General features: G+C 39.7%; 1 protein-coding gene and 1 pseudogene across 1 annotated transcript; one reads left to right on the top strand and one right to left on the bottom strand.

Moving 5' to 3' along the window:
* Positions 1-10,237: 10,237 nt before the first annotated feature.
* MEP1B (meprin A subunit beta) lies at positions 10,238-42,823 on the bottom strand. Its single transcript, XM_019014063.4, has 15 exons — positions 42,761-42,823; positions 41,052-41,070; positions 40,190-40,234; positions 40,063-40,106; positions 37,385-37,463; positions 29,845-29,962; positions 28,494-28,672; positions 25,377-25,595; positions 24,575-24,727; positions 22,121-22,336; positions 19,273-19,716; positions 17,572-17,751; positions 15,755-15,881; positions 14,905-15,109; positions 10,238-12,610 (listed from the first exon to the last, which is right to left on the bottom strand). Exons 1-15 carry the CDS (start codon positions 42,821-42,823, stop codon positions 12,596-12,598), a joined length of 2,106 nt encoding a protein of 701 aa, XP_018869608.1. The 3' UTR covers positions 10,238-12,595.
* Positions 30,574-36,996, top strand: LOC129528316 (clustered mitochondria protein homolog; annotated as a pseudogene).
* Positions 42,824-69,535: the final 26,712 nt, after the last annotated feature.

Here is a 69,535-nt window from a genome sequence, read left to right as displayed (position 1 = left end):
TTCAAACCAAAGGCAAAGAAGTTGAAAACTTTGAAAAAAAATTTAGAAGAATGTATAACTAGAGTAACCAATACAGAGAAGTGCTTAAAGGAGCTGATGGAGCTGAAAAGCAAGGCTCAAGAACTACGTGAAGAATGCAGAAGCCTCAGGAGCCGATGAGATCAACTGGAAGAAAGGGTATCAGCGATGGAAGATGAAATGAATGAAATGAAGCAAGAAGGGAAGTTTAGAGAAAAAAGAATAAAAATAAATGAGCAAATCCTCCAAGAAATATGGGACTATGTGAAAAGACCAAATCTACGTCTGATTGGTGTACCTGAAAGTGACGGGGAGAATGGAACCAAGTTGGAAAACACTCTGCAGGATATTATCCAGGAGAACTTCCCCAATCTAGCAAGACAGGCCAACATTCAGATTCAGGAAATACAGAGAACGCCACAAAGATACTCCTCGAGAAGAGCAACTCCAAGACACATAATTGTCAGATTCACCAAAGTTGAAATGAAGGAAAAAATGTTAAGGGCAGCCAGAGAGAAAGGTTGGGTTACCCTCAAAGGGAAGCCCATCAGACTAACAGCGGATCTCTCAGCAGAAACTCTACAAGCCAGAAGAGAGTGGGGGCCAATGTTCAACATTCTTAAAGAAAAGAATTTTCAACCCAGAATTTCATATCCAGCCAAACTAAGCTTCATAAGTGAAGGAGAAATAAAATACTTTACAGACAAGCAAATGCTGAGAGATTTTGTCACCACCAGGCCTGCCCTAAAAGAGCTCCTGAAGGAAGAGCTAAACATGGAAAGGAACAACCGGTACCAGCTGCTGCAAAATCATGCCAAAATGTAAAGACCATCGAGACTAGGAAGAAACTGCATCAACTAACGAGCAAAATAACCAGCTAACATCATAATGACAGGATCAAATTCACACATAACAATATTAACTTTAAATGTAAATAGACTAAATGCTCCAATTAAAAGACACAGACTGGCAAATTGGATAAAGAGTCAAGACCCATCAGTGTGCTGTATTCAGGAAACCCATCTCACGTGCAGAGACACACATAGGCTCAAAATAAAAGGATGGAGGAAGATCTACCAAGCAAATGGAAAACAAAAAAAGGCAGGGGTTGCAATCCTAGTCTCTGACAAAACAGACTTTAAACCAACAAAGATCAAAAGAGACAAAGAAGGCCATTACATAATGGTAAAGGGATCAATTCAACAAGAAGAGCTAACTACCCTAAATTTATATGCACCCAATACAGGAGAACCCAGATTCATAAAGCAAGTCCTGAGTGACCTACAAAGAGACTTAGACTCCCACAGAATAATAATGGGAGACTTTAACACCCCACTGTCAACATTAGACAGATCAACGAGACAGAAAGTCAACAAGGATACCTAGGAATTGAACTCAGCTCTGCACCAAGCGGACCTAATAGACATCTACCAAACTCTCCACCCCAAATCAACAGAATATACATTTTTTTCAGCACCACACCACACCTATTCCAAAATTGACCACATACTTGGAAGTAAAACTCTCCTCAGCAAATGTAAAAGAACACAAATTATAACAAACTATCTCTCAGACCACAGTGCAATCAAACTAGAACTCAGGATTAAGAATCTCACTCAAAACCACTCAACTACATGGAAACTGAACAACCTGCTCCTGAATGACTACTGGGTACATAACGAAATGAAGGCAGAAATAAAGATGTTCTTTGAAACCAACGAGAACAAAGACACAACATACCAGAATCTCTGGGATGCATTCAAAGCAGTGTGTGATGGAAATTTATAGCACTAAATGCCCACAAGAGAAAGCAGGAAAGATCCAGAATTGACACCCTAACATCACAATTAAAAGAACTAGAAAAGCAAGAGCAAACACATTCAAAAGCTAGCAGAACGCAAGAAGTAACTAAAATCAGAGCAGAACTGAAGGAAATAGAGACACAAAAAACCCTTCAAAAATTTAATGAATCCAGGAGCTTGTTTTTTGAAAGGATCAACAAAATTGATAAACCGCTAGCAAGATTAATAAAGAAAGAAAGAGAGAAGAATCAAATAGATGCAATAAAAAATGATAAAGGGGATATCACCACCGATCCCACAGAAATACAAACTACCATCAGAGAATACTACAAACACCTCTACGCAAATAAACTAGAAAATCTAGAAGAAATGGATAAATTCCTCGACACATACACTCTCCCAAGACTAAACCAGGGAGAAGTTGAATCTCTGAATAGACCAATAACAGGATCTGAAATTGTGGCAATAATCAATAGCTTACCAACCAAAAAGAGTCCAGGACCAGATGGATTCACAGCCGAATTCTACCAGAGGTACAAGGAGGAACTGGTACCATTCCTTCTGAAACTATTCCAATCAATAGAAAAAGAGGGAATCCTCCCTAACTCATTTTATGAGGCCAGCATCATCCTGATACCAAAGCCAGGCAGAGACACAACCAAAATATCCTTGATGAACTTGATGCAAAAATCCTCAATAAAATACTGGCAAACCGAATCCAGCAGCACATCAAAAAGCTTATCCACCATGATCAAGTGGGCTTCATCCCTGGGATGCAAGGCTGGTTCAATATACACAAATCAATAAATGTAATCCAGCATATAAACAGAACCAAAGGCAAAAACCACATGATTATCTCAGTAGATAAAACTGGCACAAGACAGGGATGCCCTCTCTCACCACTCCTATTCAACATAGTGTTGGAAGTTCTGGCCAGGGCAGTTAGGCAGGAGAAGGAAATAAAGGGTATTCAATTAGGAAAAGAGGAAGTCAAATTGTCCCTGTTTGCAGACGACATGATTGTATATCTAGAAAACCCCATTGTCTCAGCCCAAAATCTCCTTAAGCTGATAAGCAACTTCAGCAAAGTCTCAGGATACAAAATCAATGTACAAAAATCACAAGCATACTTATACACCAACAACAGACAAACAGAGAGCCAAATCATGAGTGAATTCCCATTCACAATTGCTTCAAAGAGAATAAAATACCTAGGAATCCAACTTACAAGGAATGTGAAGGACCTCTTCAAGGAGAACTACAAACCACTGCTCAAGGAAATAAAAGAGGATACAAACAAACGGAAGAACATTCCATGCTCATGGGTAGGAAGAATCAATATCGTGAAAATGGCCATACTGCCCAAGGTAATTTACAGATTCAATGCCATCCCCATCGAGCTACCAATGACTTTCTTCACAGAATTGGAAAAAGACTACTTTAAAGTTCATATGGAACCAAAAAAGAGCCCGCATCGCCAAGTCAATCCTAAGCCAAAAGAACAAAGCTGGAGGCATCACACTACCTGACTTCAAACTATACTACAAGGCTACAGTAACCAAAACAGCATGGTACTGGTACCAAAACAGAGATATAGATCAATGGAACAGAACAGAGCCCTCAGAAATAACACTGCATATCTACAACTATCTGATCTTTGACAAACCTGAGAAAAACAAGCAATGGGGATAGGATTCCCTATTTAATAAATGGTGCTGGGAAAACTGTCTAGCCATATGTAGAAAGCTGAAACTGGATCCCTTCCTTACACCTTATACAAAAATCAATTCAAGATGGATTAAAGACTTAAACGTTAGACCTAAAACCATAAAAACCCTAGAAGAAAACCTAGGCATTACCATTCAGGACATAGGCATGGGCAAGGACTTCATGTCTAAAACACCAAAAGCAATGGCAACCAAAGCCAAAATTGACAAATGGGATCTAATTAAACTAAAGAGCTTCTGCACAGCAAAAGAAACTGCCATCAAAGTGAACAGGCAACCTACAAAATGGGAGAAAATTTTTGCAACCTACTCATCTGACAAAGGGCTAATATCCAGAATCTACAATGAACTCAAACAATTTTACAAGAAACAAACAACCCCATCAAAAAGTGGGCAAAGGACATGAACAGACATTTCTCAAAAGAAGACATTTATGCAGCCAAAAAACACATGAAAAAATGCTCACCATCACTGGCCATCAGAGAAATGCAAATCAAAACCACAATGAGATGCCATCTCACACCAGTTAGAATGGCGATCATTAAAAAGTCAGGAAACAACAGGTGCTGGAGAGGATGTGGAGAAATAGGAACACTTTTACACTGTTGGTGGGACTGTAAACTAGTTCAACCATTGTGGAAGTCAGTGTGGCGATTCCTCAGGGATCTAGAACTAGAAATACCATTTGACCCAGCCATCCCATTACTGGATATATACCCAAAGGACTATAAATCATGCTGCTATAAAGACACATGCACACGTATGTTTATTGCGGCATTATTCACAATAGCAAAGACTTGGAACCAACCCAAATGTCCAACAATGATAGACTGGATTAAGAAAATGTGGCACATATACACGATGGAATACTATGCAGCCATAAAAATGATGAGTTCATGTCCTTTGTAGGGACATGAATGAAATTGGAAATCATCATTCTCAGTAAACTATCGCAAGAACAAAAAACCAAACACCGCATATTTTCACTCATAGGTGGGAATTGAACAGTGAGAACACATGGACACAGGAAGGGGAACATCACACTCTGGGGACTGTCGTGGGATGGGAGGAGGGGGGAGGGATAGCATTGGGAGATATACCTAATGCTAGATGACGAGTTAGTGGGTGCAGCGCACCAGCATGGCACATGTATACGTATGTACCTAACCTGCACATTGTGCACATGTACCCTAAAACTTAAAGTATAATAATAATAATAAAAAAAAGGAAACCAAAGCAGGAGAGCCCCTTATAAAGCCATCAGATCTCGTGAGAACTCACTCACTATGAGGAGGACAGCATGGGGAAAACCGCCACTGTAATCCATCACCTCCCACCCTCGACACATGGGGATTACAGGTCCCTTCCTCCACAAGTGAGGATTACAATTCAAGAAGAGATTTGGGTGGGGACCCAGAGCCAAACCATATCATCTATTGAAAAACTACTTTTATTCAGTTCCCCCTCTTCATCCTCCTTCTTCCTTTCCCCAGTTCACTGAGAATAATCTGTTTTTCTCTAATGTTCTTCCTCCTGCTTTTCTACCGCCCCCTGCTTTCTATCATCCCCTCATATTTCCTCTTCTAGCACTAGCCGTTCTTACTTACACAGAGCTTATGGTGTGCCAAACACTGTTCTAAACACTTTACATGTGTTATGTAATTTAATTCTTGCAACAACATTACAAGATGTGTATTTTTATTACTCATTATAGAGATGAGGGAATTAAGGCATAGAGACATTAAGTAACTTGTCTAAATGCACACAACTAGTTAGTGTGTGGCTGGGATTCAAACCCAAGCCATCTGGCTCCAGAGTCTCCACCTTCACCACCAGCATGTGGGCCACAATTATTCTTCTGTCACTAAAGTGACTTGCTACACCTTCCTTTTTTGGGGGTGACCACACTTCCAGGTTTGCCAGGGACAGCCAAAGTCTGCTGTCCACAGTCTTTTTTTTTTTTTTTTTTTTTTTTTTGGTGTGAAGTCTTGCTCTGAAGCCCAGGCTGTAGTGCAGTGGTGTGATCTTGGCTCACTGGAGCCTCCGTTTCCCAGGTTCAAGCAATTCTCCTGCCTCAGCCTCCCGAGTAGCTGGGACTACAGGCATGCACCACCATGCCTGGCTAATTTTTGTATTTTTAGTAGAGACAGGGTTTCGCCATGGTGGCCAGGCTGGTCTGAAACTCCTGACCTCAGGTGATCTGCCTGCTTTGGCCTCCCAAAGTGCTGGGATTACAGGCTTGAGCCACTGCACCCAGCCCACAGTCATTTTTGACATCACCTTTTTCACCCTCAAAATTGTTCCTGTTTAGGTAATAAAGTACATCACACTTTTAAAACTACCTACTTTTTATATCTACCATTTGTTGAATGTCTGCTACATACCAAAAAATCTGTGCTTATTATTTTATTTAACCTCATAGGAATTCCGTGGTGCAGTGATTATTGTTCCCATTTTATAGCTGAGGAAATTGAGGCTCAGAGAATTAGGAAGCCTCCCAAAATTGCATAACAGTAATTACTGGTCCAGGATTGAAATTCAGGTCTATCTGATGCAAAAGCTCATGGTCTTAACCACTACCCCCATATTTACCCTTTATGAAAGGTAAGAAGCCATGAAAAATCATCTGAAATGTCACTAGCCAGGTAAAGAAAGGTCTACTATTACTGCCTGCATAGAGTTCAACTAGGGCAGTTATTCTGAAAGGGTGGTTCACAGACCCTGCAACCTCTGAGATCCTTCCATGGGTCATTGAGATTCAAAATATTTTCCTATTACTACTAAGATGTTATTGGCCTCTTTCACTGTGTTTACATTTGAACTCCTAGTGCAAAAGTAATGGTGAGCCCATGGCAAGATACCACTTCACACCCACTAGGATGGTTACAACTTTTAAAAATAGAAAATAATATTGGAAAGAATATGGTGAATTTGGAACTCTCACACATTGATGGTACGAACGTAAAATGGTTCGGCTGTTATAGAAAATAATTTGATAATTCTTCAAAAAGTTAACACAAAATTACCATGTGGCCCAGCAATTCCATCAAACAACAATACACACATAACTTGGACAGCTTTGAAGAAGTTGATCAAATTTTTTGAAAAACAGCCACTATAACGTTCATGAAATATGAAATAGATAATTTGACTAGCCCTGTAACTATTTTAAAAAGTTGAATTCATAATTTTAAAACTCCCCCAAAAGAAATTCCAGGCCCAAATGGTTTTACTGAAAATTCTACTAAACATTTAAAGAATTAACACCAGTTCTACACAATCCCTTCCCTCTCCCCCAACAAAATAGAAGAGGAGCCAACATTTCCCAGTTCATTTTAAGAAGCTAGTAGTATCCAGATATCAAAACCAGATAAAGACAGTACTGAAAAAGAAAACCTGACCGGGTGCCGTGGCTCACACCTGTAATCCCAGCACTTTGGGTGACAGAGGCAAGTGGATCCCTTGAGGCCAGGAGTGCGAGACCAGGCTGGCCAATATGGTGAAACCCTGTCTCTACTAAAAATACAAAAATTAGCTGGGTGTGGTGGTGGGTGCCTGTTATCCCAGCTACTTGGGAGGCTGAGGCACAAGAATTGCTTGAACCTGGGAGGCAGAGGTTGCAGTAAGCCAAGATAATGCCACTGCACTCCAGCCTGGGTGACAAGAGTGAGACTCGTTCTCAAAAAGAAAAACAAAAAAGAAAACCCAACAGACCAATATCCCTTATGAATTTAGAGGCAAAAATATTTAACAAAATATAAGCAAATACAATTCAGCAATACATAAAAAGAATCATACACCATGACCAAGTGTGGCTTCTTCCAGGAAGTAAGATTGGTTCAATATTCAGAATCAATCAATGTAATCCACAGTATTAACCAGTTAAAGAATAAAAATCTCATGATTACATAGATTGGTACAGAAAAAGCATTGAAAACAATTCTACACTCATTTATGATTAAAAACTTCCAGAAAAATAGAAATAGAGAAAAACTTCCTCAACTTGAAAAAGAGAATCTATACAAATCCTACAGATAACATTATACCTAATAATGAAAGACTGAATGCTTTTCCAAGACTGAAAACTAGGCCAGAACGTCCACTTTCATCACTCTATTCAGTGTAGTTCTGGAAGTTCTAGTCAGTGCAACAGGCAAGAAAGGAAATAAAAGGCATACAGATTAGAAAAAATAAAATAAAACTGTCCCTATTTGTGAATAGCATGATCGTCTAAGTAAAAAAAAATCTCAAAGAATCTACAAAAAAAAAAAAACTCTCCTAGAATTAAGCTAGCTCAGGACACAAGTTCAATATATAAAAATCAATTACATTACTATATACTAGCAATAAACACATGGGCACCAAAATTTAAAATATGATAGCATTTATAATAATAGTTTCACTGCTGGGCGTGGTGGCTTGTACCTGTAATCCCAGCACTTTGGAAGGCAGAAGCGGTGGATCACCTGAGGTCAGAAGTTTGAGACCAGACTGGCCAACATGGTGAAACCCCCGTCTCTACAAAAATACAAAAATATTAGCCAGGTGTGGCGGCAGGCGCCTGTAATCCTAGCTACTCGGAAGGCTGAGGCAGCTACTCGGGAGGCTGAGGCCAATCCTAGCTACCTGGGAGGCAGAGGTTGCAGTGAGGCGAGATCGCACCGCTGCACTCCAGCCTGGGTGACAGAGCGAGACTCTATCTCTAAATAAATTAATTAATTAAAATAGTTTCTCCTAAAATGAGATACACACAGATGTAAATCTAACAGAGCATGCACGGGACTTGTATGCTGAAACCTAGACAATGCTGAAGAAAGAAATCAAAAAGGAACATAAGAAAGGGAGAGAGAAACTATGCTCATGGATTGGAAGACTCAACTTAGTAAAAAGGTGTCACTTCTCCCAAAATTGATATTCAGATTTAATTCAATTCTTGTCAAAATCTCAGCAAGAGCTTTTTTCAGATATAGACAAGATTATTCTAAAATTTATGTAGAAAGAAAAAGAAACTAGTATAACTAAAAGTTTTGAAGAAAAAATAATAAAGTGGGAGGAATCAGTCTACCCAATTTTAAAACTTACAACACAGCTATAGTATATGTGTAGTAATCAAGACTGTATGGCACTGGCAGAGAAAGATTATATAATCAAGACTATATAGTAATCAAAAGTCTATGGTGTTGGTAGAAGAGTAGATGCATAGATTAATGAAATAGAATAGAGAATCTAGAAATAGACCCACACAAATATGTTAAACAAAAATGCAAAAACAACCAATAGAGGAAAGATAGCTTTTCAACAAATAGTCCTGTAGCAATTGGACATCCATAAGCATTCCCCCCGAAAAAAAATGAGTCTTAACCTAAACCTCACACCTTATACAAAAATTAACTCAAACTATAATACTGACTTAAATGTAAAACATAAAATTATAAAACTTTTTTTAAGATATAGGAGAAAATCCTCAGGATGTAGGGCTAGGCAGAGGGTTCTTAGGCTTTACACCAAAAGTTCAATCCATTAAAAGGAAAAATTGATAAATTGGATTTCATCAAAATTTAAAACTTTCGCTCTGCTAAACACCTTGTTAAGAGAATAAAAAGATAAGCTACAGAGTGGGAAAATGTATTTCTAAATGACATATCTGACAAAGGAATAGTATATAGCATATGTAAAGAACTCTCAAAATACAATAATGTAAGAACAAAAAAGCTTGGAGCCAGGAGTGATGGCTCACACCTCTAATTCCAGCTACTCAAGAGGCTGAGGCTGAGAATCACTTGAACCCAGGAGGCGGACGTTGCAGTGAGCCAAGATTGCACCACTGCACTCTAACCTGGGCGACAGAGTGAGACTGCCTAAAAAACAAAACAAAACAAAAAAATCTGATTAGATGATTAGAGCATGAGCAAAAGACATGAAGAGATATTTCACTCAAGAGAATATGCAGATGGGAAATAAACACATGAAAATAGGTTCAATATTATTAGCTATTAGGAACTGCAAATGAAAACCATGATGCAATATCACCACATATTTATCAGAATGGCTAAAATAAAAAAATACTGACGATAAGTGAAAAAGATGCATCTAAAAAGGCTACATACCATATCATCCCAACTCTATGATATTTTAGAAAAGGCCAAACTATGATGACAGTAAGACTCAGTGGTTACCAGTGGTTGGTGGGGAGGAAGGATGAATGGGCAGAGTATAGAGGATTTTTAGGGAAGTGAAACTATTTTGTATGCTACTACCATGGTGGATACACGTTATTATACACTTTATAAATAGAACCTATAGATTTTACAACTCCAAGAATAAGCCTAATGTAAATGGTGGACTTTCAGTGATACTGATGTGTCAATGAAGGTTCATCAATTGTAACAAATGTACCACTCGGGTGCAGGATGTTGATAGCGGGAGAGGCTGTGTATCTGTGGAAACAGAGGTATATGTACTTTTGTTCAGTTTCATTGTGAATCTAAAACTGCTCTAAAAAATAAACTGTATTTTTAAAAAATCATGACAACACAAAGAACTGGAGAAAATGCAGAGAAACTGGATCATGCATCCATTGCTGGTGGGAAGGCAAAATGGTATAGTGCTCTGCAAATCATTTTGGTAGTTTCTTTAAAAACTAAACATGCAATATCCCAGAGAAATGAAGACTCAAAAGCTTGTACACAAACATTTATAACAGCTTTATTTGTAATAGTCAAAAAACTGGTAACAACCCAGATGTCCTTCAACAATGAATTATTCAACAAACTTTAGTCCATCCATATCATGGATAACACCAATAAAAAGCAACAAACTTCTCATGGGCATGATAACCTGGATGAATCTGCAAAGAATTAAGTTGAGAGGGCAGGGGGAAGCAAATTCCAAAATGTGCCACACTGAATTGTTCTATTAATAGAACGTTTTAAAAAAAACAAAATGATATAGAGAACATATTAATGGTTGCCAGAGAATAAACAGGAGGTGGGAGAAAAGGGAAATGGATGTGGCTCTATAAAGGCAACTTTAGGGATTCCTGTGGTGGTGGAAATGTTCTGTGTCTTGACTGTATCAATGTCAATATCCTGATTATGCTATTGTAGTATATATAGTTCTGCAAGATGTTGCCATTAGGGGAAACCGAGTGAAGGGCAGACAGATCTCTCTGAATTATTTCATATTACTGTATGTGACTACAATTATATCAAAATAAAATATGAATTTAAAAAATTGAGTAAAGTGAGCCTGATGCTACAAGAAAGACGGGATTTGTTGCCAACGATAAAATTTAATCTTTCAAACAAAAGTTAAAATTTTGGAAAATTTGTTTCTGCCACCAAGAGCATAACAATTTCCCAAGACTTAAAGACTTTAAAAATATATATATTTTTTTTAATTTGGGGAGTGGTTAGTCATTTATTTACTTATTTATTTCAACACAGAGTCTTGCTCTGTCCCCCGGCTGGAGTGCAGTGGTGCAATCACAGCTCACTGCAGCCTTGACCTCCTGGGCCCAAGCAATCCTCACACCTCAGCCTCCCAAGTAGCTGGGACCACAAGCATGTGCCAACATACCCAGATAATTTTTTTTATATGTAGTGATAGAGTCTCCCTATGTTGTCCAGGCTGGTCTCGAACTCCTGGACCCAAGTGATCCACCTGCCTCGGCCTCCCAAAAATGCTGGGGTTACAGGCATGAAAGACTTTAAAATGAGATCAGTAGTGCAATTAACTAATGTTGTTTTCATACTGCACAATGAAATGTGTCAAATGTTGTAAAAGCTGCAGAACTCAGTGAACCAATATTTTCTAAATGATCAATGCACAGTATTGCAATATGAGACATAGCTGAAAGACTCAAAATACAAGATAGACTAATGGATTTTACAGGACGGAATACAAAAGTTCATTGATATGGTTTCGGATTTTGATTGCAACTAACGTTTAAGAAGTTACCATTGTCAACTTTTAACAAAATTATTTCAAAAGAATATTCATATTTACCTGAGAAAGCTATTCAAATATGCCTCCTTTTTCCAAGTACATATTTGTGTGAGGTTAGATTTTCTTCACATCCTTCAAACAAATTAATATATCACAACAGAATAAATGCAGAAGCATCTGTGAAAACTCAGCTGTCTTCTATTGAGCTAGGCATTAGAGATTTTCCCAAAAAATGTAAACCAATGCCCCTCTCTTTGCTAAATATTCTCCTGTTTTGAAAAATATAGCGACTTTTCATATTTATGTTAGCATATAAGGGGCTTATTTTTTGTGATTAATAAATACATACTTTAAGTTTTTCCTGGTTTGAATTTCTAATAAACACTTATTTAAATCAATGAACTGCTCATAAGCAAAATAGATCCTCCGTAATCTATTTGAGATCCTCAGTAACCTATTTGAGATCCTCAGTAATTTTTAAAGTGTAAAGATTCCTGAGATCCAAAACTTTGAGACTTGCCACTCAAAGAGTGAAAGGTTTTCTTGCTGATTACAGTCGTATGCTCAAACAAATTCTAAACCAAGCTCATGTACCAAAGGGATTATATAAGAAAACAAGAGAGTAGCCAGTTTTGGAGAAGAATGTATATTGACAGAGAGTGGGGAGCTGTCTCATTACCCTTCCCAATGCTGGGAAAGGATGGCACTGAAACTGCTGTGATTCCGCATGGATGATCATTCCCATTGGGTGTTTCTAGCGGGTTTCTAAGGAATCACTTGTGAGGACACCACACTTGGCCCCCATATGGAAGGATCAGTAATTTGAAAAGTTATCTCTAACTGTTGCTCTCCCTTTTTTCTAGACAATATTATACTTCCAGAAGAGCCTGAATTGCTTTTCTCTCATTTAAAAGAAGGAAACACAAACAGCATTTCACCAATTTGACTTTGACCAAAATAGTGATTTATAGTATTTCCAGCTAATTTACAGAAAAATATCCACTTTTAGAAGAATGAGGTGGCTGTAATATCACTTAGGCGAAATCCATGATGAAGAATCCTTTTTAATTTCATTTGCTGGCCATATTGTCGAGTTAATCTTCAAAAAGCATGTTGCTAAAAGGGGAAAGAACAATTGATGATTTAATTTCTAAATTTAAAAACTGCTATTTAAATGAATCATAATAAAACGATCTGGTCTTTAAATGAAGTCCCCATCAGCAGTCTCCTGGCCTCCCTCCTAGCTGGCAATGGCTCCTGCTCCTGGTCTCCATTTAGAGCCCTGGCTTTTCAGGCCCACATTATTCAGATGCTAAAACATTAGGGTGAACACATACATTCGCCTCAGAAAAAAAGGTCATTCTGATTTAAGATCTAAACGACATCTGGGAGATCTGTTACCAGTGAATTAACTGTAGAAATGCCTAGCCTAAGATAATGTAAGTCAACTGCCTTGTCCTTAGGAATGTGTTTAAATGACCCAGAAACAAAACAGCTCTTGTAATATTATGGAGTGTGTGTGTGTGTGTGTGTGTGTGTGTGCATGTGTGTTTCCACTTACTGTCCTTACCATGTCCCTGATACTGTCATGGTTTCCCTGCTTTATTGACTTAGCTTCCTAGCTTCCTTCTTTCTCTTCTCTTTGGTTTTGTCATTTTTCTTTAACTCCTTCCAGTTTTTACTTGCTAAGCAAGTTTATACTTGCTTATAACAGCTGTTACACTACCCATTCATTGTCAGGGAAATATCCTGGCAATCCCATCCACCCAGTTAACTTGTCCCCTCCTGCCCTGCCACTCTTCCACCTTCCATGCACCAACTCCTGGCTCATCCCAATGGCCCAGGAGACCGAACTTGCAGGCACAGCTGCCATCAGGTTGACCTACCAGGCCAAGTATTCACTGATCTTTCCCTTTTATTTTGAGTCATAAAATAAGCTGAAAGTTGTCTTAAAACAAAACAACCTATTTATATTTTAAATACTTTTTCTAATAATTTTGTGAGGTAATTGATCTATTGCCTTATTATTAGCATTAAACATCTTCCTGATGTTGAGGAAATAGGACAACAGCCTACGATAATACAACGATTAGCTTTCAGTTCATTATCATTGTTCATGTTTTGACTGACTTGGCCAAAAAATAATAATATCTTGATACCAGGCTGTCCCCTTTAAAAACTCGTAGCTTTAAATATAGTATGTCTTGAATAATCGTTTTTCTTAAGAAAATGTACTGTTGCTTTAGCCAATTGCAGTATTTTTATTTTTGGAGATATTCTAATTGGGCATTTTTTCTGACTGGCTTCAGTAGCAATTTTCAGAGACTCCAATTGGAATGAAATAGAAATGGAAGAATTTTGGGGCTTCACTTTTAAGTAATGCTCAGATTTTATGCCACTTTCTCTGTGCTTCTTTGCGAGGAATATGAATCTGCATGTAAAACTCTGTACTCTACTGCTGGAGTATGTAGTGGATGCTAGGGAACTGCTGCTTTGTCCTGCCCTTTGAACGAAGGCTGTTATGCAAGAAATGCCCTCCCCCAAAGGCCGTTGCCTTGCCCAATTTTATGCCCCCTTTTTGAGGGCAGCCCCATTCCAGTGATGGGAGTACAAAGGCCTGGCCCCCTCCCTCGATTCAGGACATGCCTAAGAGGGAGTCATCTCCACTCCAGAGCTCCCTGAAGGATGGGCTGAGGCCTCAGCTGCAACCACATCACAGTCCAACCTCACCCTCTGCCCAGGCCAGCTCCCTCAGCCTATTATACGTGTTCCAGGAGCCCTCCCCAATAAACCTCCTGCGCACAAATATCCATCTCAGAGTCAGCTTCCCAAGGGACCCACTGGAAACAGGGTCATTTCAGGAGTCTATTAGCATTCTAGAGATTTTTTGAGGCAAGACTTTAAATCCTTTACTTGAAAACTTGCCTTAGAATTAGTTATTCCACATGAAGCCAGAATGAACTGGAACCTTCTTTAATGAAAAAACTTCCCCAAACATGCCTGCATCCCCTTCCTATGGCCTCAGCTCAGCACCACTACAAGACCTTTAGAACAAAAACACTTGCAGGCCACCTCTCCCCTTTACCAGGAAGGTTTGAACTTTCAGGCAAAATCAGTTGTGGCTTTCAGGTCACAGACCACCCCACACTCCAGGAAAAAAACCCACACACACAACTGTACACAATGTTGGATACAATTCCAGGAGGATAATGAACCTCCATAAATCCCAGTTTAAGAATCGTTGATTTACAGTGAAAGTAATAGGAACTTTTATAATCTGAAATCAGTTGTCCCAGCATAGGAAACAGAGAGAAGAAGGCGAGAACCAAAGTATATAAAAAATGTCCTAGTTCCTCTCCATAAGATTTCACCAATAGGTTGTGAATAATCAAACATCAGCCTCAACTTACATTTTGTGGAGTCAAATTTGGTCGATTTGAGCTCATCCTTTCACGATATTTCTTCCTGGTGCAATAGACACTGACAAGAGTGATGATCAGCATCAAGGCGAACACAGCAACAGTAGATGAAACAGCAATGACTATGGTGTCTCGGGTGGAGCCTCTCTTTTCACACCTTTCTCCCATGTACCACCAGTCTTCCCCTGACTGGCACCTGCACGTTGAGAGCATGACTCAGAGTTATGAGTTGATATCTAACTCCAGAAATCTCCACAGTTAAAGATGTGGATCACCTTTAGTCTATTTGATCACCAATAGGTCATTGCTATGTGAAACTATTTTACCCACTCTGGACTGGAGAGAGATTAGCACCTAGAGCACAGGTATAAGCAATGGAAAGAAAAAATGGAATTCCTCCTGATCTGATACTAAAACAGTATCTCCAAGTTAGGAAAGGCTGATAGCACAGATAGACAGAGAAAGTTTAGTTCTCAGTGTCCCATGCCTGCCACCCTCCAGATTCACATCTTGGCCAAGGGCTCCTCAGAACGTCAGTATCTTCATCGAGAAAATGGAGGCAGCTACACTTAAAATGACTGGACTGTTATGAGGACTTTTCAGACAATTAGAATATAGCGTTCTATTTTTTTCATAAAAAAATTGTGTTGGCTATCACAAAGATAGTTCTTGAGGTTATCCAAAGCCCCAAAAGGAGAATTAAAAAAAAAAATTCTATGAATGGCTGTGAGATGAGAATCAACTGATTTCATTCATAAGAACTATCAAGTAATTAATCCTACATTATGGAAATAAAATTTCTAACCAAAGAATGGAGAGATCTCTTCCAAATCATCCTTACCTGCACTCAGCTTTGCCGTCTCGAACAGTGCAGACACCATCATTTTTACAGGTGGTTTTTGAGCAGAGGTCTTGAACACTAGGGGCTGGTGTTAGCTGGATTTGTGTAGAGTTGAGGTGAGATATGTCTAGGAAGATGGGGAAGAGTGTGGATGGAAATCAGCTTATGTTTAACAATCATTTGATCTTTAATTTTCTTTTTCTTTTAATGTTTCTTTTTCCCTTTTTTCTTTCTTTTTTTTTTTTTTTTTTAGAGGTGAGATCTTGCAATGTTGCCCAGGCTGGTCTTTGCTTCCGGGCTCAGACAGCCTTTCCACTCCGGCCTCAGAGTCCTGGGATTATAGGCGTGAGCCATGATGCCAAGCCCAATCTTAAGTTTCAGAATAAACAATGATCAGATTTTAGGCTTGTGAGAAATTCAGGTATCCTTGAAGCACAGTCTAGCAACATTCATAGGCAGCGAGATAAGAACTAGGCAAAGGGAAACTAGGCCAGCCTACTGGGGCTCCAACTCAACCACATGCTGGCCTGGATTCTGGGAGCCCAGAAGGGTACAAGCCACTGATACCAACTTTCAAGAGACAGATAAGGAAACCAAAACTCAGAAATGTAAAGTGATTGAGGGCATTGCCCAAGGTCACAGGTCTCTGGCTTGGTAGAGCAAATTGGTGGAGATTTGGAGCAAGACACCAAGTGCCCTGACAACCAGTGTTACATTCTTTGCAGTATTTGTTATTGCTTCTGGTTGAAATCGCTATGGTCAAAGAGAACTGATGCATACTGATTTTTTTTCTCTGCTACATAAAATATTTTCTCTCTTAACAGAAGTTATTTCTGAATAATTTCTCCAAGAGGTATCATCTAGATTTACTCTAATGGACACTGGAGTCAAAATTTTGTGGGTTTTAATTGCACCACCTTTCATCACAAACAAGAATCTGATTTACTGAGATCCAAGTGGGTCTTTAATAGAAAATGAGTTAAAATCCTACCACATAAAAAATGGAAACCACCAGAATTGCTGCAAAATGTATTTATTGGCTGCCAGGTGTAAGAAATTTAACATTAATCTAACAAGAGATTAATGTCATTTCTGTCAAGATATATATATGCATATATGTATGCATGTATGTACATTTGAAACAGATAAGACGCAGACGTTTCCAGTCATTTAATTTCATGTGCTTGTGTGATATTTTTATTTCAGGAATCCTAGGGTATAATAGTTCTATTTCAACTTATTTCTTTTCTTTTTTTGAGACAGAGTCTCGCTCTTTGACCCAGGCTGGAGTGCAGTGGCGCGATCTTGGCTCACTGCAAGCTCCGCCTCCCGGGTTCACGCCATTCTCCTGCCTCAGCCTCCCGAGTAGCTGGGACTACAGGCACCCGCCACCACGCCCAGCTAATTTTTTATGTTTTTAGTAGAGATAGGGTTTCACCGTGTTAGCCAGGATGGTCTCTATCTCCTGACCTCGTGATCCACTCGCCTCGGTCTCCCAAAGCGCTGGGATTACAGGCATGAGCCACTGCGCCTGGCCTATTTTAACTTATTTCTAAAGAAATTTCCCAACCTAAAGGTTTCCGCTATAGCTTCATGTGGTGGTCATTAAATTCTTTATTCTGGAATCCTCACTGTTTCAAATTAAATTATTTTCATATTGTTAATAATTCATATTCCTCCCAAACCCCATTCATGCCCATTCCCCCCACATCTCTATATAATACATCTAAAAGTGGAATGCAGAAAAAAAAACAGAAAATAATCAGTGGCCACAACAAAAAAAACTAGTTTATATAAAACTATTTTTATTGACATACCTTCCACTGTCAGTAGGATATAAACATCATCTCCTTTTATAAAATCTCTGCTTTTCAGCCTTTCGTGGGTTATAAAGGCACTGGTTCCATAGCCCCCACCTCTTCTAAACTGAGTTCCATTAGGGAACAAAGCCACTGTTCCCACTTTGGAAGGCCTGTCCCAGAAATAGTTTCCATTATCTGAAAAAGCAATTTATATTAATGGAGTGTGTTTATCATCATCGTAGCTTTTGGTGGTAGGAAAGAACAGGCAATGTGAAACACGATTAGGCTGGAACTCAAAATAATTAAATGATGCTATTGACCTGTGATGTATTCCCTGGCAAATCACTGGGGCTTGTTCATTTATACTGTCCTAGAGGAAATGAAATTGCCTGGCAGGGAGGACCACACTCTAGAATAAGAGTGGAGAGGTACCAGAAGTTTCCTAGGTACCAGATATTCCTGGGAATATCATATCTTTACTTATTGGCCAGTATAGAAACCCTCCTATCTATTAGAATAATTTAGAATAGCCTTCAAGGCTACTAAGAGAGTCCTTTTACAAAGTTACAGATTGTCCAGTTAAAGCAATATGTTGCTGAGAGAGTTTTTAATATCAGCATAGAATGATTTATCTTATTAACTGAATTATTCACCTAACAGAGCAAAGTGCTTCAGAAGTAGGAGACAACAAGAAGCACTGCTTCTGGGAAAAGATAATGACCTACCCAGCCCTGAGCTGTTTTTAATGTCATTTAGGAAGAAACACTTTAGGAAAAAGTGAAGAAATTCTGAATGTCAAGTCCCTACAATTCCATTGGTGAATATTATTGTTTTCCTATGAGATTAAGTTGGATTTTTTTCTGTGTCGATTTGGTCCATGTTTTTCATATATAGAATTCACATTTGGCAAAATGATTCAGCTTGCCATAATTCCATTTTTTCCTTTACTCGGGTCTCAGAAGCAAAGAATTATTAAAATTAGTAGTGTGATCATTGCTTTCAGTGGGTTGCTTCTTTTTGAGATGGGAAAGATGGGGAATGATGTCATGATTAGCAAGTCCTCTGTAACTTTTTACTAAGAAATTATAATGCATTTTCATACCCTTCCCACCAACACTTGAATGCACCTGCTCAATACCTTCCTTCTGGTCAAAAACTACCCCCATTTCAAATGCTGAATTATTTTTGACAATCCCAGTGACGTGAACAAGGTAGCATGAGTTAGAAGAACCCAACATCTGAGGGCCTCTCCACCACAGGCCTTTCCACAGCTTCCACACTTGACCTGTACTAATTCTCATAGCAAATCTGTGGAATGATTACTACAGCCCTGGCTTTACAGCTGAGGACACTGGGGCCCTAAGAGATTATTTGCTCAAGATTACATAACTAATGAGAAGCAAACTTTGGACTTGAACTCAGGCATGTCAGACTCTAAAACCAACACTTCTTGCACAGAAGTGGAAATTTGAGAAGGGCCATCAATTCTTAGGAATACAGTCAGTATTTGTTGGAGTCCTTGCTGACATTTCTGATGAGCTCCTGTCTGACAGACTCAGTCCACAGTTCTTGAAACCTTTCCCCTAAATATCTGTTCTTAAGATTTGGGGCTCAAAATTCCCTAGTAACTAACTGTGCAATCCCTCATTCCCAAAATTATCCGTCCCTGCTAGAGCAATGATTGTTTATTAGCAATAAAGAAAATGAGTTACGAACCGGTGGTCATAAATGGGTCTGTAGTTATACTCCGCTGATTGGACATACGCTGTCGAATGTCAGGATTTTGATCCAAAAGTGTCATTGTGGCTTGTTGCCAAGGACATGGCCACTGTAATTGATCATCATTGGCTCCAGAGATCAAGTGGAAATATATCCCTGCATTAGTCACATGGGCTAGATTTAAGTAAATCTGAAAGGCATAACCTTTAGAAGAGTAAAATGGAGGGCTATACAGAGTTCCATTTGGGCTGCCAATGAACTGTTTGAAATTCCTTATATGCCAGATATGATGAGGGCACCGTGTTTCCGAAAGATTGATGTCATCAATAGACAGACCACCCAGTGATGCACCAGAGCCTTTGCGTCCTTCAAACACCACTCTAAACTTCTTGGTCACTTTCAATGTTACATGATAAAGTTGCCAGCTCCCAGTGGGTATTTCTGCAAAAGAGTCATTATTATTTCAAAGACAAAGAAGTTCAAATCATGTACATGTCAACATTAGATTTCTAGCCTTCTTAGACAAAGGGTCATCCAAAACCGATTTATTTCTACAGGTCAGAAGTATGGTTTTGCCAAAGCTCCAGCCTAGAATTATTTACTTCAAGGTGCCTCTGTGGGGTCACACTGTTCTCTGGAATAGCTGAATGTTTGTCTAGCTGTTTCTCAAATAGATCACCCTTTCCTAGAGATCGGTGAGTAAATAACAACATCTAGCTCATGAGTACTTCATGCCCTACCTATGAGTTACCTGCCATTCTCCATTAAAGGGCCAGCAAACCCAACACTTGTAACACTTCTACCCAAGATTCCTGTGATACTCAGGCAAAGCCTTCTTTAATATATTTATAGTTTGATTGGAATACTTCCCTCACATACAAAGTCTTCAATCAACTTTTTGGTAATATTAAACAAAATCCACCAAACCCTAGAAAGCCCACATCCTGCAATCTACTCTTTAGATCACTTCCCAGTAACTCAGCATTGTAAGTATTTATCTGATATTTGGTACCACCTCCTTTCTTTCCAACCTGCACTTCCTCCCCAACTATTAGCCCATACCCCTCGCTAGCAGCACATGATATGCCATTCTGTCTGATTTTCTTATATCACATACTCAAATAAGAAGCAGTATACTAAATAATCTGCAGAGGCCCCCAGATGAACAACAGCTGAGGAATTCATGTCAAACTAGTGGTTAACACAAAGTCTTAAAACAAAAATATGTTGGCACTTAATGTGAAACACAGCTACTTGAAAATAAGCTAGACATACCCAAATGACAGAAAATAAGCAAGCTTCTTAAGTGCCTTTTTGTGTTATTGTGTATCAATGACGAACCCACAGATTGCTAATAGAAAGGACCCCCCTTCCAATCCTGGACAATTATATATATTACAGATACATTATATCAATATTTGTATTAATTTAGATATTAATACATAAAATATAATATTTATAGTAACATATATGGCTTATATATAAGGCTTTTATATATGTAATATATAATATATTATATATAATTATTCTTTATATATTTTATATTGTTACATAAATAATATATATGTATAATGTGTGTATATGCTTAGTGAGATTAAGAACCTTACTGCTTACAGGTGTTCACAAAGAAAAATATCGCCTGTATTTCAGGTTGTTTCTCATTGTTAAAAACAGGAGGAAAATGGCATACTATATTGCATAATATGGATCCAATTGTGGAACAAATTGAATTACTCAATTCATTCAAGTCATGAGATGATTAGGTGGAATAGACAGTAATATATTTGCCAGCCCACAGCCCCTCCCTTTCTCAGTCACCCCCTTAACCATCTACTTGCATAGGTGGTCAACATGGCTCTCCTCTCTGACACATTATTGGTATGAAGGGTGGGTACCCATTTCCCACTCAGGAATTGCTCCAGAAGCTGTGTTTAACTTAAGACATAAGCATCCCAGTTCTTCACTGGGATTTATTTTTTAAGCTTTATATTAGAGGAAGAGTCCTTTTTCCAGACTGATAGCAAATTTGGTCAAATGTAAGCTGGGAAGTGAAACAACCAAAGTACCAGTCTTATAAAGAAAGCCATTCTGAGATAAAACAAGAGGTCCCCAGCAATGTTCAGAGACAGATCTATTAATAATTCCCCCTCAAGCCAGTGTCTCCCTCATCTGTCCTACAGGCTGTAACTAACCTTTAGCCAGGAGCCCGTCCTATTTTGCCTAAGCTAGTTCACATTGTATTTTTATGTATTTTATTTTTATTTTATTTTATTTTATTTTATTTATTTTTTCAGAGATGGAGTCTTGCTCTGTCGCGCAGGCTGGAGTGCAGTGGCGTGATCTCGGCTCAACTGCCACCCCCGCCTCCCGGGTTCAAGCAATTCTCCTGCCTCAGCTTCCCAAGTAGCTGGGACTATAGGCGTGTGCCACCACTCCCAGCTAATTTATGTATTTTTTCAGTAGAGACAAGGTTTCACTATATGTTGACCAGTCTGGTCTCGAACTCGTGACCTCAGGTGATCCGACCGCCTCGGCCTCCCAAAGTGCTGGGATTACAGGTGTAAGCCACTGCGCCCAGCCTTGTATTTTTATTATTTGCCAAGAACTGACCTCCATAGTGCCAGAGACTGATCTACAGTTTCTTAAGTGAGTGTTACATAACAGAGCACTCAGAAAGAATCTTCATTCTAGCTTCCTTTCCACAGCTTAAAACAAGAATCTAGTTCTTAGTTGAAGTGTAGTGACTCAGTAGCCCCTGCCCTATTGTAAATTGTTGCATTAACTAAATAAAAGACCTAAGATTGCCTCATTTTGAATCCAGACAATAAGGATGTTGACATTGTACCTTTTATTTCTTCCACAAGGGTTAAATTGCCATCCACATTGTCTGCAGAATACTCCCTGATATAGATGTTCAGTTGATCACTTTCACTGCCACTGTTATATAAGTAAAATTGCAGGCACTGAAATCCTCTTTTAGGGTACAGCGTTCTACTTTCCAGCACTGCTGTGGCCCCCACATTTACAGAGCTGCTATTGAAATGCATGAAGAAACCAGAACCTGTTAAAGAAAAGCAGAATTGAGAGAAAAACAGATACTGGGTATAGGAATGTGTGTTTGTTAATGGTGGTGCTAGATTCTTTACACGAGGCATAAGTAACATCCATATATAAATCGCCAGGGAGAAATGACAGAAGACTAAGCTACATATCTGGCACTTGCAAAAGCTAGCAGATTGACATAACAGTATAAAACTCAAACCTCTCTATTATTTATAAAACGTTTACTTACAATAGTAGTTTTCCGTGGGCACTAATCCTTGCTTATCTTCATGTGTTATGAGCTATAAAGATAAAGCAAGTTTAAGTATCAAATGCTAACTTTTTAAAAATCCACTGTAAGGCTGCAGGTCAAGCCCAAACAGCAGGGCTAAAAGGTAGATTCTACATGGGACACCTTTCAAGTGTCCAAAACCCTGGTCCAGCTCCAAGTGGGAAGAGCTACCATTGGAAAAAGATGCTACAGAGGGTTGTTCCCCCGCTGAGAATATGAAAAAGGAAAATGGAAATTAAGTCAAAACGAGGGTTTGAAACTTGGGTGGGTAGAGAGTTGTAGCATCTGTGTCTCCCAAGGGTAATTCAACGTGAACTTCTAGGTCTTTCTGGAGAGGTGAACACACACTGCGGACAGAGGTGAGAGTCCAACCAGGAAACCAGGGCCTTGGCTGACCTGCCCGCCCCCCCCCACCTTTTTTTTTTAAACACTTTCTAACTTCTTTGGCTTCAAACTGTCACAAAAAAAGAAGGAAGAAAAAAAGAAAAGGAAGAAAGAAATTCAACTTTCAGAAGATATTGTAACTACAGCAACCATCTGGGGAGATTCACATTTTAATATTTTTAAAATGATACTTGTAATGAAAAAATTGAGAATAACTGAACCTGATAATTTCAGAGGCACCTCCCACTTATCTGCTTTCATTATCTGCAATACTTAACCTTCTAAGCCATCTCTAAAGAAGGCACAGCTAGTAATTCTGGTTTGAGTGTATATATATTTTCTTTCTTTTTTTTTTTTTTTTTTTTTGAGACAACGTCTTACTCTGTTGTCCAGGCTGATACGCAATGGTATGATCTCAGCTCACTACAACCTCTGCCCCCCGGGTTCAAGTGATTCTCCTGCCTCAGTCACCCAACTAGCTGGGACTACAGACATGCGCCACCACACCCAGCTAATTTTTGCATTTTTAGTAGAGACAGGGTTTCACCATGTTGGCCCAGCTGGTCTCAAACTCCCAACCTCAGGTGATCCGCCCACCTTGGCCTCCCAAAGGCCGGGGATTACAGGCATGAGCCACTGCACCCGGCCCAATTTTCTTTACCTTATTTCAAGTATTCGCTTAGTTTCCACTGTATGCAGGGAACTGTGTTGGGCATTTAAATATGGTTCTAGGAGCAGGCGATTTATGAAAGAGACAACATTAGGGAACCTTTCCCTTACCACAGAAATTAGCTTTCAAAAACAGAAAAAAGTGAGAGCTACCTGGTCTGGATTCTTCTTCTTTTCCCCCTCCCTCCCTATCTACTTTCCTCTGGTCTGAGTAGGACCACTGTCCACTATCCAAATATGCATTTAAAAAGAAAAATAAAAGGAAAAGCACCTTTTTGCCATTAGAGGCCTCCAATTCCTGCCTAGATCATCTGAGCTATTAAGCAGTGGCCCTAAGTTCTGAAGTCTAGTTTTACATATTTGTTGCCAGAATAAGCAAATACGTAAAAATTTGGTCCTTGTAGCCAAATAACTACTTAAGGCAAAACAAAATGAAAATGGAAAAGGATACGCATCTGAAGAAAATTAAGTAAACTCTGCTTTTTAGATATTTTTGTAACAGGAGCATATAATCACATCCAGCTACAGTTCTGAAACAATAATTCGCAGCCTAGTGCTGTCCATTGGAAAGAGTCTCTTGTATTCTGCAAACTTCTAGGAAACAATAGTACTGCCCCTGAGATAAGAGGCCTTGCAGGAGGCCCAGTCTGGTACACTCTCCTATGGGAACGCACTGGTAGAGGCATCACAGAGCCCAGCTCTGACTTGTAGAAAGAAAAATAAACTCAGGAAGGAAAAGCAAAGATATTAACAACGTCTTTATCAGGTGCAAGGCCTACTTCTCAGTAGTAACCTAATGAATAATCATTAATAATTCTGATAGAAATTAGAGATAAAATCCCATTCTTTCATAGAGAAGTATGTGGCTGTAGCCACTGAGTATACAGTCTAGGAATATCTCACTCCTGTTACCTTGGCACTGGCCCATGTTGGAGTGATCACTCTCTGGCCCCCTGGGAACCTGTGAAACCCGTTGCCAGTCAGCATTATCTCCTGAACTTTGGATCATGCCACACACATTTTCCAGTTCAAAACTGCACGAGTCCATAAAACTCAAGGAAGAGGCTACAAAAAGCAAAAAACAATTATTGACACTCATACAACATGATAATCTAAGTAACAAAAACTGAACTTATCACAGTATTAGAAATGCCAGGTTGGTATTACAGGGAACACCTAGCTGATTCTGGATGATGGTAGCTTAAAGATCCCTCTTTATTTGCAGAACCCCTACAAAGAAGGTAATTAATTCTGTAGATCTGAATAAGCTCCCTGCCCGAAGTCTTTTTTTAAAAAAAATTATCTAATTTGTAGAAACCTGAGTCTATACTCCCCTAGTTATTCGAATCATTAAGCCATAATCCAGATTATTTGATCCCATTCATATTACAACTAGACATATCATTTTGGCTAAAAGGAAGTGTGAGTATCAATCTGACTGACGTTTGAATTAGTAACAGCTTTAAAAACTTGCCTGAGGCATATTCCTACAGGGCCCAATTTGTTTTTAGATCTCAACACCAGACGTGGTGAAAAGAAAAATGCTGCTTCCAAGTTGTAGATTGAGATCTGAGTGCTATTCTGTTTATTTCCTGAATATCAAACCTCTATAATCTCAGAAACCCCACCAATGCTTGACAAAATGGCACAGACCATCATTTTTTCCTACATAACAGAGGAAAATATAAGTCATTTCAAAGAACCTGTCACATACTGCAGTTATACAGTTGATTCAACTTTAGGAGATCAGAGTCACTGAAATCCATTCGTTGGCCGATCACATCCTCAAAGTCTGAGATTCTTGTGACAATTGTCGGCTCTGTTCCATTTTGGAATGCAGTTTTACTGTAGTGCATTACTGAAGTGTAATCATAGGGAACATTCAGGGAATCTGATATGTCGTCACTATAGGTGTTAAAATTGTGCTCTCTGCCTAAAGGATAAATAAAAAATCTTTACTTGATGTTCACAAAATTCAGCTTATCTTACTCCAAATACTGCTCACTTAGAAATGGAGAATATAATAAACTCAAGCAATTTTTGCTACAACTAACAACAGTTTCATTATTCCCATCTTACAATATAATATTCAAGCTTAGAACTGTGATACCAGCAGTCACACTGAACATATCTAAGGTTCTATTGCAGCCCATAGTTAGGACATTGGCATTTAGTCTAAGGCTGTAAAAATTGCTCGTGGAAAGGAGGATTCTAGAAAGTGCTGCTAACCAGCCTGGGCAACAAAGTGAGACCTCATCTCTAATAAATATTTTAAGGCCGGGCGTGGTGGCTCACGCCTGTAATCCCAACACTTTGGGAGGCCGAGGCAGGCGGATCATGAGGTCAGGAGTTCGAGACCAGCCTGACCAACATGGTGAAACCCTGTCTCTACTAAAAATACAAAAATCAGTCCATTGTGGTGGTGCGCACCTATAATCCCAGCTACTCAGGAGGCAGAGGCAGGAGAATTGCTTGAACCCAGGAGGCGGAGGTTGCAGTGAGCCAAGATTGCGCTACTGCACTCCAGCCTAGGTGACAGAATGAGACTCCATCTCAAATAAAATAAAATAAAATAAATATTTTAAAAATTAGTCAGGCATGGTGGTGCATGCCTGTAGTCCCAGCTACTCCGGAGGCTGAGGTGGGAGGATTGCCTGAGCCTGGGAAGTCGAGGCTGCAGTGAGCTGTGATCATGCCACTGCACTCCAGCCTGGGTGACAAAGTAAGACTCTGTCTCAAAAAAAAAAAAAAAAGTGTTGTTGAACCAGTCAGGGCATTGGCCAGCAATGATGGCAGGCTGAGGACGTCCACAGTAGATGGAGATGGAAGTAAGAAGGCTTTGAAGGGATGGTGAGATGAAACCTGGGAATGATAACTTTCTAGTTCTCCTACAAAGGAGTCATTAAAAAGCATTGACATGCAGTTATTGACTAACCATAATTCATGGTTACTGGAATAGGTGTAGATGTATTTAAAGCATAATGAACCAGCCTGGCCAACATGTTTAAACCCTGTCTCTACTAAAAATACAAAAATTAGCCGGGTGTGGTGGCAGGCGCCTATAATCCCAGTTACTCGGGAGGCTGAGGCAGGAGAATCACTTGAACCCAGGAGGTGGAGGTTGCAGTGAGCCAAGATCGCACCACTGCACTCCAGCCTGGGCAACAGAGCGAGATTCTGTCTCAAAATAAATAAATAAATAAATAAATAAAGCATAATGACTACAGTTAATAATAATGTATATTTCAAAATTGCTAAGAGAATAAATCTCAAATGTCTCACCATAGAAATGATAAGTGAGGTGATGGCTATGTTAAGTAGCTTGTTTTAGTCATTCCACATTGTGTACACATGTCAAAATATCACTGTACCACATAAGTATATACGATTATGATTTGTCAGTTTAAAATAATAATAAAAAACAAAAATGAATATATTTAGAGAAGACATTCAGGCCATTTAGCATTATACTAATGGGCAACTGATTCCAACTTGAAATGGAATGATTCTGTGGACACTTTAAGGTGGTTCTGATCTCCAAAACATAAAGATGTGTTATCAAATGTGAGCAGAAGTTTAGATCAAAAATAAGACTTTGGGAATCCTAAGGAGTGTGGCTGAGGATTAAAGCTAAACACTGCTGTTTCTCTAGAAATCTTTTAGTTTGCTGCTATGCCTGACCCCATTTGAGATAAGCAGAGTCGGGGGATAAAGAGCAAGAGCTGTGATTTCAAGAAGTGTGGTGTCAGGGGACCTTGTATAGGGCACTCCTCACAGTGCCTCAGACATAATAGCAATGTCCTTTCCTCTGTCTCGCCCCACACAGGCAGGACAGATGAGGAAGCTGAGTGTCACTGTGGAATGTGGAAAACATGAGCTCTAGTCAGACATGGTTATTAAGACTTTGTGACTTTGAACACAAAATCGCAAACAGTTCATGCTACTCAACTATTACTGAAAATTGTTCCATGAAACAATAAATCCAAATACTCTACAAGCTACTCTGCAAAAAGAAAAAAGAAGACCATGATCAAATCATTTTGGGAAATGCTCCTTTTCTTAGAGATTTACAATTCCTGTCAACCCAATAAACACTCAGAGCAGTATAGCAGGATAAGTAAGTCTAATTTCTTTTAACCTAGGTGTTACGCCTTGAATATGTCCCCTGAAAAGCATGTATTGGAAACCTAATCCCCAGTGCAACAGTGTTGGGAGGTGGGGCCTAATGAGAGGTAATTAGGGCATGGGCTCCGTCTCATAAATGGATTAATCCCATTGCTGCAGAAGTAGGTTTGCTACTGCAGGAGTGGATTCCTTGTAAAAGGACAGATTTGGTCCTGTTTTTTCTCTCTGACTCTCCCTTGCCCTCTGCCCTCTGCCATGGTATGTGACACAGCAAGAAGGCCCTCATCAAATGCCCACCCCTTGATTTTGGACTTTCCAGCCACCAGAACAATGAGGAATAAATTTCAGGTCTTTATAAATTACCCAGTCTGTGGTGTTTTGTTATAGCAGTGCAAGATGGACTAAGACTTGGGGATTTGCAAAACTAATTTGGCCACAGACTCCGTTCCACATAATACTCATGAACATATCGTGGGACTGAATATGCTTTAAGAACCACAAAACCAGTTTCCAGAGCATATCTAGCTCATATGGGTTCTGGAATACTAGTGCTCCAATAACTCAGAATGAGTTCAAGCTGAATGAATTAAGACCTCAAAACATCAAAGTTTTAAAATTATTAACAGTTGCCACAGATGACAAGAGAGGACACATGCTTAGAAATTCAGTTCTTAACTAAAAACATAGGAAAAAAAGAGAAATGTACCTGACAGAATTCTGTCCCACATTATCCGGACATAGTCATCCCGGTCAGAACGCGACTGCTCATGCCAGAATCCCAGAGCGTGGAGGAACTCGTGTTGAACTGTTGCTATTCGGTCACAGTTTGCCCCGATGGAAAGTTCTTGCTTCCCAACCCGCCTATTTCCTACTGAAGACCAGCAGCTTACAGGAGAGTTTACAAGAAAGGGGGAAGAGTATGTTACAATCTGAGGTCTCAGGGCAGAGTCGCCACTGCCTAGTCCACTTCATTACCCACTTCATTACCCACCTTTGCTCTTACATCTGAACACTGTGCGTTTCTCTCATAACCCAGGTGACATAGTTTGGACAATTGTCCCCACTCACATCTCATGTTGAACTGTAATTCCCAGTGCTGGAGGTGGGACCTCATGGGAGGTATTTGAGTCATGGGACGAACCACTCATGGCTTGGTGCTGTCTTCGCGATAGTGAGTTTTCATGAGATCTGGTCATTTAAAAGTGTGTGTCACCTCCCCCTCCCCACTCTTTCTCTGGCTCCTGCTTTTGCCATGCGACATGCCTGCTCCACCCTCACCTTCCACTATGATTATAAGCTTCCGGAGGCCTCCCCAAAAGCTGAGCAGATGTCAACACCATGCTTCCTATAAAGCCTGCAGAACTGAAAGCCAGTTAAACCTCTTTTCTGTATAAATTACCGAGTCTGGTATTTCTGTACAGCAATGCAAGAATGGCCTAATATACCAGGTATTGTATAATATTAAAAAACCTTACAGACCAGGTGATCTTCAAAGAACTTGCCCTAACACCACATATTACATAGGAGCAAATCATCCCCAAGGTGGTCTAGACCTGGTTTTTCTTGTGAATTTCAAAGTCTTTGAGCTCCTCCTTGTTACGCCTGTGCCCATTAACAAGGGTTTTACAGGGACAGCAACCACTCAGAATTGCTGAGCTCAAGACAAATAATACTGTCGCCTTCTTAACCCAAGAAATAAGAGTGGTTAGGTTAAAATAAGCTTAAGCACAGACATGGACACACATAAATACACATGTTTTTTACTTGAAAGGGATAAAGAGTATGTAAATTACAAACGGGCTGAAATTCACAAGGTTGTGGGTCTGATGGCATGCAATCCCATCCACTTTCCACTTTGTCTAAAGGCGGTTACATGTATGGGAATATAATTTCTATGTCTACAAAAACTAGATCCAGTTGTTTTTTACTCTCCAGCAACTAGCAAGAAAGTCCCCACCCCTTCCTAAAGGTCAGAGCCTAGGATGATTGCTGCAATGTAATGTCCCAGGCACTAGAGTTCTCCTTAGATGCCTTAGAAGACTAAGTCTGCAACTTACCCACTGCCCTTGAACACTGATATATAGTTTGTTTCTCCAGCCCAAGGCTTAAAGTCAATACATGTTTTAAGGCGATAACGTTCAAATGCATTGAGGATAACTCCCTTAGCATTCATTTCTGAAGGAAGAAAACAAACAAAAATAAGCTTATTAAAACAATCACCACTGAAAAATCTTCCATGGAAGCAGGCCACTGCAATATATTGCTTATCATGAGTTAGTCCCTTCATGAATGTTGAGTCTTTTATTTTTACAAAAATTAGAATTCAGTACCCATTGAATATCATATACAGTATCTGCTTATTCTTCAGATCCCTTATTTGGCCTCATATTTCTCTAGCACTCACTAATGGTGCATTACTAAACAATAAAAATGCATCTTTACCTCAGAGAACATATCCATTGGATCACAGGCAATCAAAATAAATAATCACCATCACATACTTCATCTGAGAAGCCATAATATGTATTTAAAGCCACACAGCTGGGCTTTTAATCTGAGGATCTTCAGATGGGAGAGTCTATGAACACCCTGAAATAGTATGCAAACTGTGTATGTGTGTGTGTGTGTGTGCATATCTACATATGCAAAGTGCATTTTCTAGAGAGAGCTTTCATGAGGTCTGCAAGTGAGTTCAGGGCCCAAAATAGGGGTAAGAGCCAATGCTCTGGATATAAGAGTGATATGGATATGGAGCTCAGAGAAGGCAGAGGTGTGGAAGAAACAACATGCAGGAAAAGAAACTTGTGAGTGACCAGGAGGAACGGGCTGTATCAGATGCACATGGAGAGGCATCACATGGGCCAGGTCCTAGTGACGTGAAAGATGGGAGCCTGCCAGGAGGTGGGAGACAGTATGGCAGAGGGGAAAGTGCTTGGACTTTGGAGCCAGACACACCTAAGTTCTTCCCTATCCTCACCACTCACTTTTGACATAAAATTTTTGCCAATTCAATCAACCTTTGGAGCTTTGGTGTTATTATCAGTTAAGTGAGGAAATAAAATCAACTTTGCAGGATATTGTGAGGATAGTAAGAGAAAGTAAAGGTGAAGTTCCAAGTAAAATTAGCATTTGTCAAATGTTCATTTCCTTTCTCCCTACTAGAGTAACCATTGCATAGACATTCAAGGAAGATTACTTGGTATGCCTCTGCTGAGGCAGGTCTAAGAAGATCAAGAACAGGATTCACATAGGGAAGACCCTAAAATCCGTAAGTTGTAAAAGGCACTAAGTTCAGACTTTTACAATACCACATAAGTAATACACTATCGTTATAAATAAGTTAAAAATTGATATGAATAAAAAGAAATTTAAAATCCTATCATACAGGAATAATCAATCACCCTTACCATACATTTTGCCTTTGAATACATATATAACATACATATGTTAATATTTCTATAAAAAATAAAGTCATCTACATAGCATTTTACCAACTATTTTTTCACTAAATATTATGTCATCAAAATCTTTTTTCATCATTATTGTTTTTATCATTTTAATGAATAGAGGATTACAAATTGGATCCATTGGACATTGGATCACAGGCAATCAAAATAAATTGCCACCACATACTTAATCTGAGAAGCTATAATATGTATTTAAAGCCTCACAGCTGGGCTTTTAATCCGAGGACGTTGAGATGGGAAGGTCTATGAACACCCTGAAATAGTATGCCGTGTGTGTGTGTGTGTGTGTGTGTGCGCGTGTGTGTGTGTATCTACGTATGGCTGTTAACGTTCAAAATGTTCTGTCCTATAAGTATCATATTTGGGTCATTATTTCAAATGTAATATTTCCTTCAAATAAGGTATGATAATACTGACCACCATATCACTGTTTTAAACAGAATATAAAAGAGCATACTAGTTTAGGCCATTTATCAAAACTTAATGAGGATAGTTTCTTGAATTAATAAATAAACACGTGAAAGCTTTATAAACACTGAGGCCCTTTACCAAGATAAGATCTTTGTTTTCCATATGCCTTTATTTACCGAGGGCCTTAGTTAACCTTGCGTTATAGATGCAGAAAGCTCCACTTGGAACCATGCCAGGCTTTGGAAAATGAGGCAAGTTGCTGGCAATCCTAGGAGTTCAGTAAGCAGCTGTTCAGGATTGTTTCCCCTTAGTAGCCCCTTCAGGTTTCTAGCACCTTCCCCTTCATTTCCATCCCCAACTCTTTACCCTCAGCCTCCCCCACTGCCTTTTCTCCCTTGGTGCTAAGGCAAGGAATTATAACTTAGGCCCTGGAAAGTATAAATGGCTGCTATGAGTATTACTCCTTTCAGGGAAGTTGCATCTACCAGCCAGGTAACATCTGAAGTTCAAGCTCAAAGACTACAACCCTGCTGGTACAATTTCACAGGTTGACCTACTAGAATCTGAGTAATAGGGCCTTCCAGAAATCAACCCTTCATAGGTATTTACTTTTGCTACCTGTAAGAGTGGCCTTGCTTAGTAATTTTCTTAGTCTGAGTCATTTGAAGATGGTATACATTTCTGAAACGTAAGGATACTTTTCTTAATTTGAACATAGAAAACAAGTTGAATTCTACAATATTAAACAAAAGTATTTTCTAAATAAGAAATAATCAAAATCACATAATTGAAAAAAATTGTTCTATAAAAATTTGAAGTTTGATTCTATTATAAAGACTATACAATATGAAAAAATGCAATAACATTAAGTGAAAAAATTAGAACAAAAGATTTAAGACATCATAGTTATAACTATGTAAAAATGTGCACAGTTTGGATGGTAGGATCTAGGCTGAATTTTTACCTAACATTTTTCATTTATATATATACATATGCTTATCAATTTATTTCAAAAATGTTATTACATATAATATGCCAGAGACTATGGTAATCCTCCAATTTGCAAGATGAAAAATAGCTCTTATCCTCAAGGCATTCATTATGTTGTTTATAATGTTGTTTAAAAAATAAATAAAGCTCATAAGGTTAGATGGCTTTGGTTAAATACATGGCAAAAAAAAAAAATAGCCTAAGATATATATAAAATTAAAGCTCCCTAATCTTTCATGGAACATACTTAGGAGAATAATTTTTTAAAAAAAAGAAATATAACTGGATGTGGTGGCTCACGCCTGTAATCCCAACACTTTGGGAGGCCGAGGTGGGTGGATTGCCTGGTGAAACCCCATCTCTACCAAAAATACAAAAAATTAGCTGGACATGGTGGCATGCATCTGTGGTCCCAGATACTTGGGAGGCTGAGGTGGGAGGATCATTTGAGCCTGGGAGGCAGAGGTTGAAGCCTGGGTGATAGAGTGAGAACTCGTCTCAAAAAAGAAAGAAGGAAGGAAGGAAGAAAGGAAGGAAGGAAGGAAAGGAAAAAAAGGAAGAATTAAAACAAAAGAAATTAAAAATTTTTTAATCAAAAGACTAAACCAAAAAACATGTATATTCAAAATCTTTCAGGTTCCTAATTCCAAAAGTCAATGAACATCTTTCTCTCCTCATGCTCCCTGTGCTCTTTATGGCTTCCAACCCCGCTAACTACTCCTGCCCTGGCTTTCCCTACCCTACTGTTAGTTTTTTATCTATGTTTCTGGCCAATTCCCCCTTCTCAATAACTTCCACTAGATCTTCCTTCTATACCAGTTCCAAAAAATGGCACTGAGTTTCATTCTCAACCATCTTCTTACTTATTCAACACCACCTTCCAGGATAAATCAATAAAATCCAGTTATCTATGGAGCACCTGCTCTATGCAAGGCACTGTGTGAAATGCTCATCCATACTCACGGCTTCAACCATCTCTTACATCCTAATAACTCCCAAACATTTCTCGACCTTGAATGACCAGGTCATATACCAATAATTTATTTGGTATCTCCACCACAGTGACTCTGATGCATTTCAAATTCTGCATGCCAAAAACTAATTTCCACCACACTTCTCTGTCTCACGCTCCTCAAGGTTAAATTCTCCATTCTTGTTGAAGACATTACCATGCCCTCAGCTACCCAGGACTGAATCCTGAGCACTAGAATCTCTTTCTCTACACCCACCTTCTTCTTGACCTCTTTCAGTCAATCACTAAATCTAACAAATGCATCCCAAATAGCTTTTAGATTTATGTTGGTTAGGAATCTCTTAATTCTTTCTCTGAATTTCCTCAGTAGTTTTCTAACTGGTCTCCCTACCTTCTTTTTACCCCACTAATGACACATCTTCTATACTTCAACCCAAGTGATTATTTTAAACTGCAATTTTAACAATCTCACTGCCACAATAATACTTTTGGTGGCCCCATGTTATTAGTATACACAACAAGTTCTTTAACACCAGGAAGACCCAAGTCCTTCCCCATTTGTGTTCCACCTACCTGCTCAACTTCCTAGCTCCCCACTCTCAATCTAAATTCCAGCTCAGCATTTTCTCCCTTCTTCAGGACTTAGCAGATCGTGATGCATCTGGCTAAAGCACCCTTCCCTTGCTATCAGAGGCCACACTAGCCCACGTGGTGCCTGTGTGCCAATTAGAAAGAGGCACTACCTCTGAGCAGGTGCTGCAGTTGCTGGCTGGCCAGATGGGTGAACAGCACTTTCACACAAAGAAACAAATGCCTCCTGGTGAACAGAAAGAATGTAAACCTGGTATCAGCTCCACTTGTTTCCTGGCCCAGCCACCTGAGAGCAGCCTCTTGAAGCAGCTCTACATCATTAATGGCATTCTTCATTCATTCCTCTCAGTCAAAAAGTCTTGGAGAATCTGAAAGCTGAGGTGGCATGGCAGCACCAGCTCCAGGAGGTCATGTCAGTTGTATGGTGTACAACTTACACAATCTTCATGGCAGTCCTGCTATATAGCGTCCTCTGCTTATAATGCATATGCTTTTCTATCCAGGTTGAGTTTAATGCCCCTCCAATGTGCTCCCATAGCTCTTTGAACACATCACTAATCATAATGTTTATTCCATTCTATCATAATTCACTTTTGATTTATGTGAGTCTCCACTGAAATGCATGATCTTTAAGAAAAATAGCAGGGTTTTCAAATACCATATGTTTTCCCATAAGTGGGAGCTAAATATTGCATAGACATGGATGTAAAGATGAGAACAAAAGACACTGGGGACTACAAGAGGGGAAAGGGAGGGAGAAAAGGGTTGAAGAAGCCACCTATTGGGTGCTATGCTCAACTCCTGGGTGATGGGTTCATTTGTACCCCTAACTTCAGCATCATGCAACACACCCATGTAACAAACCTGCACACATACCCACTGAATCTAAAATAAAAGTTGAAATTTTAAAAAACTATAACAGGCTGGGTGCAGTGGCTCATACCTGTAATCCCAGCACTTTGGGAAGCCAAGGCAGGCAGATCACTTGAGGCCAGGAATTCGAGACCAGCCTGTACGACATGGTGAAAGCCCGTCTCTACTAAAAATACAAAAATTAGCCAGGTGTGCTAGCACATGCCTGTAATCCCAGCTACTCGGGAAGCTGAGGCAGGAGAATCGCCAAAACCTGGGAGGTAGAAGTTGCAGTGAGCCGAGATTATGCCACTGCACTCCAGCCTGAGATTGTGCCACTGCATTCCAGAGCAAGACTCTGTCTCAAAACAAAAAAACAAAAAACAAAAATGAAAAATAAAATTAAAAATTAAAAAACTATAGCAGGGTTTTTACTCAAACTTTTCCCAAACAGCAATTTCTAAGCTAATGCTGGTCAGTGACATCATTGCCACTAGTCCATAGATTAAAATGAAGGCCATGTTTAGAGTTTTCCAACATATTTAAATTTCTTCTATAGAAAAGCTGTTCTTAGTTTTGGATTTGATTCTTCTGACATTTTAACATTTTAATACTACACTAATAACATTATTTACTGTATGAAAAGAGGATGATGAAAGCTCTTTTATCATGTTAGGTTGTTGTTTAAGTTCCTGACCTGGCAAAATAAAATGTTGATAAAACAATGCCAGTTCCTCAAATTTAGTTGGTTATTTTATGTATTTTCTCATATGTATAATTGATCATAGGGTAAACCACTGCTTTAAAATAAAGACTGGCTCCCTGTGAGCCCATCAATCAGGCCCTGCACCTGTTTAACCAAGTGTAGGGAGCAGTGCACGTGGAGATCTGAGCCTGCCTGCGCCTCCTTGCCCGCCTCCACTACATCATGGGCAAGTAAGCAGAGGCCCTGAGAAGCTAGCAGAAGGCAGTGCTGATGAGCGTGCGGGTGATGGGCATCGAGCACCCCAACACCATCCAGGAAAACATGCACCTGGCCCTGCACTGCTTCACCAGCAGGCAGCTGTCCCCGGCCCTCAGCCTGCTGCAGGGCGCCCACTACCTCACGCGCTGGTGCTTGGGGAAGACACCCCGAGGTGGCGTGCTGGACAACATCAGGCGGGTGCTGCACAGGGTGATGGAGTACGACCTGTCGCTGTGCTTCCTGGACAACGCGCTGGCCGTCTGCACCGAGTACCAAGGGCCCAAAGCTCTCAAGGTGGCCCTTGGCCACCACCTCGTCACCTCGGTCTATGAGAGCAAAGCTGAGTTTCCGGTCGGCCCTGCAGCACCAGAAGGAAGGGCTGGCTGCACACCCTCCGTAAGACCCAGCTGGGCGAGGACCAGGAGAAGACCAAGGAGAGCTCTGAGTACCTCAAGTGCCTGACCCAGCTGGCCGTGGCCCTGCGGTGCGCCATGCATGAGATCTACCGCAACGGCTCCAGCAATAACATCCCGCCCCTCAACTTCACAGCCCCCAGCATGGCCAGCGTCTTGGAGCAGTTCAAAGGCATCAGTGGCATCCTCTTCATTCCTCTCAGCCAAAAAGACTTGGAGAGTCTGAAAGCCGAGGTGGCGCAGTGACACCAGCTCCAGAAGGCCAGCAGAAACAGGGATAAGGCCAAGGAGCCCAAGGCCACCGAGCCCGAGCCAGCGGGGGCACCAGAGGACCTGGGTTCCCAGCCCCGGGCTGCCAATGACACTTCTTCCCCGAACTTGCAGGGATAGAGAGGGACAGGCAGACGGACAGTCAGTCAGTGGCCTCACTCACCAGGGATCCAGACTCTAGGAGAAAGGAGCATACCTGCCATGGGAAGAGGAAGCAAGGCCCTCTTCTTCCATGTTTCACCCTCACCGCACCCCCAGCATAGCATCCTCCTGGGACCCTGGCCTGGCCTGTCTGCTCTCCAAAAGATGTTTTTGCACTGGTTCAATGAATATATGATGCAGAGCCCCTCCCCCACAAAAGAAGACTGGCTACCTAATCGTTATGTCCCTAGCATAACAGAGTAGGCTCTCCATAAACGTTGGTTGAACTCATTGCTATGTTGGTCAAGAAACTGTAAATATTTCAGACAGAGTCATTTAGGTTACTTTCATTGTTCGTTTTGCTTATTTTTTTTCAAAGTAAATGTACATAGCCACACAAAGGAGCAAACCAAACAAAACCTTAAAGACCATATAAGCCCACCCTTTGAAACATTATAATCATATTTTTTGTCTATTTTTTCAGAAATAGACATTAGTTATGAATACTCCAAGGTGCATACTAACCCAAGCTATCTTCTAGAACATATGGAATGGTATGAGGCCATCTATACTTTTCTCCAATGATGGAATTTCTAATTTGTGCCTGTCAAAAATAAATGCAAAAGCGCTAGTTAAACAAATAAGGCAAACACTTAGGAAACCTGTAGTTAATCTCGAAATAAATGAAGTTTAAAGCTCTCCCAGTTCACACAAACAAATTGTGTGTGTGTGTGTGTGTGTGTGTGTGTGTAGCCCTACTTTTATCATAATATAACAGAGTTTCTAGGAAGAAATTACTAATTTCTATCATTAATTTTGTTAATACAGTTGAAGAAGGAATAATGCAAAAAATAACTGTTGGAAAACTGAACTACAAATATTGGTAGATTTATAGGTTAGTTTCCTACACTTAAAGATTAAAAATGTGCAAGAAAACAGTGATAGCAAGACCTTGATAATCTGGATCTCACAATATCAGAAAAAGTCACACATGAGCTGGGCCAAAGTTTTCAAAAATTTTTAAAGGATTTTAAACTGTATAATAGAAAATGAGTAATATTTTACTAATGTATTTACTCAGTCCACAAATTGAATATTGTCCTAGAGAATAGAGATTCCTTGGTAATAAAGGTCTCTGGCTTCATGGAGCTTATATCTAGTGCAGGAGAGAAAAAGTATGTAAAAAAAAAAAATGTTTAAGCAGGATGAATGCAATAGGGAGGAAATTAGAAAGAGAGATGAGAACAAGGGCACAGGGATGACGGAGTACATGAGATGGAGTGATCAGGACAGTCCTCTCTGAAGGGATGATATTTAAGGGGAAATAGGGATCGCAAGACAGAGCCATCATTGAAAGGGGTCCTGGGAAGGTGGTTTCAGGCAGAGGGAACATTAGTTGTTCTGGTTCTGAGGTGGGAATATGCCTGGGATGTTTTGAATATGTGTTGAGACCAGTAGCCTGATGAGTCTAAGAGAGAACAAGGATGAGATAAGAGGAGAGGAAAAGAGAGGAGAGGGGAGGGGAGAGGGGAGGACAGAAGCAGGAGCCAAGGCATGCTAGGCTTAGACGGCTGGGGCTAAATCTGGAGATGATTCTAAACCCATAGGCAACTATGGAAGAGTTTCAAGCCAGGAGGTGAAATGAAGTCACTGCCTGTTTGAAAAATGACTTTGCTGTGAGAGATAAGGACAAGTAACAGGGTGGAAAAGATTATAGGGGAACAATATCTGAAATAGAAAGACAAATTAGGAGGCTAATGGAAAAAGCCAGGCAAGAGATGATGGGGCCTGAATTAGAGTGATGGAGAAAAGTGGACGATTTGCAGTGTATGTTAGAGCTAGAAATGATAGAACATGCTGACGGGCTGGATGGGGAGTGAAGGAGAGAGGAGAAGCAAAGGTGACGCTCAAGGTTTTTATGTGTTCAGTTGAGTAGAGTCAGGTTGTGAGGATGACTTTATGAAGAGAGGAGAGTGGGGAGGAACAGTTTGGGGGGAAGGTCAGAGTTCACCTGATCAGAGGACACCTTAGGTTTGAGATGTCTTGTAGACATTCAAGTGGAGCTGTCAAATTAGTGCTTGGATAGACCAGTCTGGAGCTCAGGGAAAGGAGAGGACCAGAGATATGCCTTTGGATTCATTGGCATGGAGATGACATTTGAATCCCTGGACCAAGGTGAGATCAAGAGAGAGCACAGATAGAAGAGTAGGCTCAGGACTAAGCCTGGGACACTGCAGCTCTGTTTCCTGGGGGTGGGAGGACTGTGAGGGATGTTGGTGCTTATGATATAAGAAGTAAGGGAGTGACTTAGGACTGTGTTGGAAGGAAGAGCAGAATTTTACAGGAAAAGATCTGCTGGATAATTTCTAGGCCACATGGTGTACATATTTTAAACTATGCTAGCTCTTCTCAAATTGCCTTCTTTCTTTTTTTTCAAATTTATACACTCTCCAGTACAATAACATGTTCTAAACACATTCCTAAACAAGCATCCTAGTTTCTCTCTATCATCACCAAAAGGGATAGTAAGTAGTAAGTTTCTTAATATTTTTCAGTCTAGTGGGCAATAAACTATATCTTGTCTTTTGAAAAATAGTGCTTATTTCCATGCTGTGAGAGAACACTGAAAAAAACAGTGCTTTCATGATAGTGAACTTTTTAGTCCCCCTAATCTACCTGCAAGGTTCTTGTGTTTATCTGTGTGGCATGATGACTTAGATGAGGATCAGCACTCTTTATGAATAGGTTTGGGAGGGTCTTAACTTGGCAACATTATTTTTAGCTAAGGCCAGGGTAGAAGTCACAAAATCTATTCATTGTGGTAAAAAGCCTGATTCATTGAAGATGTTTACAAATTCAGTTTAATTTTGCCTCCACTAGATTGAATCTGTGAGGTCCTATTTTAAAATCAAATGTCATATTGCTCCAATAATGAAAATCAATCAAATCAATAAGACTAAGACATATGTAATGAGTTATGGTGGCTTGAACCACACAGAGATCTGAGTAATGAAAGATGAAGACACGATTATATGCATCTCTTTGAGTATAATATATTCATTGAACAAATGTGTCACCATGATTCTGCACCCTTAGAGATAGTCAGGCTTAACAAAATTCATGCTGTCTAATCTTTCTCAGTTACTCTGAATTTGGCTTGCAGTGGTTAATGGAAGATTCTTGCTTATACTGTTTCAACTCACCCTATCAAGTCTGATGTCACCCTCAAAAAGATCCAGTCCCAAACCTAAGAGTAAAGATAAAAATTCATGTTAGCAAATTGGATTCAAACTCTCTACTTAAGAGATTATGTAAAAAAAATCCACAAACCTTCATTGATATCAAATATGTCCTGGTCCATTCCGCCATCTACATCTTTGATTAAAACAACAACAAAAAAAATTGAACATTATGTTTATAAAAGGAGAAAACCTTTATCATTTATATAATCAGAACTAAGCAAGTTTCTTTTGGCCTCAGATAAGTGACTACTAGATTCAGACTCAACATACATTGATCGATTGATTGATTGATTGATTGATTAAGAATCTCCTATGAGCCAGGTTGGGCTCTAAAGAGCTTTTATGTATGTATTCTGTCCTATCGACATTCCTTGAATGTCAAATGACTTTGGGAATAAGAAATTGGTTGCTCCATATATTATTAAGCATAATTTGAAAGACTAGAAGACTAGATTAAATAGGAAACAAATGATTAAATTTGGTCAATCTAGCCCAATCTACTCATACATGTATATCACTTGCTAGTAGTATACCTTGGAACTTTCAAGCAAAATTCTTAAGTTAAACTTGAATTACTATTTTAAGTTGCAAAGGTGTATATAATATGGCCAAATCTCCGAGTATGCAAGTGAATACTGAGTAGACTGTTATTATTAGGTCCATCTGATTTGACACAAAATAACAAAAAACAATAATAGCAAGCATTTATGGGATGTCTATGTGTCAGTCACTGTGCTTGGCCTTTCCTATACCATCTATTTCTTTGCTGGGCATATGAACCCTGGAACATGGACAATAAAATGTCCCTCCATAAATCAAAAGAATCCAGTATTAGATCAAAGTTCAATGCAATTATGCATCAATTATGCATATGTAATTGTGTATGATGTTTAGCATTAAATATGTCCTAGGTTCTCTATAACCTAGAACAAAACTCAAAATAGACTCACCAAAGTTTTCTGGAGTTGGCTGGGAAATAAACACATAAACAAAACATATTATTATAATGCCCAGGAATGGTCTTCTTGGATGCAGTTTATATCTAACCATTTGTTGTTGGTTTGTTTTGTCATTAATATTATGGATTACTTCCTGACATGTATTTAGGATGGCTAAATTGAAGTTTAAGATGACTTTTTGACCAAAGGGTCTTCTCATTTCATATGGAAAATGAAACTGCCTGTTAAATCAATTTGAAGGTGAAGGAAACAGGAAACCAACTTCAAAAATTGGGGGGAAAAAAGGCAGAACATAAGACTCTAGCTCTCAAATAAGTGCTCACTTTACACACGATTTTCTAAAGCATTCATGGAGCAATGTTTGAAAAACCAAATAATTTATTCTCAATGTTGAAATAATACTGTAATTTATAACAATTCTTTAAAAAGAAATGTTATTCAAGACTCATTAATCAAGTTATTTTGCATTCATGTTTCTCCCAGAATAATTCTGCCTTCAAAGACAACACAAATATTTAAGAAAAACAATGGGTACATTTTGTGATTAATTTTTTTTCTGAAAATAGATTCTCCACAAATGGTCAATGAAACTCAGACTACATGTCCAAAGGGAAAAAAAAAAAAAAGCAACTAAGTAAACCTGAGAAATGTCTTAGTGTGATTGAATTAAAAAGCTCATAGGACTGTCTGGGTTATGTTACCGGTTCTACTAACTAAGGGTAATTCAGTTCACCTTCCAGGTACTCAGACTACCCATAAGATATGGTCAGTACCTGCTTTGCATGGGTATTGTGAGGGTTACAGTATATAATGTGAAAGAAGGCTCATTGTAAGCTATAATAAATTGTCACAAAAGTGTAAAGTACAATTTTATTCAAATACAGCTTACATATCTAAATACTAGAATCATTTGGAGCGTTTAACAAAATGTGGGAATGAACTGGATGGATGGTTACCATCATTTTTGACATTAACAAGTGCTTTGCATGTTTCACACTATAACCACACACAGGCATACACTCATAGAGGAATGCCAGTGCACCTACAGAATAAAATTATCAAGGATTTATTCCTAATTACACTTTAACATGTATTCATCTGTATCTCTTGTTTGCAATGCTCTAGTTCCTATTCATAGAATATCACCCCAATATAATAATTGTTATTTTAAAATAACAACTGAAGGTTTTCCACTAGCCATTTGAAACTTCATTTAAAACCTTGGGTTGGTTTGTGATACAAACTACCTGATAGAAAAGATTAGTCCAAACTGTGGAAGGATTAGTCTAAACTGATGAAGAAGCAGAAGAGAAATACCACGTTATAAAACTTTGTAAGTACTGACGGTGCCTGTGACACTCATTCATGTCTCAAGTTACTGTGCAGCAATCTGCATTTCATTCAGCAGTAAAAATGGAATGATTTTCAAAATATACATTTATAATCTCATCAAAAGAAAACTTGTTACAGAATGATGAAACTGAAAGGAAAACATAACTTTATATCAATGTCTCTACTCTGGTGTGGCTATTTGTCACTCCCTACACACTGCCCACCCTAATCTCCAAGAAGAAACACTCATTTGAGATCAACATTTCAAGATGTATAAAAAACAAAAAAAAACCAAACACTTGTTCTTTAACAATCAATATCAACTGCCCCAAAATTTTTAAATTATTTTCTATATACTGTTTCCTTACCAAGCCAGAAATCACGAGAAGAGCATCCAAGAACAGAAACCAAGACAGACTCCATAAATCCATGTTGTAGCTTCCAGTTGAAAGTAGCTAACTATGACATTCAGGGTTGAATTGACTTCTTTAAAGGCAAACATTATAATTTATAGCCTTTGATCTCAATGATCCATATTGCAGGTCAGCTTGATGCTGTAATAATACCTCCAATCAAGGGATGAAAGTCCAGTATTTTTAACACAGCTCTGTGGAGTTGGTTTGTTGGCTTTTTTTTTTTTTTCCTGTGTCAACAATTAAGTGCCTGGCTGAGACTTCTTAATGAATACATTCTCTAATGTATGTGTACTGGTCCCTAAGACTAGTAAACACCACTTAAGCAAAAAATACATATATCAAATTAATTTTTAATCTTGATCTTATGAAACTCCTCCTCTCATATAGCCCCATGCTGCTTTAATATATCCAGGTGTGTCCACTGCTTTTTATCATTCACTCATTTAATAAAAATTATTGAGTGCCTATAATTTATTGAGTTATAAAATCCATTAATGTGCTAGAAATCAGGCACACCGGTTATTCACATATAAAGTAGTAAGATAGCAATGTATCTCATCCCTAAAAATTCCCATCAGGCAAACACTGGTGGGACATGGGTCATAAAAGTAGGAATGGTCACTGATTTTCTAATAAAATAATGTTCCCAATCCATCTCTTAATTCTTTCTCACTTTTTCCTTCTTTTCTTGGGATAATTTCTCTTTAGAAACAACCTGTTCTCTCAGTTCCCATGGCTTCATATTCAACTTACTTATGATGCAGGATAGCATTTTTTGAATACTAATTTTTGGCCATGGTGGCTCACACGTGTAATCCCAGCAGTTTGGGAGGTCAAGGTGGGTGGACCACCTGAGGTCAGGAGTTCGAGCCCAACCTGGCCAACACAGTGAAACCCCATCTCTACTAGAAATACAAAAATTAGCCAGGTGTGGTGGTGCATGTCTGTAATCCCAGCTACTTGGGAGGCCGAGGCAGGAGAATTACTTGAACCTGGGAGGCGGAGGTTGCAGTGAGCCGAGATCACACCACTGCACTCCAACCTGGGCAACAGAATGACACTCCATCTCAAAAAAAAAAAAAAAAAAAAACCTAATTTTTTTCTAGTTTCCCCTTCCCCTCTCCAGCTTAGCCTTCACCCCATTTTGTGCTAATAGGAAGACTATCAAGAGACATGTAGCATAGACAAGGAGTTTGAGAGGTTGCTTCTTGAGTACAAGCCAGCCCTTCCCACCCTATGAGGGTAGGATGAGAATTAAATGGGAAAACTGAAAACTGTAGTTATGGTCAGTTCTTCACTTGATCCATGAGATCCCCTAGATATATTATAGGATCCAAAATCAAATGGTCCTGTTTCTTGGCTAGAGCTACAAGGAAGCAAAGGGACTCTACAGAAGAAGGCACATCTTGGGAACAGGAGAATAACTCCTGGGGCCAAGGGAAGCACAGAAGTATCAGAAAAAGCTGTCATGCCTGAAGAGCCATGTGGATAGGAATAAGGATGTCTCCATTGCAGGCTGCACAGAATCACAAATAAGGACCAGACAGAGGGACTGATATTTTAGAGGATGCCTGTGAGGATAGATGACATCAGGGATCATAAGGGACCCACCCAATGCATTGGGACTGTTAATTAAGGTTAGGCACAAGCCTAAAGGTAAAATGTGAATTCTGAATTAGCCGCAATTAAATTTTTGACATCTATGTGAATGGGAACCTAGAATATCAATTATTATAACAGACCAATGGAACAGAGTAGAGAACCCAGAGAAACCAGATGCCAAGAACTTACACTGGGGAAAGGATAATCTCTTAATAAATGGCGCTGAGAAACTGGATATCCATATACGGAAGAATAAAAATAGATCTCTGTCTTTCATCATATACAAAAATCAACTCAAAATGGATTAAAGATTTAAATGTGGCTGGGCACGGTGGCTCACACCTGGAATCCCAGCACTTTGGGAGGCCGAGGCAAGCGGATCACAAGGTCAGGAGTTCGCAACCAGCCTGGCCAACATGGTGAAACCCTGTCTCTACTACAAATACAAAAATAAGCTGGGCATGGTGGTGCACACCTGTAATCCCAGCTACTCTGGAGGCCGAGGCTGGAGAATTGCTGGAATCCAGGAGGCGGAGGTTGCAGTGAGCCGAGATCGCACCACTGCACTCCAGCCTGGGTGGCAGAGAAAGACTCTGTCTCAAAAAAAAAAAAACCCAACAAAGAAACAAACAAACAAAAAAAGATTTACATGTAAGACCTGAAACTATAAAACTACTCAAGGAAAACATTGTAGAAATGCCCTAGGATATTGGTCTGGGCAAAGATTTTTGGGGGGTAAGACCTCAAAGACACAAGTAACCAAAGCAAAAACAGACAAATGGGATTACATTAAGCTAAAAAGCTTCTACACAACAAAGGAAACACTCAACAAAGTGAGGAAACAACTCACAGAGTGGGAGAAAATGTTTGCAAACTATCCATCTGACAAGGGATTAATAACCAGGATATATAAAGAACTAAAACAACTCAATACCAAAAAAAACAAATAATCTGATTTTAAAATGAGCAAAAGACCTGAACAGATATTTCTCAAAAAAGACAAACAAATTGCCAATAGCTATATGAAGAAATGCTCAGCACCACTAATCATCAGGGAAATGCAGATCAAAACCACAATAAGATATCATCTTACCTGAGTTAGAATGGCTATTATAAAAGAAAAAAAATGAAAGATAACAAATTCTGGAAAGGTTGTGGAGAAACAGGAAGACTTGTACACTGTGAAAATGTAAAGTAGTAGAGATATTATGGAAAACAGTATAGAGGTTCCTCAAAAAACTAAAAATAGGACTCCCATATGATCCAGCAATTCCATTGCTGAGGATATATCCAAAAGAAGGGAAATCAGTAAATTGAAGAGATATCTGCACTCACACGTTTATTGCAGCACTATTTGTAATACCCAAGATATAGAATCAACCTAAGTATTTGTCAACATATAAATGGATAAAGAACATGTGGTCTATACACACAATAGAATATTACTCAGCCATAAAAAAGAAATCTGTCATTTTCAGCAACATGAATGGAACTGGAGGTCATTATAAGTGAAATAATCCAGGCACAGAAAAACAAATATCGAACGTTCTTACTCATATCTGGAAGCTAAAAAAAAATTTATCTCATGGAGGTAGAAAGTAGATTGGTAGTTACCAGAGGCTAGGAAGGGAAGGGAAGGGAGGAGGAGGAGATGAAAAGAAGTTGGTTAAGGGGTACAAAAGTACAGTTACATAAAATAAATGATTTAGTATTTGATAGTACAGTAGGTAAATTATAGCTAACAATTTATTATATATTTTTAAATAGCAAGAAAAGATTACTTGAAATGTTCCCAACACAAAGAAAAGATAAATGTTTGAGTTGATGGATACCCTAATCACCCTAATTTGATTATTATACATTGTATATAGGTATCAGATCATCATATGTACTCCCAAAATATAAACAATTATATATCAATAAAAATTTTAAAAGAAAAAGAAAAAAGTATGATTATAGAAAAATAAAGACAGGCTGGGTACAATGGCTCAAGTCTGTAATCTCAGCACTTTGGGAGGCCAAGGTGGGGCAGATCACCTGAGGTCAGGAGTTCAAGACCAACCTGGCCAACATGGTGAAACCCCGTCTCTATTAAAAATACAAAAATTAGCTGGGAGTGGTGGTGGGCACCTGTAATCCCGCTACTTGGGAGGCTGGGGCAGGAGAATTGCTTGAACCCGGGAGGCAGGGATTGCAGTGAGCTGAGATCACACCATTGTACTCGAGACTGGGCGAAAAGAGTGAAACTCTGTCTCAAAAAAAAAAAAAAAAAAAAAAAGGAAAGGAAAGACATTTATTAAGCACAGCTGTTTCTATGAGCCAAGATTTGTAACTGAAACACCTGACTGAATTCTCTGTGTTGCTACAAGCAGTTCGTATTTGAAGTTAGGAAAAGTGGAAGCAGGAAGAACAGGAAGCAATCATTCCCAGGATGTTGGAGTCTGTTTTGAACCCTAATTACAGGACATGGGCAGAGCCTCACTAGGAATCTCATGGAAGTCATTGAGGCATGGCTGAAATCCAATTTCCAAAAAATGTATTTTGCCTACAATAAATAGATATCTTTTACAGTTTGTTCTTTTCTAAGGTTGTCAATGAAGCTCTACTGCAGAAGCTACACTTGGCTGGTCTAACATACCTCCAGCTTTCATCACTTGTATCCTGCCCCTAGAAAGCCTTTACAAGCTTCATCATGGCATTAGGAATCTGATCTCAGGAACCTTTCTGCCTTTGGTCATTGGTCCACCTCTGGTGTTCATTTTTCCCCAGGCAATATCATCAACAGGAAACCCAATGCTGAGATGATAGGATTTATATACTGTTCTGAGATCCCCTGGCACCATCAGGAAAGCATATTTCTCTTAGGAATGTGATTCTTAAAAAGTTTTTGTAAGTTATGTCATAAGTTTCCCAATACTAGCTCTTTATGAAATCTTACAAACATTTGCCTAACAGATTAGAAAGTTATGTATTTATTTGAATTTCAATTAAATTAAATGGATTTAGGAAAAAGAAGAAAATGAAGATAGAGTAATTATAGAAGTCCCTGGGAAGTTGAGAACACAAATTCAATTGGAACTCAGCCAACTAAGGGGTGGAAGGGCTCATAAGACATCTTCCTAAGACATCTGCATTGCCTGGTATTGGACAGACTAAATCACATATTTCACACAGATCTTCCAAGTCACTCCCCCAAATTACCATCTTTTACCCCATTTTTCAAAATTGTAGTATGTTACTATATTAGTCAAGGTTTAGCAAAGAAACAGAACCAATAGGATGTATATATAGATAGATTGGATTGGCTCACATGATTGTGGAGGCTGGCAAGTCCAAAATCTGCAGGGTAGGCCAGCAGGCTAAAGACCCAGGCAGGAGTTGATGTTGCAGCTACAGTACCATGGCAGTTCGCTTCTTCTTCCTCTAAAGACCTAGAGGAAGAAAATGAAACTCTTCTCTCTCTTAAGGCTTTCAACTGATTGGGTGAGCCCCACCCACATCTGGATGGAGTAATCTAAACGTTAATTTCATCATTAGGAAAAAAATACCTTCGCAATTATGTTTAGACTGGTGTTTGACCAAACATCTGGGTAGCATAACCTAACTTAGTTGACACATAAAATTAACCATCACAGTTACTTTTTTTGCTTCTTTTCTTGTGTTTCCCAAGGATGGGATTGTGTGTACCCAACACTAACATGGTTTAAAAAGCCATTCATGGGATTTCCAGTTTCCAGTCTGGCATGTAAGAAGTCACCACTCTGCCCTAACAATAAGTGAAAATATGAACAAACTGAAAAATAACCAATTCTTCTTAGATTTATAAAAGTTGGGTTAGAGGACAAAATGCTGTTGCTAAAGTGGGAGAGACCAATAGGTGAATACCCAGAATCACAACAGAGCAGAATCTGCCGTAAGGAACCATCACTGGGTTAAGGAAACCTGAACTGTAACTGACAAGTTCCTGGAGGGTCAATGTGGACAAATCTGAGTGATAAAAACTCCAGGGGGACCTGTCATGGGGAAGGGGTGGAGGGTATGCTTTTCCAAGTTTTACCTCCAGGAGCCTCATCAAGTCTTCACAGTGAACATCAGAGAAAAATTCCCTCATGATTACATCAAAGGCAGGGGAAAGAAACTATTCTGAAAACCATAAAAGCACTATGTTCTTCTGCTTTAGGTTCTGATAAAACCTGCTGGAACTCACCTGACGGAAGGAAAACACCCAATTCTATCTGACTCTGCCCTTCCGTGTGGAGGAACTACCCAACTCCAGTCCACTCTAGCCATCCTGCCCCACCTATGGGGGTGAGGTGGGGAGGTCTGAGAAGCACATGTGGAGTTCACAGTCCAGAGGCACAGGCTTACTAAAACACTGAGATCTAATCATAAGAGTATAGAATGCTTCCCTTCCTCCCACGCCTTACCAACACATTAATAAAGACCTAGTTACAGCAATTCCTTTTACCTGGTACATTTTGTTCAGCTATCAAGAAAAAAATGCAAGGCATACTAAAAAGCACAAACACAGTTTGAAGAGACCGAGCAAGCAATAGAACAAGACTCAGATATGGCAGATATGTTGGAATTATCAGACCAGAAATTTAAAACAACTATGATTAATATGCTAAGGGCTCTAACAAATAAAGTAGACAGCATGCAAGAGGACATGGGTAATATAAGCAGAGAGATGGAAATTCTAAGAAAGACCCAAAAAGAAATGCTAGAAATAAAAAATGCTGTAACAGAAATGAAGAATCCCTTTGATAGATTTATTAGTAGACTGGACACAGCTGAAAGGAATCTCACAACTGGAGGATATCTCAATAGAAACCTCCAAAACTGAAAAGCAGAGAGGAAAAAAAAAAAGACTGAGGGAAAAAATCCAAAAGAGAATATCCAAGAACTGTGGGCCAACTGCAAAAGATGCAACATACACATAATGAGAATACCAGAGGAGAAGAAAAAGAGAAATGAACAGAAGAAATATGTGAATCAGTGACTCAGAATTTCCCCCAAATTAGTGTCAAACACCATAACACAGATCCAGGAAGCTCAGAGAATACCAAGCAGAATAAATGCCAAAAATCTATACCCAAACATATCATTTTCAAACAACAGAAAATCAAAGATAATGAAAAAAAATCCTGAAAGAAGACAGAGGAAAAAGAATATCTTACCTATATAGAAACAAAGATAAGAATTACATTAGAATTCTCAGAAATTATGCAAGCAAGAAGAGAGTGAAGAAATATTTAAAGTGTTCAGAAAGAGAGAGAGAAAAAAAACTAGCCAAGAATTCTTTACCTTAGGAAATTATCCTTCAAAAGTGAAGGAGAAATAAAGCCTTTTTTGAACAAACAAAACTTGGTGAAATTTTTTGCCACTACACCTGCTTTGCAAGAAATGTTAAAAGAAGTTCTTTAGAGAGGAAGAAAATTACACAGATCAGAAACTTAGATCTACATAAAGAAAGGAACAGCATGGGAGAAGGGATAAATGAAAGTAAGATAAAACCTTTTATTATACATATTTTTAATTGATCTAACAGATAACAGTTTGCTCAAAAAATGGTATAGCAATGTATTTGATTATGTATGCACATATATATGCTTATGTATGTTTATATATAAGTGAAACGAATAACAGCAATGATATAAGGATCAGAAGGAGGAACTGGGATTATTTTGTTATGATAAGGTGCTCACACTGCCCATGAAGTCATGTAGTCTCATTTATTTATTTATTTACTTATTTATTTATTTATTTATTTTTTTTTTGAGACAGAGTCTCTCTCTGTCGCCCAGGCTGGAGTGCAGTGGCGCGATCTCAGCTCTCTGCAAGCTCCGCCTCCCAGGTTCACGCCATTCTCCTGCCTCAGCCTCCCGAGTAGCTGGGACTACAGGCGCCCGCCACCACGCCCGGCTAATTTTTTGCATTTTTAGTAGAGGCGGGGTTTCACCGTGTTAGCCAGGATGGTCTCAATCTCCTGACCTCGTGATCTGCCCGCCTTGGCCTCCCAAAGTGCTGGGATTACAGGCGTGAGCCACCGCTCCCGGCCATATAGTCTCATTTAAAAGCAGACTTAGATTAGTTGTAAATGTATATTGCACACTGTAGGATGCCAATAAAAAAAAGTTTAAAAGGCAGTATAACTGATATGCTAAGAAATGAGAGAAGATCCAATCATATAAAATGCTCAACAAAAACCGCAAAAGGCAGAAAAGAGTGAAAGACAAAAATAGGAACACAGAAAAGGGCAACAAACAGAAAACAGTAACAAATATGGTAGATATTAATCCATATATAAAATAATCACTTAAAACATCAATGGCCTAAATGCACCAATTAAAAAACACAGATTGTCACAGTAGATCAAAAAACAAGACCCACCTATACATTGTCTATTAGAAATCACCTTTTTTTTTTCTTGAGACAGGTTCTTGTTCTGTGGCCCAGTCTGAAGTGCAGTGGCACTATCACGGCTCACTGCAGCCTCAAACTTTTGGGCTCAAGCGATCCTCCTGCCTCGGCCACCCAAGTAGCTGGGATTACAGGCATGCGCCACCACACCCAGCTAATTTTTTTTTTAAGTTTTTGTAGAGACAGGGTCTCACTATGTTGCCTAGGCTGGTCTCCAACTCCTGGGTTCATGCAATCCCCACCCTCAGCCTTGCGAAGTGCTGGGATTACAGGTATGAGGTACTGCATCTGGCCAAGAAACCCACTTTAAATATAAAGACACAAAAAGATTAAAAGCAAAGGGATGAAGCATGTCAAACCCAACTATGTATAAAAAGAACTATACACCACAAACAAGTGGGATTCATCCCAGATATGCAAGGCTGGTTCAACATTAAAAAAAAAACTCTTGAAACTTAACAATAAGAAAACAACAGCCAATTAAAATATGAGCCAAAGACCTTAACAGATACGTCACCAAAGAAGATATACAGGTGGTGAAGGAGCATATAAAAAGATGCCCTGCATCATATGTCATCTAGGAAATTAAAATCAAAACAGTGATGAGATAGCATTACAAATGGTGAGATACATTTGGCCATTAGAATGGCCAAAATCCAAAACACTGACAACACCAAATGCTGGTGAGGATGTGGAGCAACAAGCACTCTCACTTATTGCTGGTAGGAAAGCAAAATGGTACAGCCACTTTGGAAGACAGTTTGGCAGTATTTTACAAAACTAAACATAGCCTTATTATGCTCTGGTTTCTTGTCAGAGCATATAAATCTTTCACCTCTTAAATATATCCTTACCATATCATCCAGCATTTGCGTTCCTTGGTATTTACCCAAAGGAGTTGGAAACTTATGGCCACACAAAAACCTGCACATGAATGTTTATAGCAGCTTTATTCCTAATTGCCAAAACTTGGAAGTGACCAATATGTACTTCAGTAGGTGAGTGGATAAATAAACTGTGTTACCTCCAGACAATGGAATGTTATTCTGCCCTAAAAAGTAATGAGCTAGCAGGCTATGAAAAGCCATGGAGGAAACTGAAGTGTATGTTACTGAGTGAAAGAAGCCAATCTGAAAGGACTATGCACTGTGTGACTCCAACTATATGGCATTCTGGAAAGGGCTAAATTAAGAAAACAGTGACAAGTTCAGTGATTGCCAAGGGACAGAGAACAGGAAGGGATGAGTAGGCAGAGCATAAAGCATTTTTAAAAGAGTGAAGCTATTCTGTGCATTACAGTTGTGGATTCATGTCAGTATACATTTGTCAAAATAAAACATACAGCACCAACACTGAACCCTAATGTAAATTATGAACTCTGGGTGAGAACAATGTGTCAATGTAGGTTCATTAGTTGTAACAAATGTACCACGCTTGTTGGGGATGTTGATGTGGGGAAGCCATGCATGTGTGGGGGGAAGGATATATGAGATATTTCTGTACCCTCCAGCCAACTTTGCCATGAACCTAAAATAAGTAGTCTCTAAAAAATAAAGTCCAAGAAAAAAAATTAATCCAAGAAATAAAAACCATTCAATATTTTAACAAAAACACGTAAGCTGAGAGTATCAGGTGTACATGTTATAGGCCCTGATACAGGATCACCAAGATTCAATTAATCAAGTTTAACCACTAGCAGGTAGCATCTTCTGTGCACCCAACACTGTGCATCATCTTGCTTCTCCTCTACTGCATTGACTTTTTGTTTTGTTTTATAGTGTGTGCCTTCTGAGAAAACTACTAGAATAACAAACATTTTCCAAAGGATGTAAATGACACTACCTGCAGTGCAACAACAGAAAGAGGCCAAAAAGTAAACAGGGTCACACACTTACTACAAGACTACACTGTTGCCGTGGAGACTCCACTACAATGTGTTCCTGAAGTGGGAGGGGTCCATGGCATTGTTTAAGCATTCGCTGTACCTCGCAGTAGAAAACATCCTGCACAAAAGCAAAAAAAAAACTTGTCACACACCCATGGATAGATGGGTGGATGGAGAGCACATCTCCTGTGCTCAAGTTGACTTCAAAGAGAAATGTAGTTGAAAAAGCTGAAATAGCCTTTTAGGTAATTGTGGCTGTTCTGCTTAAGTACTACACCCAAACTCAACAAGCTGTAGTTTCTTAAACCACATCAGTGAACTTTTCATATTCTGTTATTTTTAAGTCCATTTCATATGCTGTTATATTCAAATCTATTGGTCTATCTTACATTTGAATGGATCCTTTACCTATGCATGATTTTCTAACATCATTCATCTTTTAGAAAATCTAGGCTCACTGAGTTATGCAGATCTTACAAATGTTGACACATTTAGTTATACCTTATCAGATAAATCACTTTGTTAATATCACCACCAATTTCATCAGAAAACTTTAGACGTATCTGGGAAACTGTCAAGTTCATAGTAGCAGATACAAGCTTTCCAAAATTCCAACTTTCTCTTGAAAGCTTAATTTTTTTCATTGCCAATAAATACCATCAATTGATTTTCTTGATGTTTTAGGCTCACTCCATTCACTTTCTTTTCTTTTCTTTTCTTTTTTTTTTTTTTCTTTTTTCTTTTTTTTGAGACGGAGTCTCCCTCTGTTGCCCAGGCTGGAGTGCAGTGGTGTGATCTCAGTTCACTGCAACCTCCGCCTCCCAGGTTCAAGCGATTCTCCTGCCTCAGCCTCCTGAGTAGCTGGGATTACAGGTGTGTGCCACCATGCCCGGCTAATCTTTGTACTTTTAGTAGGGACAGGGTTTCACTATGTTGGTCAGGCTGGTCTCAAACTCCCAACCTTGTGATCCGCCCGCCTCAGCCTCCCAAAGTGCTGGGATTACAGGCGTGAGCCACTGCACCTGGCCTCCATTCACTTTCGAGTACATTTCTGACAAATGCCTGATAACCAAAGTTTGTCTGTCAGTTGTTCTTCGAGTAAATATTCTGTGCCATGAAAAAGGCATCTTTTCCACAACTCAATCACACAAATGCTTTTCTTCCAAATGTGTACTTCACATTTTGTCATGCAGAATATTAAAAAGATGTGTACTCAAGGGTCTAGATTTAATAAAATTAATTTTTATAGCATCATCTGGACATTTTAAAGTGAGACTTTTGTTATTATTGTTTTTACTGTAAGTGCACAGTGATGAAAAATACAATGACTACCATTATCACTGGTTTTGCACCAAGGTACAGTTGTCAACGTAGTTTTTTTTTTTTTGAGACAAAAAGAGTCAGTATTATTGTAAAAATAGTTTAGACCTGTGGACTCTGAGAGAGTCTCAAGGACACTCAAGAGTCTATGGACCACACCTTGAAACTGTTGCCTCATGGTGATGGGAAGATAGAGCTGCACTAAAAAAGACTGGGGTTTGAACCCTTAGCTGAGAAGTTCAGCTTTGCATTAGCTAACTTTTTTTCTTCTGTATAGATGGGGTCTCCCTATATTGCCCAAGCTGGTCTTGAACTCCTGTGCTCAAGCAATCCTCCCACCTCGGCCTCCCAAAGTGCTGGGATTATAGGCCTCCCAAAGTGCCCAGCCTCAACTTTATTATGTATAAAATAGAAGTAATAAAAGGACAGGATTAGCATATTAAAAATTATATATGTAAAGTAAGTGCCTGAAAATTAGAACAAACACTACAATATGGACCAGAGACATGTATGTAAGGAAATTCATGCAAAAGGGAATTATTAGAGAAAACTAAAGTGTTCTTTAATTAACATATTCATGCATTCATTCAAAATATTTATGAAGAACCACATCCTGGCGTTGTGCTAGATACTGGGGACATAGAAACAATTGACATGATCCCTGCTTTTAAATAGTTTACAGGGGGCACAAGCATTTAAGTAGACTGTAAGGGCTTCGTCTGATCAGTTATAAGAAAGGTATCCACCAAGTGCTAAGGTCAAGCAGTGAAATACTTGCTCATAGTCTATGTCTGGACCTTGGAAGCCAATTTAAAAGGGAGGATGGACTCTTGGGTCAGTCCAAGTGGAGAAGAGAACAGAGAGACTAGTTTTGGCAAGGTTTACTGAGTCACCAAAGGGCCTGATGGGCTGAGAGGGAGAGAGGGAACTGCACCATTCTGAACTGCAAACTCTGCCCTTGGATGGGAAAGTGGGTCAAGGCGAGATTTTCACGTGTACTGGGTTTTCAGTTCCCCACCATGGTGGTGAGAAGAAGCTGCTTCCCCTACATATGCACTGTGGGAACCCTAGGATCTATGATAATACTCAGCTGTTCAATGACTGAGGACTTCTGCTTTGACAGCTGCTGCATGTGGTGGGCCTTGATTGTTGACTTTGCTCCATGTGGCCAGAAGGGCCAGGTGAGCATGGAGTGGGTGAGATGTGACTCATTGCAGGTTTTGGTTAGAGTAAAAGGGAAAGAAAAACATTTGCTTCCCAGTTCAAATGTCTTAATTTAAGCCACAGGTAAGTGTTTCCATGGAGTCAGCTACCAGATGAGAATTCTGAAGGGGTATGCCAGGGCCCAGAATACGAAAGAACACCACCATACGGACACAGAATATTAGGTTATCATTTTTTTATGACAAAACAGACAGGAAGTACAAGCTGCTGTTCTATCTTCATCTGAGAGAGGAAAGAAGAAAAACAAAGAGAAATAATGAACAAGCTTGGAAATCATGACTACACTTACATGTGGGATAGGCAATTTTACCATCAGTATTAGACATTTCAGATCTGAGGACCAGAAGCCAAGAATAACCACCAGTTTTCACAAATTGGCCCAAAAACTGCATAGTGCAATGACTTGATTTGCTTCAATTATGCTAGAAACATCTGAGGATGGCTTTATCATACACAATCCTTTGCACTAATGTAGATATTTCTCACTATGAGGTTATGAACAAGGGGAGAATTTGAAAAGGGGGGTAAGTTACACATTCATACCTTCATTGCGTGGGCTCATTACTAAATGGATGGATGGATGGATGGATGGATGGATGGATGGATGAGTGGATGAGTGAATGTGTGGATGGGTGGATGGATGGATGGATGAGTGGGTGGGTAGATGGGTGGATGGATGGATGGATGAGTGGATGGGTAGATGGGTGGATGGATGGGTGGGTAGATGGATGGATGGATGGATGGATGGATGGATGGATGGATGGATGGATGGATGGAAGGATGGATGGATATATGAGTGAATGGGTAGATGGATGGATGGATGAGTGGATGGGTAGATGGGTAGATGGGTGGATGGGTAGATAGGTGGGTGGATGGATGGATGGATGGATGGGAGGGTGGGTTAATGGGTGGTTTGCTGTGAAGTATGAACTTTAAAGTACATAAATTTTAGAATGAAATTAAAAGCTTCCAAGGTAGGGTGGCTCAGGAGAGCTTTCTGGGGGCCATTTGGTGAGAGAATAGAAAGCAGACTTGAGAGTCATAATCTCAGCCTAGAACAGGAGATTAGAAATCCTGTGAAAATTTCTAACACTCTATATCAGTGAAGCCACTTACTTTTTGTTCCACTTATACTGCATCAGGAGAATTCAAGACAGTGTCTTTGAGGGCTGAGAGATCCATAGACTCTGCTTCAGGATCTCTGAGGCTAGAGAGTCATGTGGTATCTATAATCCTCTTGCCATAATAATTCACTAACGTGGGGCATTCTTCACCTCCGTTGATCTTAATTTGGGGCCCACAGCCATGGATAGAAATCACAGGTTCTGAGACTGAGAAAGAAAAAAATAATTACTCTTTAATTTCATTAGCTTGTAATTAAAATGTGGCATTTCTCTCCATTGTGAAAATAGACATCTACATCCTTACCACCCTGAATCCACCCAACCTCGTCTGATTTCAAAAGCTAAAAAGGGTCAGTCCCAGTTAGTATTTGGATGAGAGCCAGCCTGGGAATATTGGGTGCTGTAGGCTTTAAAAATAGATAGATAGATGATAGATAGATAGATAGATAGATAGATAGATAGATAGATAGATAGATAGATAATAGATACATAGATACATAAATAGAAATTTTAAAAAGAAAATAGGCAAAAAGTCATAGTCATGGTATAAGTACCTATGACTTTGTCATCAATAGAAACATCAAATATTTTCATATCAGGTCACATTAAGGTCCTATATCTCAAAATATCATTTGTACTCATTGCTACTTTGAAATTACTATAGTTCTTAGGCCCACAGCTAGATCTTGTCATTTAATAGCTTAAAAAAAGAAACGTGTGTATTACTATATCACAAATTTATTCTTTTTCCTAACAGTATCTCAATAAGAATTGATTTCCTTTGTAATCCTATGTATATTTTATTTTGCACATTTAAAACATTATTCTGAGGAGGAATCCATGAGCTTCATTAGACTAACAAGTCCATGGCTCAAAAATGTTAGAATGGGAGCTGCCTCTTTCAATTGTCCCCGCTGTCCCTGCATAGACATTGCCCTGAATTCTCATGAAGGGATAGGCAGTTTTTTCATGACATTTCCAGGAAGCAGCCCAAACCATCAAGTCAGGGGACTGTCAGCAAGCTGTTTTATCCATTAGGAACCATAGAAACAGGGCCCAGGGCCAATGAGCTTGAACAATGCTGTCTACAAACATGCTTGAGACAGACCTAGGGGGAAAGATTATTTGCTCCTACCTAAAAATAAAGCTACAGATGTGAAATCAATAAATGTCTAATTAAACATTCTACCAAATATGTCAAACTCATCTGTCATTAAATTTAATATTCATAAATATTTTTGCATAAAAAAAGACATGTCAGATTTTCTCACTTTGCAAGAAGCCTTAAGTAAACATGATTATGAAGAAAGGCTATAAAAGATTAAAAGTTACTCATAGCCAAATATTTTCAGAGGTAGAATTATAAAAATATGCCCAATATTTTATGGGAAGAAGAATCTATTTATGTGATGTGGAATGTCTGCATTTTAATATGTTTGATGGGGTGTAAGGTGGGCTTCAAAACAAGATGGGAAGGGGGGTAAGTCTTCCTAGGTTGCAAAACCATGACGACTATAAGTTGTGACTTGTCCGCTTGGCTCCCGTGAGGAGCACAGTCTCAGAGTTCAGGACTTGGGAAGACTTCCAGCATTGACGTCCCTTTCCCCTTCCTCCCATGGGCTTCCCAATCCTCCCGCTGCCCTCTCTAAGCCCTCACTTTCAGCCTCACTGTCCTCTCCTGGGCATCTCACTCTCTGAGAAAAGTAAAGAAGACCCAGTTTAGTGAAAAAAGCCGGGCATGGTGGCTCGCTCCTGTAATCCCAGCACTTCGGGAGGCCGAGGTGGGAAGATCGCTTGAGCCCAGGAGTTCAAGACCTGTCTGGGGAACATAGCGAGATCCCATCTCTACATATCAAAAATTAAAAATTAAAAGAAATGAAGAAAAAAATTGAAAAATATTTGAAATTTGATACATTTATTTAAAGGCACCAAAGACAGGGAAAAATCAAAACGTTGATGTTCTTCCTCACGCTTACACTAAAATGTAAGATCTGTGCAAACAAAATTGTCCCAAAGCCTAGATTTGGAAAGAACTTCTTCCTGGGAAGAAATTAGCATCCTGATAAAACTCATAAGCCATTTTCTAAGGAGGTTTATTTGTTTGTTTGTTTGTTTTTTTGTTTGAGACCAAGTCTCACTCTTTTGCCTAGGCTGGAGTACAGTGGTGCGATCTCGGCTCACTGCAACCTCCGCCTCCCGGATTCAAGTGATTCTCCTGCCTCAGCATCCCAAGTAGCTGGGATTACAGGCACCCGCCACCACACTTAGCTATTTTTTCGTGTGTGTGTGTGTGTGTGTGTGTGTGTGTGTGGTTTTAGCAGAGACAGGGTTTCACCACGTTGGCCAGGCTGGTCTGGAACTCCTGACAGGTGATCCACCTGCCTCGGCCTCCCAAAGTGCTGGGATTATGGGTGTGAGCCACTGCGCCCAGCCCTGAGGAGGTTTAATAGGACTAAGATTTGTTCTGGGAATTTAGTTCCCTGCCCCCCGTGTTACTGTCAGCTGCTTTTGACCAACTTGTAAAATTTCTGTATTTAATCTAACAAGGATTATATAAATATTCTCTTTTTCTATAAAATACTCCTACTGAGCATAAATCTTTCAATTTGCCTCCCAAAGGCCTTTCCCTATTTATGCAACGTTGTCATCAGTTTTATCTGTTTATGATTAAATTGTCTGAGAAGTTTAGCATGTCTGTTGTTCTTGTTTTCAAATAAGGGGTTAGGCAATATGTTCTTTCGGAAATGTAAGTCTAAGCATGGTGGCTTCTGTACCGTTGAATTGCTTTATAAGCATATATTACATTTCTAGAAGAATTTCTTTAAAGAGTGTAGGCAAAGGAATTTGGTTTAATCACATTTCTCACATAGTTTTGTTAAGGTACAATACTATTACAATATAATATTTTAGAAGCTCATATTATGACCCTCATGCAAATATAAAATGTATGTATGTCAAAGATTGTATTCAATTAATCAAGAAAGAAACCAGTAAGATGTAAGAACCAGTTTAAGAGAAAATTTGAACAACAGTCATATATAGAGAGGCAATTAGGAATGCTGAAATGCATATGCTAATGGTTGTAAAACTTATTAATATTACGTAAGAAAATGAAATGTAGCATTTGGGGTTATCTTTCTACATGGCAGAAATCAATTATATCTCTACCAGACAAAAGCATTTGCGTTTCTGTTGACAAGAATTGTTTGCCATGACTACCAGTTTCCTGCAAGTTCAGTTCTGCCCTAGTCATTAGGAGACAATCAAAGGTACACATCCCTATAAAATCAGATAACATTCTCTGGACAGTGCACAGAACTCCACTGAAAGGTTACCGTGCATTCTGTTTAGCCAATTTTTAAGTCTTGGACAAATTTTCTTGATAATACATCATTTTATCAACAATTTTACCTTATCAAAAACCAACGCACAGAACAAATTAATGGTAAGGGCTACACAAATTATAGGTGAACAATTGCTAGCTCTTCCATTTTCCTCTTTCTGACTTTATAACAATAAAATGATACTTTATAAAATTATTTATAATTATAGTAGTTTCAATCTAAATCCCTTTTTTGTTTTGAAGAAGGAGAAATGTGAAAAAGGAGATTCTAGCACTCACTCGGAAAAGTAAGCATCTGAAAATAGTCAAGAAAATTTGAAAAAAAAATTGACTGATATAGCTAGGCACAGTGGCTCACATCTGTAATCCCAGTACTCTAGGAGGCCAAGGCAGGTGGATCACTTGAGGTCAGGATTTCGAGAGCAGCTTGGCCAACATGGTGAAACCCTGTCTCTACTAAAAATATAAAAATTAGCCAGGCATGGTGGTGTGTGCCTGTAATCTCAGCTACTCGAGAGGCTGAGGCACAAGAATCACTTGAACCTGGGAAGTGGAGGTTGCAGTGAACTGAGATCATGCCGCTGCACTCCAGCCTGGGCAACAGAGTGAGACTCAGGAAAAAAAAAAAAAAAAAGAAAAAAATTGAAAAAAAAGTCTCAAAAAAGAAAAAAAATTGACAGATGGGGTAGTGGATATTAGTAGCTATGCAGGAAAAAGGTGGAGAGGCTTGCCTTCCCTCACATTAGATATTAAAAGTCATTTGAAATTTATAATAATAAAAATAGTAACAACACAAGAATGGATATATTAATAGAATATTAAATAATATAAGGCCCCAAACGAGACCCAAATGTAAGAATCTACCACATGCTAGAGGTGACACTGAAAATCAGTAGAGAAATGATGGGTTGTCAACAGATGACATTGGGACATCTAGATCCTTCATTATTTCAAAAAAATTAAAAGACCAGGGTATTAAACCATCAACTGGAGTAAGCTGGATGGAGATGAGAGAAGAAATTCAGACATTTTAGACAGAGGGCACCCAGAGCAAAGGAATCACAGTAAAGAAAGAGTTGCTGCATGCATGAATGAAACTATGGATTCAGACAAAGAACCCAATCAATGCCCAGCAGAGAAATGTTGAGAGATGAGGGGGGCAGAGCGGTCAGGAGCCAGCCATGTCAGCTGAGGATGCCATTCGAAAGAGGCTTGAACTTGATCCTAAAAAAGATGGGAAGCCTCTGCAGTTTTTAAGTAGGAAACTCTCATGATCAGGTGTTCCTTTTAGGTTGATTACTCTGCTGCCTGTTTAGCAAATGGGTTCCAAAAGGTTAAGATAGTGATATGGTTTGGCTGTGCCACCACCCAAATCTCATTTTGAATTGTAGTTCCCATAATTCCCCACGTGCTGTGGGAGGGACCAGGTGGAGATAATTGAATCATGGGGGCAGTTTCCCCAATCCTGTTCTCATAATAGTCAGTGAGTTCTCGCAAGATCTGATGGTTATATAAGGGGCTTCCCCCTTCACTAGGTACTCATTTCTCTCTCCTGCTGCCGCGTGAGAAAGGACGTGTTTGCTTCCCTTTCTGCTATGATTGTAAGTTTCCTGAGGCCTCCCAAGCCCTCTGGAACTGTGAGTCAATTCAACTTATTTCCTTTATAAATTGCCCAGTCTCGGGCAGTTCTTTATAGCAGCATAAGAACAGACTAATATAGATGGGATGCAGAGACCATTTAGGATAGTTACATAAGAAGGAGGTTCCAGAAATATCTAGGAATAGGAGCCAGATTGTAAAAGTTTCAGGGAGGAATTGATGGAAAGAAGAGTGTTGTCAGCACTATCCTCACAATTTAGGATTTGGGGAGTGAGAGAAAGGAGAAAGGTAGGGTGGTAACTAAGGGAGCAGCAGGTTCTAACAAAGCTTAGACCTAGCCTTGGCATGCTGGCAGCAAAGTAGGAGCCAGTGGAGACGGGGGAGAGGAGAAGATGAGAGGGAGGCCTGGGGAGATTGGGGAGGAGTGGGGCAGGGAAGGGTTGGGGCACAGCCAAGACCCATCTATTTAACTTTACGAAAAGGAGAAAGGGGCTAACTTGGGGAATGGGCTAGTGTCATGCACTAAGCAGGCCTCATACTCAGCACTCATGTTCTTGGCTTTACCAGTTTTTGGAAACTGATTCTAAAAGGATAATATGCCTAATAAAAAGGGCAAATCAACTTATTGCTCTACAAAGTTCATAATCATCCATTTAACTTATTTCCTTTACCTGTTTTATGCCGGTGTTGTTCTCAATCCTGGGGATGAGGCAGTAAACTAAACAGATAAAGCCCCTACCCTCGTGGAGCTTACATTCCCATGGGAGAGAAGACAATTACCAATTACCACGGAACACAATTTCAGGGAGTCATAAGTGCGGTGAAGAAATAGAACTCAAGCAAAGTAGGTAGCAAGGCTGAGGATGGGAGCTATTTTATACGATGTGCTCAGAGGAGGAATCTCCAGTCAGATGACATTTTTCTTAGACCAGAAGAGCATAATTTAGTGAATGGTGGGCATAGTAATCAAAGTTCCAGGATTAGCCTCACGTCTACCTGAGACATGACTTCTATTCGTAAGTCCCTATTAAATGTTTCTTTCTGAGAAGGGAAAAAAAAAAAAAAAAAAAGGACTTTTCAGGATTAGCGATTCTGTAAAACACAACCTTCTAAGAAAATAAATAAATAAAAGAAATCTAGGCTAGTTATCAATTATACAGTGGCATTTCCCAACTAAAGATTTATTTGGGCCTCAAATCAACCTTCCCTTAATCCAAAATCTGACTTGTCTCATTATAAACTGTGACTTAACATTTATTTCTTGTTCTAAAATCAGAATTTTGGAGAACTGAAGGATACAGTTGGTATTATAATATTTCAATTTCTGATAAGTTTCCATGAAAAACAATGGGACAAACTAAGAAAAGCCTGAAACAAATGGCTGGGATGTCTAAAATGTTTTAAATCTCTTTGCAATTTAATTGTTGATCAAAGATGGTGCTGTGTGTCTTCAAGTGCCGAGCACTGACCTGGGCACCAAGGGTACAAGTTTTTTTTGTTTTTTTTGTTTTGTTTTGTTTTGTTTTATTATTATACTTTAAGTTCTAGGGTACATGTGCACAACGTGCAGGTTTGTTACATATGTATACATGTGCCATGTTGGTGTGCTGCACCCATTAACTCGTCATTTAGCATTAGGTATATCTCCTAATGCTATCCCTCCCCCCTCCCCCCACCCCATAACAGGCCCCGGTGTGTGATGTCCCCCTTCCTGTGTCCAAGTGTTCTCATTGTTCAATTCCCACCTATGAGTGAGAACATGCAATATTTGGTTTTTTGTCCTTGCGATAGTTTGCTGAGAACGATGGTTTCCAGCTTCATCCATGTCCCTACAAAGGACATGAACTCATCCTTTTTTATGGTTGCATAGTATTCCATGGTGTATATGTGCCACATTTTCTGAATCCAGTCTATCATTGTTGGACATTTGGGTTGGTTCCAAGTCTTTGCTATTGTGAATAGTGCCGCAATAAACATACGTGTGCATGTGTCTTTATAGCAGCATGATTTATAATCTTTTGGGTATATACCCAGTAATGGGATGGCTGGGTCAAATGGTATTTCTAGTTCTAGATCCCTGAGGAATCGCCACACTGTCTTCCACAATGGTTGAACTAGTTTACAGTCCCACCAACAGTGTAAAAGTGTTCCTTTTTCTCCACATCCTCTCCAGCACCTGTTGTTTCCTGACTTTTTAATGATTGCCATTCCAACAGGTGTGAGATTGTATCTCACTGTGGTTTTGATTTGCATTTCTCTGATGGCCAGTGATGATGAGCATTTTTTCATGTGTCTGTTGGATGCATAAATGTCGTCTTTTGAGAAGTGTCTGTTCATACCCTTCACCCATTTGTTGATGGGGTTGTTTGTTTTTTTCTTGTAAATTTGTTTGAGTTCTTTGTAGATTCTGGATATTAGCCTTTTGTCAGATGAGTAGATTGCAAAAATTTTCTCCCATTCTTTGGGTTGCCTGTTCACTCTGATGGTAGTTTCTTTTGCTGTGCAGAAGCTCTTTAGTTTAATTAGATCCCATTTGTCAATTTTGGCTTTTGTTACCATTGCTGTTGGTGTTTTAGACATGAAGTCCTTGCCCATGCCAGGGGTACAAGTTTTTAACAGCCCTGTCCTTTAAGATCCCACTGCCAGGCTGGGTGCGGGACACACATCTGTAATCCCAGCAATTTGGGAGGCCAAGGCATGGTGCATCACTTGAGGTCAGGAGTTCAAGATTAGCCTGGCCAACATGGCGAAACCCCATCTCCACTAAAAATATAAAAATTAGCTGGGTGTGGTGGCGCGCACCTGTAATCCCAGCTACTCTGGGGGCTGAGGCAGGGGAATTGCTTGAACCCTGGAGGCAGAGGTTGCAGTGAGCCGAGATCATAGCACTGCACTCTAGCATGGGTGACAGTGAGATTCTGTCTCAAAAACAAAAACCACCGCAAAAAATCAAGATCCCACTGCCAAAAGTCCAAAAGGGATGGCTGTTGGAAAATTGATTACATCAAGATGGCTACAACAGAACATGGCCAAAGTATTTGAGAATAAAACATCAGAGAAAGTAGCATCTCGGAGAAAATCTGCTGTAACTTTTCCAATTGCTCTGTAAAGAAGATACTTCTCAATCTCTTTCTTAATCATCCATTATGCTGAATTTGGCTCTATTGAATATTTCTTCATTTTAGAAACTCTTTATGTCCTATTTACCCTGAAACCTCTCTCCCTTTTTCTCGAATCTTGCTGAATTCAGCCAGATTGGCAAACATGCCATATTCTTTTTATGATCTCAGTAGCTAGCAAGATACCTGACATATGATAGGTACTCAACAAATATTTGCTGAACTAAACCAAACCAGGTCATGCCTTGACAAAGCTCCAAGAATTCTTACTCAGGTTCTTCCTCTGCCAGACCCTTGCCACATCCTCCCACACTACATTCATTCACTCAGTAAATATATGTGGAATGGCTATTAAGTGCCAAGATCTGTTCTGATAAGATAGAAATGTACAGAAAAGGCTTCTTTCCATACAAGAAACTAGGGAAGCGGAGTTAAAATAGCTACCTTGGTATTAAAAAAAAATTCTGGCTGAGCACAGTGGCTCATGCCTGTAATCCCAACACTTTGGGAGGCTGACATGGGTGGATCACTTGAGGCCAGGAGTTCGAAACCAGCCTGGCCAACATGGTGAAATCCCATCTCTACTAAAAATACAAAATTAGCCAGTGGCACACACCTGTAATCCCAGCTACTTGGGAGGCCGAGGCATGAGAATTGCTTGAACTGAGGAGGTGGGAGTTGCAGTGACCTGAGATGGCACTATTTGCACTCCAGCCTGGGTGAGAGAATGAGAGTCTGTCTCAAAAAATAAATAAATGTAATAAACAATTTTAATATATATAGAGGCTACCATAAAGGAGCTACTCTACATACTCATTTTTTGAGATCAAATTGACTTGATAAACTTAATTTTATGATTATATAAAAGGGCAAAAAAAAATCTGTTCTGAGAGCCAAGGATACAGCAAAACAGGCAAAAATCCCCGCCTTGATAGAATTTACATTTCAAAGTAGGACACAGATAACTAAAATATAGAGCATGGGAGAAGGTGCTAAGAGATGTGGGGGAAAAAATAGGTTTATTAGGATTTGACCAGAGAAACAAGACCATTAAGAGGTATTCACAGTGGTGGGCTGGAGCTGGCTAGTACTGGCCTGAGAGAGCTATCAGCATCTTCTCTCTTCTCCCCATTCAGTGATGTCACATTGGTGGCTTGAAATTGGCCATGGTAAGAATATTTATACCAGGAAAATTGGCAAATGCTACAAATTAGGGTTTTTTTTTTCTTTTTCCAGAAAGCTGGTTGTTAAACATTTATCTGCATACCATAAACATAAACATGTGTAATGGCTTATTATAAGGACTTATTATAGGGATTTGCCTATATGCAAATGTGGGGGCTGGTTAAACAGTCTATATGGAGGCTATTGCTTCTGTGTCAGGCACTAGTGCCTGAAATCAATAGGGCAGGTAGTCAAGAAAGGAAGATGGGCTGGGCGCGGTGGCTCACGCCTGTAATCCCAACACTTTGGGAGGCCGAGACGGGTGGATCACGAGGTCAGGAGATCGAGACCATCCCAGCTAACATGGTGAAACCCCGTCACTACTAAAAAATACAAAAAACTAGCCAGGCATAGTGGCGGGTGCCTGTAATCCCAGCTACTCGGGAGGCTGAGGCAGGAGAATGGCGTGAACCCGGGAGGTGGAGCTTGCAGTGAGCCGAGATCGCGCCACTGCACTCCAGCCTGGGCGACAGAGCGAGACTCCGTCTCCAAAAAAGAAAAGGAAGATGGTCATGAAGTAAGGGAAGCAAGATGGAACCTACACAGCTGAGCTGTAAACCAAGAGGATTAACTGGACTTCTTATGGATCTCTCACCGTCTCTAAGCCTCCATTTTGGTGATATGGAGGGTGGGAGGAGGGGTATTGAGGGAGAAGCTGGCCTCCTTCACCATGGAGCTAAACACATCCCTCACCTAACAGTCTGAAAAACTAAAGGAAGATCCAGCTAGAGCTAGAGGAGTTGTCAAGGGTCCAGCCACTGCCCTGTGCCAATCAGGCGAGCCAACAGGTAGCAACAATGCACTGAGCTGCACCAGTCTTCTCAGTGTAAAACAAGATGGTGGTTCCTTCAATTCTGCCTTCTAAGCATGTGAGACACATATCTGTGGCCCATGTGACTTCAGAGCCCTCCAGGGAAGAGAATCTGGGAATGATAACTCCAGCTCAGCTAAGTTAGCACAATACTCATCCACCATGGTTAAGAGAGGGAATAAAGAGTGTCGGGGGAAGGGTAGAAATATTCAATAGGATTGTCAGGGAAGGATTTAACAAGGAGGTGACATCTGAGTAATGATATGAAGGAAGTGAGGGAGCAAGCGCTGGGGATTTTTATGGGAAGAGAGTTCCAGCCATAGGAGATGGCAAATACAAGGCCCTGAGTTGTGGACACAACCAACATGTTCAAACAGCAGCAGGGATAACAGTGTGGCTGGAGGGAGCAAATGAAGAGAGTAGCAAGAGGGGAGGTCAATTTGTTTGAGTGCGGTAGAGAGAGGGAAGGGCTTGTAGGACATTCCAAGACTTTGGCTCCTACTCACTGTGGCATAAGGATCCACTGGATGATTTTCGAGCAGGGGAATAACAAGATCAAGTGAGTCTTAGCAGGATTATTCTGGCTGCTCTATTGGGAATACACTGAAAGATTGACAAATGCAGATTATGAGGTTATTGCAGAAATCCACAGGGGAACTGAGGACAGCTTAGACCAGGGGAGCCACAGTGGGGATGGTACAGAGAGGTCAGATCCCAGGAATATTTTGAAGGTGAAGTCCATGGAAATTTGAACTGGATGTGGAGTATCAAAGAAAAAGAGGAATCCAGGCCGGGCACGGTGGCTCACGCCTGTAATCTCAGCACTTTGGGAGGCCGAGGTGGGTGGATCACGAGGTCAGGAGATCGAGACCATCCTGGCTAACACAGTGAAACCCTGTCTCTACTAAAAATAGAAAAAATTAGCCTGGCGTGGTGGCGGGCACCTGTAGTCCCAGCTACTCAAGAGGCTGAGGCAGGAGAATGGTGTGAACCTGGGAGGCAGAGCTTGCTGTGAGCCAAGATTTTGCCACTGCACTCTAGCCTGGGTGACAGAGCGAGACTCTGTCTCAAAAAAAAAAAAGAGGAATCCAAGCTGAATCCAAGTTTTAGAGCTAAGCAACTATACCAATAAAGTTGCTATTAAATAAACCTGGAAAAGCATAAGGACAGCTAAGCTTGGATGGGATAGGAGGAGGTCAGGAGTTCAGTTTCGACAAACTAAGTTTGAATTTTCTCTTAGACACCAAATTGGAAATGACAGTTGGGTCTATGAAGAGGTAAGTACAGGCTAAAGATACCAATTTGGGAGTAACCGCATGCAATGAGAAATATTTAATGCCGCAAGATTGGATGAGATCACCAAGGCATGAACAGAGAAGAGAAGGTACAAGGACTGGTCTCCACTAAAAGTTCAGGGACATGAGGAGAAATAAGCAAAAGAAACTAAGGGACTGAGCAGAGAGGTAGGAGAAGAACCAAGAGCTTAGTAGCCTCTGACTCCAGTGACAGAAGAAGGAGGAGGTGATCAGCTGAGTCAGGATGCTGCAGACAGGTCAAATTAGACAAGAACTGAGAGCTGATTGTTGGATTTACCAAAATGGAGGTCTTTGGCTACCTTGTTAAGGACAATTTAGGCAGACTAGAAGCCATAAAAGCCATACCAGCATGAGTTCACATGAGAATGAAACAGAGAAGTTAGAGACGATGAGTACAGACAATTCTTTTGAGGTGTAAAAGGAAGGACAAAAATGGAACATGAGCTGGAAGGTAGAATGGGGTCAAGGGTTTTGGTTGTGGTTGTGGTCTTGGTTTTGTTCGAACTAGGAGAAATAATAGTATGTTTGTATACTGATAGGAATGATCCACAGAGAGGCTGGATTTTATGAAGGACAGAGGGAGAGGACAATTGCTGAAGCAATGTTATTTTAGGAAGTGAGAGAGGATGAGATCTGTTCCACTGTGGAGGGGTTGCACTCTGAGAAAAGTTACTTTCATCCATAGAAGACCAAGCACTTGACGTCAGCAGACCGAGGTGGATAGGTAGGTAGGTGTGTGGGTAGGGAGACTGTGGAAGTTCTCTTATTATTTCTAACCTCTCATTTATATATAAATGGGGTAAAAGTATCACCTGAATAGGGTTTTGGGAGAATTAAGTAAGTTAATACATATAAACACATAGGAGGGTTGTAGTGAATGTTAGCAACTATTAGATATTATTCCATGTTAGTCTGGGTGACCTAATTTGTTCTCATGGTTTCAGTGACCTCCTATCCTTAACCTTCACATTCAAAATCCAATTCCTGCTGGACGTATCTCAAAATCAACTCATTTAGAACCCAATTCACTTTGTTCCTCCTAGGGAAAATCTATCTCCTGCAAGCTTCTCTCTGTTAATGGCTCCTCCCACTACCTGGGCACATCAATAGGAACACCTGAGTTTTCTGGATCTTATCCTGTCCTTCATATTCACACCTAAGCCATATCAAGCGTGGCTCATTTTTCCTCCTCAACATTTTGGAAACCCCCTTCTCTCCTCCCCACCCATCATCCCTACCACATTATCCTTTCAGATTCTCAGCATCTCTCTCTTCTGGACTTTGGCCTCCTAACTGGCTCCTTCTGTCAACATGACCCCTTCTTCTGTATGTACAGAATGGTCTGTCCAAAATGCAAGACACCGTGTCACTTTCTGGGTTCAGCCCTTCAGTGGCAGCCTAGAAGCTGCAAGAGTAAATGCAATCTAGACAGCATGGCGTTGGAGGTCTTCCATCTATATTTATAACTTTGCCTAGTTGTAGATCTCCTGTCCCCTCCAACCTTGTACTCGATATGCCAATTATACCAAGTGTTTACAGCTTCCTTGCACAGTCCTCCCCAAAGCTACATCCCCAAACTGTTTTGTTTTGAGACAGAGTCTAACTCTGTCACCCAGGCTGGAGTGAAGTAGCGTGATCACAGCTCGCTGCAGCCTTGACCTCCTGGGCACAAGAGATCATCCTACCTTAGCCTCTCAAGTAGCTGGAACCACAGCTGTGCACTACCACGCCCAGCTA

Source organism: Gorilla gorilla, chromosome 17 (genome assembly GCF_029281585.2).
Source record: "Gorilla gorilla gorilla isolate KB3781 chromosome 17, NHGRI_mGorGor1-v2.1_pri, whole genome shotgun sequence".
NCBI lineage: Eukaryota > Metazoa > Chordata > Mammalia > Primates > Hominidae > Gorilla > Gorilla gorilla.
The sequence above is the reverse complement of the archived record's forward strand: the minus strand, read 5'-3'. Positions and strand labels throughout refer to the sequence as shown.

Excerpts from the sequence above, each read along its gene's own strand:
- MEP1B (XM_019014063.4), bottom strand. The coding sequence starts at position 42,823 with ATGGATTTATGGAGTCTGTCTTGGTTTCTGTTCTTGGATGCTCTTCTC. Across the intron at positions 24,728-25,376 it reads GAATCAACTGTATAACTGCA|CCTCTTCCTTGAGTTTTATG; the intron begins GTATGTGACAGG and ends TGCTTTTTGTAG. Across the intron at positions 19,717-22,120 it reads CCTTGTGGAAGAAATAAAAG|AAATACCCACTGGGAGCTGG; the intron begins GTACAATGTCAA and ends ACTCTTTTGCAG.